A 64723-nucleotide genomic window follows, 5' to 3' on the forward strand; every position below is an offset into this window, starting at 1 on the left:
ATGAAAAGCCGCGGATCGTATAATATTCGGAATATAGACCGAAACCCTTTCCATCCCTTTCGGCGCTATCGGGATTTTCCAACCAAATCCTCGCTCTGTCTTTACAGTGAAGCCATACTTCCTGGCCATGCCGTCGAACCAGACGATCCTCGCGGATCAGACGGCGGAGTTCGCCTGCAGGGTGGGCGGCGACCCGGAGCCGGAGATTCTGTGGCGTCGAAACGACGGCAAGATGCCGATAGGCCGGGCGCATATTCTCAATGACAAAAGTTTACACATCGAGCGGGTGAACCCTCAGGACCAGGGGACGTACATCTGCGACGCGGAGAACGGCGTCGGTGCGATATCAGCGAGCGCCACTCTTACCGTGCACTGTGAGTACTAATCCTCCCTCTGTCATCACTTGCCCCGTCCTCCCTGCACTCGAGGATCCGCTCGACCGTGAAATTAATTACGCGCCCGGTGTACGATTATCATGACGAGAGTGAAGGGGGTGCCAGAGAGGAGGGCAGACGCGTATTATCACCGCATATCAAGCCCCGCAATGTGCATCCTGTCGGATGTCGACTTTTGCGCCTGGCTTCGACGGTGAAATCGAATCTGCGGCTTGGAAAATTCGAACATGTTGTTGAGTAGTTCGGAGTGTGCGAGATAGGAGGGTACAATCATACGATGCGGACACGGTATTATAGCCGGACAGCCCAAACTTTACGCTCAAGCGAGCAGGATGCATTCTGAACAGACATATATAAACGGGAACGTAATAGCGTCGATCGCGAGTATATGTACAAATCTTCTCTTTTTCCAAAATTTATTCTGATTTTTTTAACAAAGTATCTTTTAAGATTATAATGTGAATACACGAAAAATAAGAAATAAAAGTGTTATACGGTCGAGTTACACTTTATTTAATGCTCAAATAATTCGATGTGAATTTATATGCTTCAATCTTGCAAATTCGACGAGCAGTTTGCAAGGAATTAAATATTCACCTCGAATTATTTGAACATTAAAGTAACTTGGCCATTTAGGGCCCCTTTACTTTCTATTCGTTTATTTCTTTTATTCAAGTGAAAAACTCAAAATCTAACTATCATAATATTTCTGACAAAACACACGAGAGATTTAAATTTAAAAAAAATTTTTTTTTTTTATAATTTAAATTTTTTTTAGGGTATTTGATATATTTCTATATCACTGAAGAGGCTATTTTTAAATCTTTCATCGAAGTTTTCAATTTAAAAAATTTAATTAAGAATATTTTATAACAATATGTAAAATTTTTATTTTATTCGCTTGAAGAAATATTAAGTTATAAAATCGGAACTATAATTGATAATTTATACGATGAGGAGACATGTTCAAGTCGAACTGTTTGTTACAGCGAGGCCGGTATTCACCAATTTTCCCAAAGACGAGACGGTAAATGCCGGCACCGACGTCACCTTCTCATGCGCTGCAAGGGGTGCTCCGAAGCCGTCGATATTTTGGACCCGGGAGGGTTCTCAGGAGCTAATGTTCCCCGGCCACACGTATCAAAGCCACTACACCGTCACGGAAGACGGAAGTCTGAGTATCAAGGGCGCCGTCAGGAAGGACGAGGGCCACTACGTGTGCAGCGCTATTAGTCAGGCCGGCGCCAGCACTGCCACCGTATTTCTTCAGGTACGTAAGCCTTGTAATCCACGTCTCAACGACGGTGTGATTCAACCCCATGCTTGACAGTCGCCTACGATCGCCTAAAAATCTTCTCCGTCACGAACGTCATGACTTTTCTTTTTTTTTTTTATTTCGTGCTATAATGGTTATACGAGTTAGTATAATAGTTGCAAACTGACAATAATCATGCGTAATGTGTATCCTCACGTATAGGACAACGAAAGTCGCGTGCTAAACGGACGCGCAACAGTTTGAAATATACGGGCAAGATAAATCTGTCTGGGTGAGAGAGAGAGAGAAAGAGAAGCGAGCGCGCACATTAAGTGGTTCATTTTCTCGATACATATTTATATCATCCCCTCCTCCTCCTCGTTCCCTTCCGGATGAGTGCAGAATTACCATTCCGGCTGGTGCACCGTGGTACCACGGTCCTAGCCTGAGGGGAGTTGCCCCACATTCTGGAATAAAATTCTTATCTACATGTAGGGAGCATTACGACGATCTACTTTGGCGAATGAAAACTCCATAACTTATTCGCTCGCAACGGGTCAAAGTTGAAAGGTGTAATATAGAAAGGAAACTTTTGAATTACATATTTTCAACGACGTGGATATTCGAACGAACTTGTTAGAAAAGGTATTCGTTCAATTCAGTAGCCAAGTATCACGAGTCGCCAGCACGTACTTTATATTCTAGACATTATAGTAAAAAAAGATGTGGATTCAGCAAAGTTCCGAGCTAAAATGTCAAGACTCCAATTGCGAATTATGGACATTTATGTAGTCATTTTTCTCGAAAAGATTGAAAAGATGTAAGATTTAAGCGTATCACTTATAGTGCCGATTCCTGATCACCTTTTATGCTTTCTTTTTTCAATTAGTGCCTACTTAAGGAATTGTTTTATCGTTTTTTTGTTTGAAGAGACATATTCCGAATAAAATTTGTCTTGATCGTTGCTCTCTAAATTCTTTAGAGTGAGATTTCACTCTAAAAGAGTGAAATTTATTTCAAAGAATTTAAAACTCTTCAATGTTATTTACGTATATTAAAGTATATTAAAGTAAGCCTCATGAACTCTCTCTCTCTCTCTCTCTCTCTCTGAATTCGTTCCATTTTGGTATCCTAGAATTAAAAAAAGACAGAACATGGCATTTAGCCAGCCAACTTTCTTCTCCACTGAATGAGATCCACAGGGGTTTCAAGTAGGTTTCAAGTAAAATCGTTATCGTTGAATAGGTAACGTCCGTCGAGGAGACTCCACCGCCCATCATCGAGCTGGGCCCGGCGAATCAGACCCTGCCGCTGAAGAGTGTCGCCTCGTTGCCGTGCCGTGCGGTCGGTACACCCACGCCGCGGGTTCACTGGCACAAGGAAGGCGTACTCGTGCGACCGGGCGGCCGCATCACGATGGCTATCAACGGCACGCTGTTTATCGACGACCTGCATGCCAATGATTCTGGCCTATACACCTGTATCGCCTCATCGGAGTCCGGCAACACCTCCTGGTCGGCGTACCTGACCATCAGCACCGGTGCTAGCTTTCATCGGACACCCGATATGTCGGCCTTGCCGCAGAATCCGAGTAAGCCGCGGATAGTAAACGCCACCAGCAATTCCGTCACTCTGACGTGGAGCCCAGGCCATGAAGGCCAAAGCAAGATCATTGGCTACAATATTGAGTATTACAGCAGCAACCTGAACACCGGCTGGGTGGTAGCGGCCACGGGTGTTCTCGACGACATCTACACGGTGAGCTTATCGAGAATCGACGATGACACTTGACCTCTTTTCCCCAGTGCTTATATCCCGCCTCGTGTTTCAACGATCTTCTCAAGTAGGCATTTTCAGTTTCCCTTCCTTTGTGCATTGTTTTTTGAAAATTTAGAACGCGTGCTGCTGCTGCTGCTGCTACGCTGGCGAGGACAGTTCGCGACATTACGGTGTCAGGTAACGGACCGATAAACCTAAGTCGTTTACTGTCGCGTTGAAAAATCCAATATCAAAGTTTCGTGTTGGAATTACGTTTTAATAAAGAGCTCGAGAAGCCTAATGCCACAAAGTAATGGTTGTCTACATAAGAGACTTTAATATCCTGTATCAAACAGACGCAATATACTTCAAATTTCGCTGCCGTGCAATATGAGGTTTTAACCAGCCCTTTTTTTTCAAGAATGTATCTCTCGAAAAGAACAAATATCGCAATATAAAAAAAAAGTAAACGTTTAATGGTTAACACTACAACCGCCGATGGTATCCTGCTATTATAGAATTACGGAAGATTTTGATAATGTTTTATTCTTGTTTTTGATTGGTAAAAAATTATTTGTACCATTAGAATTATTTTATGATATGCATAGGAATTTTCAATATTCTATACATCTAATATATATACAAAAAGAATTTAAGTGATTAGCGGAATTAAAATATCATTAACGGTCCTAGTGTTACTGAATAAGCAGAAAACAGTACTTGGATATACATATACCTATGTGTGTATACGTAGAATTGATTTATTTTTTATTTATTCGTTAAACTAACGAATCTGGTTTACTTATCTCATCAACAGGTGACAGATTTAAGGCCGGAGACCAATTACGTTTTCCTAGTACGAGCAGAAAACAGCCAGGGGCTCTCGCTGCCCGGACCACTGTCGGACGTCGTACAAACTACTAACGCAAATCAGCATACGGTACCGCAAGTGGAACTGACTCGCGCCAGGGATCGGTTGAATAGCGAGATTTTACATCTCAAAGAGGTGCAACCGTTGACCAGTACCAGCGTAAAGATCATGTGGGACGTAAGTATCGGGCAACATTATACGCGGCATTTTGCTGGTATCAATTTAGCATAACAACACGCGGAACTTGATGGCAGATGCTAACTTGAAAATTTCTAAAAATAAATCTTTTCGATAGTACAGAAATAACGTTTGTTTATTTTAAAAAGATACTTATTTATATCAAATGCATCCACTTTAGCAAGAATTTGTTTTATCCAGACTATATTTATATTAGAAATAAAAATAGAGATGAGAGCTATCAACTATCGTTGAATTTTTTTAACAAAAAAATTTTTCAGTAAATCTCTCTCGGTATTTGAGATATCCGGCAGTTGGATATTGGAATTGGAAAACATTAAAATAACAACAAAGGATTAGAATAACATACTAGAATTTGAATTTTAGATTCTGGGCGCGGCAGATTTAGTGGAGGGTCTTTATATACGATATCGCGAGGTTTCCGAGAAACCGGAATATCAGATGGTTACGGTGCTCAACGCTGGCGCTACCAGTTACGTGCTGACTAATCTGAAAAAGTATACGCGTTACGAATTCTTCCTGGTTCCCTTCTACAAGATAATCGAAGGTCGACCGAGCAACGTGAAGCTGGTCACTACATTGGAGGACATGCCCTCGGGCGCTCCCGAGAACGTTCACGTGGGGATGATAAATATGACCTCGGCGTTCGTTCGATGGTCACCGCCGCCGAAGAACACTCAGAACGGTCAATTGATTGGTTACAAGGTAAGGGTCGCCATTAGTTTTCCCTGATGGTATAAGAACGTATTTCTCTATATCTCACTATCGATTCGTATCCGCTCGATACAGATTCAGATCAAGAGCAACAGCAGCAACAAGATCCTGGGTCAAATGTCCCTGAACGCGTCCACCACGTCGGTGATCATCAACAGCCTGACCACTGGCGGTTTATATACGGCTCGCGTTGCTGGACAAACTCGGGTCGGACTGGGTCCTTTTTCTAGTCCGACTCTGTTGAACATGGATCCAGGACAACTGACGCAATTACCACCGCGTACCGATCCCAGCCACGGAGGTGCGTCCGTTGTCAGAGAAACGTGGTTCCTTGTGTTGATAATAACGATGATATTCACCGTTATCGCCGTGCTGCTCGCCGCCCTGTATGTGAGACGTAGGCAAGCGATGAGCAAACAACTGGGTCACTTGAATGTACCTGTGAGTACCGCAAACGATATCTGTCAATTGAATAAAGACACGCTTTGGCTGGAACGAGGTTGGCGGCCAACTAATACCCTCCAGGCCGCCAACGACAAGGATTGCGAGACCAAGTTACTCAATAATCAGCATATGCTGGCGGCCGGAATAATGGGCATGGCCGGCTCGGAATACGCCGAAGTAAATCTGACGACGTTCTACAACACACGCAAGCAAATGCAAGCGCCGCCGCCGGAACCGTACGCGACCACGACTCTGTGCGTGGGCAGTCGTAACTCAGACTCGATCGAGACCAGCTGTCAGAAGTCAAACTCCAGTGATTCGTGTCTGAAACCGGATTACTCAAGCCTGGACTCGAATCAGGAGCCCAACAAGTCTACGGTGTCGCCAAGCAGTGACAACATGAGCGGTGGCGACGCCGCCTACGCTGATGAGAATCTGGACATGCAAAGGAGACAGTACAGAATAACAGGCTCTGCAGGCGATGCGCCACAAACCGGTATGCCGATGCCCAATTGGTGTGACATGTTGCCGCCGCCACCTGAGCATCCACCCCCTCTCGGCACATCCATAACCACTGGTCGAATGCAGCAGCAGCAGCATCAGTTGCAACATCCGCACCAACAGCAACAAGTACCATTCAGTCCGCATCTCAGCAAGAGAAACGTTCAAAACGATCTAGATCACTGCGGTGGCTCAGGTGCCGGTTCGTGCAATCCGCAAAGTCCACCCACACCGCCTATCAGAGTGACCAATAGTTTTAGCCCGTCGCCGACACCCTGGAACGGCAGCGGACAGAATCAACACTCGGATACCGGCGCTCTTCAGGTGCCTGGTAATCTTCAAGTTCCGCAAGGCAGGTACACGACGCTGCCACCGCAAACTAATCCGCCACCATTACCCTCGTTTCCGCAGGGTTTCAATCACTATGATTACAAGAACCAGGAAAATGAATACGAGAGTGGCTCCGTGATTTATGGCCATCACCAGAACGGTCTGCCAGACGATTACGGCGCGCGCGCCGATCCCGCGTTTGCTCGTTCTAACAATCAGCAGTCACATCTGACGCCGTCCGCCATGAGCGAGGAGCTGTATCGACACAGAGACGAAATGTTCCACAACGACAATCTCTATCAGCCTGAGAATGATGAGTGGGACAGGAAGTCATGCGACTCCAACACACACTCGGACGCATGTTGCTCGTGTTCGGAATCGAGCTGCCTCTACGCCGACACAGTGCAATACAACACGCAGCAGTACAGTACGGCATGCGGTCACAGTAGTAGCAGGACGGGTTCCCGAAGCAGAAGTAACAGAAGTCCGCGAAGAAGAAACAGGACGTCCTCGCCCACGTACAGTAGCGACAGCAATTACTCCTGCATCCCCCAGAGACAATGCGGAAGTACGAATTCACAGGAGAGACTGAGGCATAATCGTAGTAAAGGTAATCTATTTGAAAGAGAAAACTTGACTGTACTAAAAGTACCGAATAGTTAATATATTATACTAATCGTTTCTATTTTTTAGATTAATATTATATTTCTTGTGTAAAAAGTATAATTAAAAAAATTTTTTACTTTTAATAATTCTGTTCTTTATACTGATGAAATATTTGGTTTTTTATTTCTTTATTTTTATAATAATTTATTCGCTTAGTTCCCTCCTTTTTTAATGAATATAAAAACGTCTAGTGTTAATTTATCGTTTTACCTTTAATTAAACTTACTCAAGTCTGTTTGAATGATCAAACATGATATATTTCTAACATATTTCTGTCGTTACTTCTTGCAGACAAGCTGCCTAGTTTTTCAAGGACAGGCAATTATAGCCAACACAATTCTTCGGCCTCTAATACAATGAGTAGTACGGGCAGTCAACGATACAATAAGCTAAATAGCATCTTTGCAAGCGGCAATAACGCTCCGACGGAGTCTAGTCGACTAGGTGATCACCGTGAAAGCTAAATACTGCCTGGACGTAGTGAATACAGGACGTGCCTGAACAAACGGCCTTCGATCACAACGAACGATCGTACTCTCGACTACGGGAGGCCGTTTCGCAATCAGCTGTCGCTAACGCTCGTCGAATACGGTTCGATTGAGCGCGTCGTATATATAATAAAAGATACATTGTAGAGCGTCTCGCAGGTCGCTATATTTCTATATACTTGGCGCGAAACGCTGCCACGTTTTTTTCAACGGCCCACAACAGCAAATCAAATCGATGTAGTTTCTGAAAAGCTACATCGATTTAATTTGTTGATTAATTTTATATACAAGCTTGATGACAATTAAGTAGAGTGAATCTTGTACTTTTTGTGCTATATACAATATCAAAAAGATTTATAACAAGTTTGACGATATATTAAGTATTCCATGGCAACGTTTACGTTTAACTGATGGCAGTAGCTGTAGAGTGATCTTGTGTTTGTACTAAGCGCAATAACAGTTCCTGGTAGGAACATTATTTCAACACTCTCAAGACTTGGAAGATTGAATCGCTTCGTAACTAATGCTCGCGGCATTTGAATACTATGCCGATAGACCTCATTATGTACACGCAATATAGTCAGTTGTTTTGTATTCGGATAAGGTCTTTCAAAAAAGATAACATTACAAAAGGAATGGAGACAACGCGTAGTATTATCTTTCTTTAAACACTCTAGCAAGTAGACTAATTAACGTATCATCGAACCTTGCTTATATTTTCTTTATTCTTCACTTTGTATCACACTGTGAGATAGAAGTGATCCCAATTTTTGAAAAATATTAAGAAAATAAAAGAAGAGGAAAGACGACATTCTTCTCTCTTATATATTACTATTTGCTGTTGCGCGACATGTTCCTCGAGTAATAAACATTTAACGCCTGAGCGGTCACGCCAGGCTAATATTCCAATCTTGAACTTCGCTGCACTTTCGACTGCCATGTATACTGCCATTCCCGTTGACGTACTGTTAGTTCGATTAAGTTTTATCTTAAATAGCTGTAAAAGTCACATTTTAGCTTGCGAATGTTAGCGAGCTACAAAAGTTTCCGCGTGATCGCTCCGGGAGGAATGTCCACGCGTGTAAATTTTTCGTTTGTTACATGTTTTTTTGACCGGATAGTAGAAACAGAGAGAAGAATATACGATATAACCGATTGATCCGCTTAAGCGCGAACTAAGATTTGGGTAAACCGCGTACGAATTAAGCAAGCGCAGTCAACTATTTATTTATTAATTGACAAATTTTGTCTATAAGAAAATTTGATAACTCGGAGACAAAGTATTTCACTTTATCTCCATAAGCAATAATTGAACTCTTTGCTGTTGTACAAAGTAAGTTCTTATTTTAAAAACAATATTTCTATTTTTTACGACGAACAGCTAAGCATTTAGTTAAAGTTGAAATTATTAAAACGATTTATGCTCTAAGAGAGATAACGACTCTAATACTATAGCAATATTGAAAGTATACGCGTACGTTATCGTATCGAGACGAGTTTGTTTGTGAAAATGAAACTTTAAGATTTTTAGAATAATTCGATATAAGGGATAGTTCCGCGATCTCTTCGAACGTCAAAGTGATTTTGTTCCGAAGTCATTGTCTCGGAAACAATCAGCGCAACAGGCAATCGTTCGCAATTGTTCTACTGCGCTGTACACGAAATTAACTTATCGATCGACTGTGCCTGCTTGTTCTGTACGTAGAATGATCCTTTCGCTACGGTGGTTTTTGTCGAAAGGCTTCATTTCCTGCGGATGAAACAATTGTTTTCAATCGTGAAACCCAAACGTAACGTACGAGTATTACGGCTTGCAATACGCAGCAATCGCTCATATTCATGTCCCGTGTTCGGCACTAAATGAGCTACTTCGAGTCTGAGTCCATGATAACATCTCTCATCTGTATATTAAACAGCTAAGCATCGAGAATCGGAATCAAATGCGAAATGTGAATGGGCATTTCAATGGATGTAATCGTCCTTAATGCGAACAATTAGAGGTATGCGAGAAACAGTGTTTCTCAGCACACGATGAAAACTAAAGTAGATAGGTACGTATAATCGTCATAGCGAAAAGATTAACGTGTCATGCTCGATTCGCACTTGGCATCGCGACTGGCCTCGTAAAGCGTGGCATTTATTTTCGATAGCCTGTGCTCAGGCCACGACAAATAGAATATATTATTTTGGATATAACGTTCCTAAATCCTAAGGCAAGCGAGGGCTAATCTCCATAAAGAAAAGGGCCACGTATAATTCTTCCAAAACGGGCGCACGTAGTAAATACGTTTTTAAAACGAAACGAAGTAACAATAAAAATGCGTAATATATATATATATATATATAAATATATACATATTATATATATTATCATATCACGCAAACGGTTCTGTATAAATTGTACAAAGTTATTCTAACGAGATTAGTCATTAGTTATTAATTTATACGCCGTATCGATTGAACTCATGTCGCGTAAGCAACAGATACGTAAGGTATCTCATGTACCCTTTATTACGTACGATCTGACGTCTAAAAGTGAGAATGTGCTCGTCAAAAATGTGCGCTTCGAACTTGTCGACGACACTGCCAAATACAAAGTGCGTTATTCTCCAACGCGTACCTGATTCCGACTTTTATCGGATATTTCCATCGTCTCATCGCGATCTAATTCGTTAGATCGAAACGAATTATAATTATAAATCATAAATTGTTTTAAAACTATGTGTAGATTTGTTGTTACATTAATATTACTACAAAAGATAACAGTAAAAACGAAGGAAAAAATACAAAAAAATCAACATTCGTAAAATTTTACCAGTAATACAATTTGCACAAAGATCTTAAAGATATTTTGTACTTGAGAAAAAAAAAGATATTTTAGTCTTCGTATTCTTTTTCCTTATTAATCTTTGAACTTTCTTCGCGATGGGACTTTAGATGGAAAACACAACGAAGTACATTTGCATTCGTAACGATCGACTTATTGAAAACGTCTTTTGCATAGCGGTCAAAGAAGAATTGCATACTATTAGAATTATGAAATTTTATTATCCTCATCTTTCTCTCCTTTGAAGCGCACATTTTTAACAGGATGGAGTACACATTGCGTTTAAACGCGGCATTTATGGTTGGGGCATCGCGTTTACGGAACATTCGAGCTAACATTTTTTGCTGGTTTTCATAGACGGATCTAGAGTAGAGGTGAAATCCATGGAAATGTACATCAGCGAATGAAATATTTAATACAAGAAAATTGTGTGGATTTCATTTTTAATATGCTTATTTCCATCTATGTAAAATATTGAGAATGCAACCAGGCGCACATATGTTGAGTGTATCTCGTATTTGTCATTTATTGAGAGTACAGCGTAGCTTTTTTATACGAATGTAATTATTTAAATATAATTATTCCTCATGACTGGAACTTACGTGAGATTACGATATTTTCCGTTAAATATGATTCGACAAAAATTGTTATCCTTTTTGGAGATGTATACTTGATACAAGTATCGTTTTATCTTTATCAGTTATTGCTGAGAAGGATAAAATGATATTTATTTCCTGAAAGGGAAGAGCAGGGAAGGAGTCGAAATATTCGGATTTATTTTTTTTATGATACAAATTTGGATGAATGAGAATAAATCTAATTAAACGAAGAAAATTCTACATCCAGTTAAAGTGAATCTTAAGTATTTAAATATTTCTATGTGAGAATTTATATACATAACTATATAATTCTACCGTGCGCCAAAATTTGTTCAGTTTTGAAATGCAATCACGAGCAGAACCAGAGTAGAAATATCACTTAATAAATTAACAAGTAATTTAATAATTTTTGATGCTAATAAGTACATACCCCATTTTTAAGAATATCAATAATCTGATGTTAAATGTTAATAATCTAATCTAATCTAATTTCTACACACTCTCAAGATATAAGTATAATCGCAGCGCATTATAACGAAGCATCGTTATGCTGAGTTCAAATTTAAATTACGAAATTTGATTCGAATATTAACCAAATACGACAGACGATTAAAGTTTTTTAATTTTATGTTAGACAACAGCTTAATGATGATTCAATGACAGTACATGTATATCATATTCGCCTTTCTTTCTGCAATGTATAGAAATGTCTTACACGGACTCCGATATTTGTTACTCACATACTGAGGAAGACCTAATTTAAGGGTCGAAGGGTCTGTAATTGGTGATTAACATTATTCGAACAAAGATTTAAAAGGTCGCAGATTCTCCAAAAAGTGTCTAAATCCGTCTATGCCCGCGAACAACAGCCGATAATTAATTGTCCGCAAAATTCGGAATTCGGAAAAATTAAACGCTGATTATATTTTCGTAATGCGCGAAGCTCCTCTGATGTATATGTATATATAACAACCGAGACATTTTGTACGCATTTTTCAAGGGATCCCGTTGAGATACGGGTTCCTTTCGACCGCAATAGCGCACTATGCGGAGGCGGCCCCGTACGATGACCCTTTTTCTTTCCTCCCTGTAACGACGCCGTCGCGGCGAAGCGTGGGCGTGGCTTTCCTTTGTACACGCGGGGTATGCGACTTACTTATTAATTACGACTTTCGATTAAGTGACAAGTAAACGGATTAGTGTTATTCTAGCGGCACGCGCGCGTGCCGAGTGGAACTCGCAAGTGGCTTGTTCAATGACGTGTGGTGAATCGCTCAAATTTGTTATACGTACACAATACAATTAGCTCCACTCGGTTTGAGATCGTCTGCTGCCTGAATAGAGAAGCTAACCCGCGCGACACACAGATAATATTCATTCAAATATGCAATAGAACGAACTGCCACTGTATATTCCCGTGAGTAAAAGAAGATATAGATCACGTAGGAATTACGTTCTCGGAATTAATATATAGGAGGAAGGGGGGAGGAAAGAGAAAAGAAGTAATTGATTAACAGAGATATCGAATTAAATTTGTTAACTCAGAGAGTTGAACTTAAGGTCTACCTAGTGATACATATATGTATATGGCTATATCATATAATTTCGTAAGATCTTCGGCGTATAAATTTATTCGCGTGTCGACGAGGGGCCGCGCGCGAGTAAATTCATATCCATTAAGAAAAAAAGTCCATCCAAGCAGGCGAAGAAGTAAGTAAGGAAGAAGATATCATCGTCGATATACTTTTAGGCTTAAAAGAACAAGATAAAAATGGGAGAAGAAAAGCGAACGAGTCGTCAAGGGGAGTAGACGCGAGACTAGTTCTAGAAGGAAGCATCTCATTACACGTAATTAGATAGGATACGTATTTTAAGTATCTCCGTCGTCACGTAGTGACGAGTGTGTGTATGTGTGTGCGTCCGGTGCAAGTTCGCGCGAACTTATACTCTGTGCGAGAGTCGCGTTGAGCCGATGGAAGGAAGACGCGAACTGCAGGCATCGCGCTGCTCTCCCATCTCTTTCTCCGCATCTTCGCTTAGGTTCTATAACGCCCTGTCGTGGAGGAACGACGGAAGCTATCTTCAACGTTCTGATGAGGTGTGGGACATTGGCTATCATATCATCGTGATACCCTACACAGTACTTTATCTGAGGGACGTCCTGAGAACATTCTTACAGGACCTGGGAATATCCGTAGGACGTTGTTAGAAGATCTCTTGAACAAGTCTGTGCTGTATAGGAGCGTATCAAGTGATCCTATCAACTCATAACTGCGGTTGATAGATATGATGATGACTCTTCCCGTCATCGTTAGTGACGGAACCTTGAGGATATCGGTTCTTGTTTCGTTAGATGAGCGAAGGTGCATCTTGCTCGGGAGATAACTGTATCCGTTAAAATGCGAATCCATTGCGAATGTTCTACATGAAGAGAGACACGAAGGAGTTTAGATCGTTAGATAATAATAGTATATCGTTTATACCTGCGAGCTGCGTTTAATGAAACGAGCAGTGGATCCGCACCTTCCAAATTGATGCGCGCGAGCTTGGACCGGCGAGATGTAGCCGCGTATTATCGAAGGAAAGGGTATATTACGTGCACAGACTGATATACATATATTTCTTCGAAGGCTACAGAATCGTGACCCTTTCGGAAAGCACCGTATCTCCAATCCTAAATGATCGTGATTCAGCCAACAAACACGCTGCCAAACCATCGTATCAATGCGCGAAGGAATGAAAGAAAAAAAAGATAACGTATTATTTTTATAATTTGTCATCTTTGTATTATTGTTACGATGGTTGAGAGAACTTGTATAAAACACAGTAACGTTTAACTTAAAAAAAAAAAATAAAAAAAAAGCGCGATTCGCGTAAACGACATTCAACACGAACACATGATTAACACGCTACACACACGAAACGAAATATATCATATACATCCCCCAAACACGTGATAAGTTTATCGAACAGATCAGGCTCTCAACACAAAAATTGTCGTAATTGATTCTGACACTTATAAGTTAACGCACAAGGATCGACGTATGTTGTATCAATTGCATCTTTGGTGGAAAAATTTTACTAAAAGTACGTTTTTTAGCTAACATAACTGAAAATTCGCTGAAATTGAATGAAAATTTCTCTGAAATGTCGCAAATCAAAAAGTGTTCGAAAACGTGGAATAATTTCAGCGAAATTTTTCCACGTTGCATCAGACTTTTGTAATCACAACGTTACTCTTGACTGCGTGTTACAAAAATTCACTGCTGGTGCTGAAAATGTATTATAGTACACGTAACTTATAGAATTTTGCGCTGGTAGTAACTTTTAGAACAAAGTCTTTAATTGAAATTGAGGATTCTATATCATTAATAATAATAAGCAATATGGTAAATGAAGTTGACTTATGACTGTCGGAAACAGTTGTAACAATATTTGTGCTCGGAAAATCTCAATCATATAACTTTTCCCTTAAGACGGAAATATGAAAAGTGAAATTTTTTTTATGTATGTGTTTATATGTATATACATACGTAAAATTTTTTCTGTTCCGCCCTAGAGAAAAAGTTACATGATCGATATTCAGACTCGAATTCGTGAACACGCGTAATAAACATGATCAAACCGACCTATTTGTTAAAACTGCCATCGATCATTATGCAGATGGGGAAACGATTGTATTGACGTTAGGGCGAAATTTTTCGATTTTTAACATCATATCTGGTAGCAATATCGAGACAAAGTTTGCCGCTTTTGCGAAAAACGCTCTCCGGACTTTAAACTTGGTGTTGCCAAGGCCGCCGAATGCAACGATGAAGACTGCTAGTTGCACCAATCGAACTGATCGATGCATTTTTTCCGAAAGTCCAGATATTCGGGATCTGTATTGGAAAATATTTTAAAGATATATCGATGAAAATTTGGAATCAACTTTTTTAACCAAGTTCTACATTCTAATGTGTATTAGTCAAATAAATAATAGAATCATATTTTTTAATGAAACTGCCAAGAAATTCAACGTTAAGAACGAAACTTTCCTCGTTATTTCTCCCGAGAGGAAAGTCAATTCCATGAATTCGTTAAAGTGTTCTTAATATAATTTTCTGGGAGACCCCATTTAACGCAAAATAGAAAAGTTCATTGTGTCAGAATAGCATTCGATCGATCGACATTGGTGCAAGCTGGTCCTGGATCGCGCTTAAAGAATTAAGTAGACCGTTAGAGAGCTAAAGCTACGTAAAAATAATTCATATCATTAAGAACACGAAATATAGTGATTTCGAATTGGAGGCAATGTGAGAGAAAGAGAGAAAAAAGCGACAGCCGTTTCCTATTTGTCTCTCTCTCTCTCTCTCTCTCTCTCTCTCTCTCTTTCTCTGAACTGCGTTTTACGGGCCGCACGCGTGTAATTATATAGACGCATGTATGTACACGTGCACTGAGGCCTGTGGAGACGCGTATTTAGCTCAAGCTTTCCTTTTTATATTCTGTAAATACAGCGAATAAATAAAGATGGTGAGCATTTTTATATAGTTAATTTTATAATTTATTTACTACTGAAGAGAGATATGCCGCTCGTTTCTCTTCGCCGACCGCCGTCGTACGAGTAAAGTCGATGAAATTTAAGAAATTAAGAGTAAAATAGGAGCGTGCATACTACAGAGACACACGTTACACACATATACATACACATAGATACACACGCGCACGACTGTAGATAATTTGTAACAATTGCTATTGTCAAGTACCACGTACATACACGTATAAAGCGACGTATGCTGATATATATCATTGCATATTATATCGATAACGATTAATAAAAGGTAATGTTGAAAATTAAAGAGCCTGGGCGTGTGAGAAAATACAAGCGCCTTTATTTAGAATTTTATCCTTTGATATCCTTTATTGTTTCCCGTAGATACGCATTCATTTTTAAATAATATATATGTATAATTTTACTATAGAACTACTAAAGTAGAAAAACGAAAATATACAAAATTTATATTGATTTGATAAATAAAATCGATTTTGCCATATATATATATATATATATATATAAAAAAGATAACGTATTATTTTTATAATTTGTCATCTTTGTATTATTGTTACGATGGTTGAGAGAACTTGTATAAAACACAGTAACGTTTAACTTAAAAAAAAAAAATAAAAAAAAAGCGCGATTCGCGTAAACGACATTCAACACGAACACATGATTAACACGCTACACACACGAAACGAAATATATCATATACATCCCCCAAACACGTGATAAGTTTATCGAACAGATCAGGCTCTCAACACAAAAATTGTCGTAATTGATTCTGACACTTATAAGTTAACGCACAAGGATCGACGTATGTTGTATCAATTGCATCTTTGGTGGAAAAATTTTACTAAAAGTACGTTTTTTAGCTAACATAACTGAAAATTCGCTGAAATTGAATGAAAATTTCTCTGAAATGTCGCAAATCAAAAAGTGTTCGAAAACGTGGAATAATTTCAGCGAAATTTTTCCACGTTGCATCAGACTTTTGTAATCACAACGTTACTCTTGACTGCGTGTTACAAAAATTCACTGCTGGTGCTGAAAATGTATTATAGTACACGTAACTTATAGAATTTTGCGCTGGTAGTAACTTTTAGAACAAAGTCTTTAATTGAAATTGAGGATTCTATATCATTAATAATAATAAGCAATATGGTAAATGAAGTTGACTTATGACTGTCGGAAACAGTTGTAACAATATTTGTGCTCGGAAAATCTCAATCATATAACTTTTCCCTTAAGACGGAAATATGAAAAGTGAAATTTTTTTTATGTATGTGTTTATATGTATATACATACGTAAAATTTTTTCTGTTCCGCCCTAGAGAAAAAGTTACATGATCGATATTCAGACTCGAATTCGTGAACACGCGTAATAAACATGATCAAACCGACCTATTTGTTAAAACTGCCATCGATCGTTATGCAGATGGGGAAACGATTGTATTGACGTTAGGGCGAAATTTTTCGATTTTTAACATCATATCTGGTAGCAATATCGAGACAAAGTTTGCCGCTTTTGCGAAAAACGCTCTCCGGACTTTAAACTTGGTGTTGCCAAGGCCGCCGAATGCAACGATGAAGACTGCTAGTTGCACCAATCGAACTGATCGATGCATTTTTTCCGAAAGTCCAGATATTCGGGATCTGTATTGGAAAATATTTTAAAGATATATCGATGAAAATTTGGAATCAACTTTTTTAACCAAGTTCTACATTCTGATGTGTATTAGTCAAATAAATAATAGAATCATATTTTTTAATGAAACTGCCAAGAAATTCAACGTTAAGAACGAAACTTTCCTCGTTATTTCTCCCGAGAGGAAAGTCAATTCCATGAATTCGTTAAAGTGTTCTTAATATAATTTTCTGGGAGACCCCATTTAACGCAAAATAGAAAAGTTCATTGTGTCAGAATAGCATTCGATCGATCGACATTGGTGCAAGCTGGTCCTGGATCGCGCTTAAAGAATTAAGTAGACCGTTAGAGAGCTAAAGCTACGTAAAAATAATTCATATCATTAAGAACACGAAATATAGTGATTTCGAATTGGAGGCAATGTGAGAGAAAGAGAGAAAAAAGCGACAGCCGTTTCCTATTTGTCTCTCTCTCTCTCTCTCTCTCTCTCTCTCTCTCTTTCTCTGAACTGCGTTTTACGGGCCGCACGCGTGTAATTATATAGACGCATGTATGTACACGTGCACTGAGGCCTGTGGAGACGCGTATTTAGCTCAAGCTTTCCTTTTTATATTCTGTAAATACAGCGAATAAATAAAGATGGTGAGCATTTTTATATAGTTAATTTTATAATTTATTTACTACTGAAGAGAGATATGCCGCTCGTTTCTCTTCGCCGACCGCCGTCGTACGAGTAAAGTCGATGAAATTTAAGAAATTAAGAGTAAAATAGGAGCGTGCATACTACAGAGACACACGTTACACACATATACATACACATAGATACACACGCGCACGACTGTAGATAATTTGTAACAATTGCTATTGTCAAGTACCACGTACATACACGTATAAAGCGACGTATGCTGATATATATCATTGCATATTATATCGATAACGATTAATAAAAGGTAATGTTGAAAATTAAAGAGCCTGGGCGTGTGAGAAAATACAAGCGCCTTTATTTAGAATTTTATCCTTTGATATCCTTTATTGTTTCCCGTAGATACGCATTCATTTTTAAATAATATATATGTATAATTTTACTATAGAACTACTAAAGTAGAAAAACGAAAATATACAAAATTTATATTGATTTGATAAATAAAATCGATTTTGCCATATATATATATATATATATATATTTTACTATAAAACTTAAAAATTGTACATGTTATGAATTAATGTTGATATAACAATTGCACATGCATAATTTTTTTACAATCTTATAAACCTGTGTAAGTTATAAGTACCGCAATTCAAGTAGGTGCTGTTCGATTCCATAAGTTACTTCCCTCTTTATTTTGACAACTTTGTTAAATTGCAAGAATGGAATGGTTTTCTTACGAGATTCTATACGATTATTTTTAACCACATCCACCTTTTTTACAACAGCTCCGTTTTGGAGGACGATATCCACGAGTACTATCACCCATTAAGGGATTATATTCTGAAAATTAAAGAAATGAAAAATATGGATATAGCATATTATTTAAATTTTCCTTGGAGATTTCCAAATTACAATATAACATAAGTTTTACCTGATTTTAACTTTGACTTTGTACTCGTACTAGGAGTTTCATCATCGGTTGTACTACCGAGTCTTGTACCCACGTTTTTATTTTCCAACAATTTCAAGACCTTTTGTCTTTTTTTCTCTTTCTCCTGTGAACAAAAGATAGATTGCTTTAATTTATATTTAAAAAATGTAAGTATAAAAATAAGTTATCTTGACTAAGAAATAGTTATCTGATTTTTGTACACTATCATATAGTGTTTTTTATTATGGCAGTGCTTCTAAAAAACAAAGATTTTTTATTTTAATAACGCTTTTTTATTGCGAGTTTTCGATAGAATTGTAACTTAAAGATTCATCAAAAACAGATGGTAAAAAAGAAAAAAATATGTTAAACAATTTTCTGTCAAAGTGTAAATATTCACACAAATGATTATTCCTGGAGTACTTAATATAATGTATAACAAAAGTACCTCTTCCTCTTTGATTAGTGCCAAGACACGAGTCTTGTCGTATGCTTCTTGCATCTTCTGTCGTGCCAATTCAACATTAGCTGACAACTGTGGTAATTCATCAGTTTCTAAATATTAATACAATACATATTAATACAAAGGTTGATTAATACAAAGGTGAAATAAATTATATACATTATGTTGCAAATAATATTGTAAATTATTTGTTGCCCACTAATAAAGGATTTTGAAATAAATTATTAACTCACTTTTGCCAAGTACGGCATCTCGCTGGTTCCTCGCAACTTTCCAACTTTTAAATTTTTCTTGGATATGTGGAAACGTATACAACGCAATGATTCCAAGTCCTATGAGGTACCATCCCACAGAAGCTATCGGAGCCCAAACTGCAATGCAAAAGACGCTGTAATTCGTGAGCATGACGTTTACTTCAGAAAGCAGGAAGAGAAACTAGCAATGACACAAATGTAAATATAAGAATATTAATCAGTATATATGCAGGTGATACATACTCGTTTGGAGATAGCTCGGATTATCAACGTGCTCCATACTTCTTTAGGTGTTCAAGGCAAAATTTTCCAAGACATTAACATACATGTCACTGACATGTCACGACTCGATTCGCAATCTACAATACAATTATCAGCCTTCGACAAAGTTTAGTGGCCAGAGAGAAACCAAGAGAAATCTGAGAGAGTAACCATTCCGGCCTTTTTTCTGTACTGTAAAGCGGGGAGCACAGACTTTTGCATAACGCATAAAGCATGTGCATAAGAAATTTCATTGGTCCATTTTCTTAAGCATGAGTCAATGGACCAATCAAATTCTTTATGTATATGGTTTATGCGTTATGCAAAAGTCTGTGCTCCCCGCTTAATGCTTCTAACCCCCGTACACTAGCGACACGAATGTCCATTTTCGAACTGCAGAAACTACGTACTATCACGTTCATTTTTACCGATAAAATCGTATCGTCGAATTACAGAATAAAGGCCTGCTCTCAGGTGTCTCTCTCTCTCTCTCTCTCTCTCTCTCTCTCTCTCTGCTATCAGTAAAAGCGGTAAAAGCTATTTGAGATACTAAAATTAATAAACAATAAAACTCATATATAATGACAAACTATACGTTTTAAATTAAATTACAGCAATTGCCACTTCGTTTAATATTAGTAATGACCTGATATAGATCAAAATATTTATGTCTGTTTCATAATTTAACATTAGATGTGCTAAGCGATCATTGTTGAGGTATTCTATTTTTTTTTAATTATTAATATTACATTTTCTTCGTGTAAAAGATGGGATTCTAATTTTTTGTTTACTTACTTTTGTTTACTTTTCAATAATACTTTACATTAAAGAAATATTTGATTTTTTTTCACCATATTTTTAATTTTATAGTAATTTGTTTATTTGGTTGTTTTAGTAAGTTGGTACTTCTAGTGTTAATATATTTCTAGTGATAATACACAATTTTATTTAGGTGTAAAAAATAAATAGCCTCTTTATAATACGTATAATGTTAAATTCTTGATCCAGAATATTTACATTGTTTATTCTTATGTATATAATGCAAGAGCTAATTCAATATCCATATTTATCATTAAGATTTGTCCTCCCATCACCGGATTGATCTTGTGGCGGTACCCACGTAGAATAATCTTCAGAGTGGACGTCTTGATCGTACTGCTTTTTCATATTTTTCCGTTTCTCTGATTTAGTGTCCTTTTTTCGCTTTTCCGCAATGTTTAGTTTTTTCGTTTCCTGATTGACGCTTCTCATAATACATGATTTATCATCGGTTCTTATGGTTTCACTTGATTTTGTTTCATCCTTATAGAACGTAGATTTTTTACATTCGGACTTATGTACACTCGCATCTTCTTCTTCTTCTTCTTCTTTCATTCTTATGTTATCTTTTTTATTTTCTTCTTGTTCATCTTCTTCTTCTTCTTCTTCTTCTTCTTCTTCTTCTTCTTCACCTTCATTATCCATAGTATATGAAGATGAATTCGTAGAATCGCTTTTGTTCTAAAAAATATAATTGTTTTTTAAATCATAAATAACAAAATAAAATATTTTTACATAAAAAGTAAAATAAAAAAATGCTCACATTTGCTTCAAAAAGCTTTTGTCTTCTTTCAAGTTGCGAAATCTTTTTCATAGAATATTTTGATTTTTGTTGAAGATTTTTGCCGTCTCTTCTATCTTCTACTTGCACTTGACTGACAAGAGGCGGCAAATTAGCTGGTTTTGTAAGATTTACTAATTTAACAAGTTGCATTTCTTCTTTACGCAAATTTTGTAATTCCACTTTCATTTTCGTTATGTCGCTTTTACTCAAAGTAGATGTGTTTAAACTAGACATAAAGGCATCCAACGAATCCTCATTAGATTCTCCCGTTTTAGCATTTTTTCTTTGCGCTTCTTTTAAGCGTTCATTCAAACGTGAAATTTTGTTCAAAATCTCATTATGCTTCTTAGTCTGAAATAATATCAATGAAATATCAATAAATGTTAAAGATATATTTATAATATACGAAGATATAAATGTGAATGAACAAAATGGCATTACCAATGAGCTATATGTCTCAACTTTTTCTTCAATTTTTCCAGCTAATTTCATTCTCTGTTCACGTTTCTTCTCTACTGTTCCTGTTCTGTCCAAAAAGTTATCTTCGTCTGAATCATAGAAATCTTCCTCCTCCCAATTCCTTGCTTTCTTTCTTCGACTCTCTAATTAATAATTATCAATAATTAAAAGTAAAGTTTGCATTTATCAACAGTTATTATCATTTATTCATATTATATGTTACCATGATTAGCTTGTCTCAACAATCCATGTCTGTCTAAAATTCTACAGGCTTCCAAAGCACATTGAATAACAGATTCTTTTTTCTTTCCTTTGACAAGAGCTTCTGCTTTCATGGAACGGCCGCCGAAACATTCTTTAGGTAAACTGAAATTGTTTTTATTTTTATATTAATAAAAAAAAGAGAGAAAAGCAATAAGTCAAAATATGATATGCGCAAGTATAATCCTAAAAGTAACTCTACATACAAGGATTTTAAAAAAATCATATAAACTACCTTATCCAACATAAAAATTGACCTATTCCTTTCTCTTCTACTTGATATTGCAAATCATATCCCTCTCTTTCGAACCAGCCTCTTAATGTTTTCTTGGGATCGTCTAAATATAGCTCTTCATCTGCCATAGAAGCATAGGGATTCTCTGTCAAATCTGTTTCCTCATCCGCGTCTTCTCCCATTCCCCAATCGATACCCTCATTCTTTGCTTCCTGTTTTGCTCTTTCTTCTGCTTCTTCTTCTTCCTCTTCTTGCTGTCTCATTTCTCGTTCCCGTAATTCTTCTAATCGCTTTTCCTATAAACAAATATGTTTATATTAAATATGTTTGAAAGTCTTGCTTTGCAAAAGGATGCCAAAAGTTGCAATTATATCAAAATATTACACAATGATAATATCAATTATAGTAAAATATATACAATACTGATTACAAGCGCACCAGTTACAGTAAAATATTAAAAATATTAAAAACTGGTTCTAACAATACTGATTATAGTAAAATGTATATAAAATTGATTACAACAAGCTCTTACATTACATGTAATTATAAATAAAACTAACTTTAAGTTGTGTAACTGACAGCTCGGATTCCTCTTCCTGATCGTCCGGTGGAGCTTGCAGAATATATTTCCTCTGGCTACAACCAAACCTTATCATATGACCATCATATAACCGAACATAGGTTCTTGGTTTTATACGATGCCCGTTCCAAAACGTGCCATGTGTACTCTCCAAATCGTACAAATAAAAACCTATAGAGCTCTTTTCATCTGCTGTTGCTCTGTATTGAATAATTGCATGGTACCTTGAGATAGTCGGATGGGCAAGAGATAAATTGCAGGAAGGCAATCTGCCTATCACGTGAAAACTTTTTTCAGTTAGATCAAGTTTTTCTAGAATTATTCCTGACTTAAGAACCTCCAACTTATATTCCTCGATTGGCTTTCCACTCCACTTAGGTTCCAAGTATGGTATAGGAATGTTTCTTGTATCAGACGAGATATTCTCTTCTGTGGAATCTTCTATTATTGACTTATAGCTTTTATCTTCGTCATCCTGGGGTTGAACAGGCTCGATAGTTTCCTTATTTACGGACAATTCAGATGGTGGGTGTGCTGTATCATTTTTTATAGTTCGAATTTTTCCAGTCTTACCCCGCTTAGGACCGATCAGTAGAAGTGGCTTCTTAAATCCTAATTCTTTGCAGGTGTCTATGTTACTTCGAAAAGACGCGTCCTCCGTTTCTAACTTTTTAGTGCTTTGCTCATCAAACGTCGATGATTCGGAAATCGTTTCATCGTTGCTTGCATCAATGTTATTGTCAGGAGTATCCTTGGAAAGAGAAGTTACAGAATCGTTCTCCCATTCGTTTACATCCATGGTATTGTCAAATTTTATGTTAGGAAGCAGTCCAATATCATAAATTCTTGTTTATATTATTATAAATTATTATTACTTCATCGCTGTCAATCAGGATTTACGTAGCTCTTTCAATGTTCAGATATTACAATTGCATTGATCTTTGTACCTACATGACCAATTGACCATAACCAACCATAACCTATCAACTGACACAAGACACAAATAAAATTCTCCACTACTCTTGACTACTCTCTCTCTTTATAAAGTGTAATTAAAAATGAGATCTTTATTTCGCGACGAGTGTTTTAACTGTTAATATTAAATAGTTATGAATCCAAAAATTACGAATTCTCCCATACACTGAAAAAATATTAACAACCGTCTCAACTGACACAACTCATGGAAATTTATATAATTTTTTTATAAGCGCAATGTATAATTAGAGAGTTCGCACCAACAGTCGATAATATTGATACTCTTCAATTGGAAGCTTCCATTAATCATAATTCAAATTTACCAAATGTCGATCTTTCATTATAATTATTCTTTTTTTTTATTAACTGAAGATTGGAATCGAATATATAATAAAAAATTTTTATATTTATATATAATAAAAAATTTTTATATTTATATATAATAAAAAATTGATTCAAAATAATTTTAAGAATTAAAGTTCAGATTAATAAAATAAGTTTGGAACAAAAAATATACATGGTTCTTACATACTTATCACAAATAAATTACTAAAAAGATACATAATTTAATTAATCCAATAATCCTTTATGATAGATACTTATAGCTAGAATGATCACAGAAACAGTCATGAGCGTCAATTTAATAATAGGACTTATATATATTATATCTCAGTTTTTTTATTTAATTAAAATATACAGGTTATATAAACGTGATCACACATTTGTTCGAGTTCCTTCGATATCTACTTCTCCTCCTCCCAAAATTCACTTAACCTGAGATAAATCGCTATATATTATTTCTTCTCACTAACAGTTCTCTCTTCATCTCTCGATTTACGTCATAAATTCTTATATTCTCTTTACCTCTTAAAAAATACTCGGTTTCATCATATCTCTACGATGTAACAAATGATAAATCTACAGGCGCGTAAGATAGATTCGTTCTTACATTCGCCTCCCCTGCAATTTATTTCAATAGACGAACGCTATATCGAGACACCTTGCTCCTCTTTGCCACTGACTACTTACGTTTACACGAATTTTGATTTACGCCGAAGTTAAAATATTGATATTACTTCAGCGTAAATCGAGCTGTGTAAATGTTATCATAATCACTTAAATTTATCTATACAATTTCTGTATGTATATACATACGTACATATTATATGTGTATATATATATATATATATACATACACACATATATACACCACCCATATAATTACATATACATATAATTATATATATAATATGTATATATAATTATATTTATTTACATACAGCGTGAGACTTATGGGTGCACCAAAGAGTAAATAAATCTCCCTTAAATATTCGCCGTACTAGCACATATGTCTCTTTCTTCGGTAACTCGAATCTGTCCTTCGTAACTTATTTTGAAACTTATCCTCAGAGATATAATCCCTTATCTAGCGCACGCACACTATTCGCAAGTGGTAACTACTGTAGGCACACGTCACCTTTCCTCCGTTTTTTTCGTTTTTAATAAAGTCGTCTTGCAGTAACTACCTCGTAATGATAATTTCTCTCTAAGAAAACTGCCAAACGATATATTTCAAGCATATATTATCTGCACGATATCTTATTTACATAGAAAATCGGATCGTTTTAAAAGCTAGTCAATAAATAGGCATAATATCGATAAATATATATTGTTAACATTTTTTACAATATTTCATCGGTATTTACATAATTTTCTCTTCTTTTTTTTCTTTAGAAACGTATAAATTCTAAAGTGACTACATATCGAAAAGTATATGTACTCATTACTGATCCTTGTCACAAACTGTCTTAAAATATTTTTCTCTCGATATCTAGATGCAAAATAATTAAAACCAGAGAAGAAACATTCATAATATGTAAATGAACGCATTGTGCGTAATTTTTATAATAAAACCAAATAGATATTCCTGAATTGCCTTCTTTCTCCTTGCACGATAAAATGAATACACTCAACGTGAAAGACTAACATAGAAGATTATATACACTGTTTTTTTTATATGCTGATATTAATACAATATATATATTAATGTCAGATACATATATCAGATATAAATCTTTCTTATCTTCAGTGACTTAATTATTAGATCACTAATATAGTGCACATTTGCATTTGGAACACAATTATAGAATTGTTCGTACCGATAGAAATTTGAATTCCCTTGATTGCTTTTTAAGCTGTGCTTTAAATATTCCATCTAAATATAATCTAATCTTTTACAACGCGTACAATAAACAGTCGTTTAGTGCTTCGTACTGAATGGTCGTTATTCGAGACCATGATGCGCCTGGGAACCTCTGCTCCAGACATGAATTTAAATTCGTTTTTTTTCATACACTATTTATCTATGCAACAATTTATATATATACGTGTGTGATAGAAGGCTGCCAATTATTCTCAACTATATATATTGATTTTTAGAGTTCTATTTACAGAATTGTTCAACAACCACTCCGTACTCAGCCAAGGCAGATCAGTGTGATTGCATATCGTACATACTAGAAAATAATTTAATGCTTAATCATAAGTATTTTCTAAATACGGCGCCTTTTTGACTTGTGAATTCTTTCCGAACCAAGACTTCGAGCGGAGTCAGGAAGAGAAGGGAAAATTATTTCTTTTTAAGAATACACGTGTGCACAGCCGCACATTTACATTTGATAATCAATTATATCCTACTACGTTTGGCTGCACCATTCAATTGACAGTAAAGATTCCAAACAATAGTTATCACTGAGAATGTGCAAATGTGAGATATGCATACGGATACCCAAGTTTTTATACACAACTGTACCTTCTTATTGTCAGATTACTTTATGCATACACTCATATATTATACTTTCATATTTTTTCCTACGTGAGACTTGTTAATCTACGCAAATATTGGAAAGCATATAAAAAGTGTCAGGAATATTTTTTGTCATACTTTTATTAGAAATTTCTCGCGATATTTTTCATATCGTCCTTTAACTGTGCTTCCTAAAGTGCCAATTGACTCAATTTGAACATAAGAACTCTGCAAATTTGCATTTAATATTCGCCTTTAATAATATGAGAACGATCTAACCTTTCTTTAGAAATAGCGAATAACGATTTCAAGACTGACTACTCTTTCAAGAATGACTAGTTTAATTTCTTTTAGTTCATTCTACACACATCGCAGTATCCTTTTCCGAGGAATTAATGATTGTATATTTAATAAATAGAATAGGAGAGCGCAGCAATTTATTTCCATGCAGCAAGCAGTATTATAAAATGAATTAGATATATGCACTTCATGTATGAACATAAAAGGTCAGTAAATAATTCCAATAACAAAATACAAGGTAATATATTCAACAAATTAATAATAATTGTCACAAAAACATAAGTATTTGCGAAGTATTTAGATCGCGATTTTTTAAATTTCTACACATACCTAAAATAATAATCTTGTATAGAAAATACTTAATTTTAATTTAAATCTCTAATTTTTCATTCTATTTTCAAAAATGAAATGAGTAATAAGATTAATTAATAGTGTTCAGACCCCATTCATAGCAAACACCTCGAATAAAAGAACATACGTAGTTTCAAAGATGAAAGTGGGAAAGTTTAAAGAAACATAAAATGCATGTAACAATCACTTTTCTTTTTTATATCGTAACTAGATAATTCGCAGATAGTAAAATAAGGGTAAGAGTGTACATACCCTAAATTTCGCGAATTTGCAAAACTCCAATCATTAATTATTCTCTTACTTTCCAAGACGTTTGATTCGAGATCGTGTGCTCAGAGACCGAGCACTAGGATTATACGGTGATTTGACTTTCTTAGATATAGCAGAAGTGGAACCTGCTGTCGAGGGATTTATGGTCGCGCAAGTACTCACGCTTCCACTGTTACCATTTGCTTGTTTAAGTTTATTGGCTGACAACGAGGAAGACCTGACTCTACTCGATTGCAGCGATCCACTGTTCGCGGACTGCTTCAACTTGTTTGGTAGAGGCAATCGATTTTGCTTCACTACTCCATATTGATGAACTAATTGCGCAGATATTGTGTGTCCGGCGATATCTACGTTACGCGAACGTAGTGTTTTCACAGGTGTTGCCGCCATTGTATCTGATCTAAACAATAGAAAAAATTACAGAATTTAATAAAAGTATATGGTGTTTAAACATGTAAGTGGGGATAAATAAGCTCATGCATTCTACATTAGTCTAACAATCTGCACAATATACTCTATTTAATTATAAAACAAAATAAATATCACTTATATAAATATCATCACACAAGAACGATATAAATATATCACGGAAAAATAATTTCTTAAATAAAGAAACATGATTAAACAAACCTTAACCATCGCTGTGGTATCGTCGAATCCGTAGGACCGATTATCGTTACTGTCCTATTTAATGTCCTTCTATTATTACAATTATTTGTTCGGTTATTTCTTCCTTGGTCCCATTCCCTTAGGCCAAAACTACCTCTTAGATGTTGCAGTCGAGTCGAACCGTTGATCGACGATCTCCTAATAGCTTTAACAGGCGTAGCCTTTTTGCCTAAACTTCTACGCTGAAACGTATTCGATGACGAAGAGAGCGTCGTTAAAGTGGCACCATTCAATGACGAATCCGATCGTCTATCTGACGTGGGCCAACTTAATCGGGCATTAGCATTTTCTACCGCTTGATTGGCCGGATCATTCTCGTCTGTGGGACTATGCCGTTGGTCCTCGGAACGCGTCCTCATCTTAGCACATGGTTCTTGCTGTGGACAATTGTTCTCAACTCCAGACGACGAGACCGAGGCTTGCGTGATTGTGCTATGTCTACGTTTATTATTTATGACATAATCGCTAGCAGTTTTCAACGCATTCTTTGTCGTCTCCTCCAACATTGTGTTTTCCGCAACAGATTTCGTTACTCTGCTGTACCGCGACTTCACACTTACGTAAGTCTTCGAATCTGAAGCCGGTGTGACATCGGTGAAAGCATTCTGGGTTTGAGAAGAGCTCAAACTATGTCGTCGCTTTATCATTCTGACGTCCGTTCTTGGAAATAAAGGGTGCTGCTTGTGTCTCGATCCGTTCAAGATGCCATTTTTCACCTCACTATTATCGAAACTGTTACTTTTAACAGAAACAATACCGCTTCGACGTAACCTACTTACAAGAGGAGCAGGTTGAAGCGTCTCCTCGTTCGCTCTGGGAAATGTATTCTGTCGAGTCGCGTTAGACATTCCTGTCTCAGTTACGTTTTCTTTAGGCTCAATAAATTTATTTGATTTTAAATTTAATTGGATCGGACTCTGCAAATAATCATTCTTTGCTTTCTCATTTTCATTCTGTTCAACTATTTGCTTTTCTTCATTCTCGAAATGTTCCAATTTCTCGTGTTTTATTTCTTTCTTACTTTCCAAATCCCCAGGTTCTTCTAGCATCTGACTAGAAGAGATTTCAGCGACCTGGATACTTTCGCCAATATCGGTAGTTTCGATACTTTTGTTTATCGTCGTTTCTTCTTGTAATTCCGAATTATCAATCTCTAATAAAATTGGTTTTTCAGGGCACGAGACCATCTCCGGCTGTAACGTTTGCTCCACAGTCTTCTCATTTCCGTTCGACGAATCTGGTTGTTTAGAATCAATGTCAAGATTTAAAGAAACGTTTGGCGGAGGTATTGGCATGCACGGCGTTGTATTTTTTGAATTCATTCCCTCGACGATTTCAGGTTCTCTCGTCGTAACTGGTACTTGTGTTCCGTGATGTCCGTGATGTATAACACGGTCCTTCTTTTGGTTAAAGAGTACCTTTAATAAAAATAAATATCTTAGCTATAGTATTTTTATACACACACACACACACACACAATTTTATAGTATAGTATTAGATTTCCTGCAACTTTTTAATTTACTCAAAGTTTAAAAGCCTAAATTTTTCGCTTTACTCCTGTCAGTATTTATATAAAAATTATTTATATATATTAGATTTCTTTAAAACAAATATTATTCATACCTCACTGCGGCATGGTCCTGATGGATCCAACATCAATGTTACAACACTGGTATTATCTGCTCGTAATCTCGTCGATGACCACCTCTCCAATGCACGATCCACAAGACTTTTCGAAGGATTTATCCACATTTGTAAATCAGCCTGCTATCAAAAAGATTTATGTACCTCATCACTGTCATATGTAAGTTATCGTACCATGCATTAAGACAACTATAATGTACCGTTTCTTTAATAATTATATATATATATATATATATATAACTAATAATGTAACACGCGCGCACGAAACTTACTCCGTTACCGGTCTGCTGAGAGGCTATCATATGTTTCTCATTGTGTCTGTCCGTGGCTTGAACAATAGCTACTGCAACTTGTGGCGATAACATATTCCATAGACCATCAGTACCAAAAATAAGACAACGATGTGATTTGACGTCAACTGGAATAACTTTCACATCTGGTTCAGGAGAGACGACAAAAGTGTTCAATTCGGAATTGTAACTCCATAAGTCACCTAAAACAAATTTCAATTTAGGCTCTTTTGTACACAAGAATGCTGGACAAGATGAGATTAAAGTTTCACTATAAATGCTTCAAAGTATTTGACTGACTCTAATCAGAAGAAAGAATTTCATTAAATAACCAATCAAAAGATGCTTCCAAGCATTCGTAGCATCATTGATTGTATCTACAAAAAGATGTTGATAAATATTTACCCAGAGATCTGGCTACTGCAAGGAATGGGATTTCATCCATATGGGTGGATCTTCTAACTGGACCTTTGTGCCCAATGCGAGGTCTATTCCATACAACCCTTGGAACACCGGATTTACTGACCACTTTTCCACCAGACTCCTGTATGCGCGTCATTTCTGGCCCACTCTCTGGCTTGTGATCTTTCGTCAGTGCCTTTGCTCTCCATTGGGGATCGTCATCTGTCTGATAGCCTAATATAATAGCAGAATCTCCCACGTGACCTATGTATATCTTGCCTTTTCTTATAAAAGCAATGCTGGCAGTTGTACCAGCTGTAGATGGCAATCCAGATGCGGTTCTCGGCCATTTGTCTACTCAGAAAACAACACCAAATATTATTGTAATAGGTACCAAGGTCTGTTCTTTTTATAGGTAAATACAGTCTTTGTATTTAAAGTGAAATAGATATATGGATACGTTATTTTTCTAGCTGCACTAGTATATACTTTTGGAATTTAAAGTAAGATGTAAAGTTTGTTTTTTATTCCTGCACTATAACTTGTTCGCTTTTACCAAATGTCAAACATACGTTCACTTTATTTTATATCCTAAAAACATTTGTTTTTTTAGCTAAACTTTTTGTATGGTACACTTTATTCTCTTTTTTTTCTTCAGTGCAGAAAGAAAAGGAAGATAAACTATACGAAAAATTCAGCTAAGATAACAGACCTTGAATGTAACTAATTCAGCTACAAAAGACAAATCTCATATATGATATTTGTATAAGACAAGGAAGTTTTAGTGCAGGAATAAACATAACAGAATCTATAACATTTGAAATTTGACGAAAGCGAGAAAGAAAGTCTGATGCAGTTTAGTGCAGCAATAAAAAAACAAAACTACAGCAAGTTTTCCGCGATCAAGGTCGACGCGCCCGTTACGCTTTACGCGTTCGCGCGCGCGCGCGCGCGCACGCGACGGTACCGCCGCGGAAGTCGCCGCGGTCCAGATTCGCTATGGGAGACGACATAAGAAATCGCTACATCGACTAACTCCCCATCGCTCCCGAGCCTAAATTTTCAGGTTAGCTCGAAGAATTACATAACCTAAATTCTAACCTAATCAGGCCTAGTGGCGGCGGTGGAGAGCGACGGTGGTGGGGGAAATACGCGGGATGATGATAGAAATTCTCAACGGGGGTCACCGTCGCCGCCGAGAGGGATCGTATACGCGGTGATTATCAACGGCAACGAATTTAAAATTCGCGCGAAAGCAAAAAGTAATAGTCGTGCGCGCAAGCGAGAACGATATATACAATAATCCTATTTTTCCGTACCGAGCTCCCGCCACATAGCATAATGAGTGTTCATGTATCCGTCCCTGATCGCCCGCAGCACATCCTCGTCGCGGTCGCTCCAAAAGTTTTTCTGCTTTACTATAATGTCCATTAAGTGTTCCTTGGCGAAGGTCGCGGCTTCCCCGCCGCCGTGACCGTCGAAGATCCCGAAGAACGCGTATTCCAGATCCTTGTCGTCCGGTGTCGGCTGGAACGCCACGCAGAACATGTCCTCCATGTATTTGCGACCGCCCTGATTACAGTGGCCGGTCACCCGTAGATTAACGCCGATGCTGAGCGGCATATCGACGCCCGGGTACGATTCTGTTCAGTGACAGTGACGACGTCGCCAAGGTGCGAAAAACCGTGCGTGTACAGTGCGCTTATTACGCACTCTCTCACCGCTACGTACACTCTCGTCGAACGGAAGCCTCGCATTTACTGGGCAGGACCGCGCGCGCCGCACCACTCCGCGTGCGCGCGCGCGCGCACGAGAGAGAGAGAGGGTGATAGAGCGGCGTGGTGGGGAGGAGGGGGAAATGGTGACGTTGCGGTCGACGGTAAAGCATCACGCGGTGGGGACGAATGGAAGACGCGCGGGAGAAGGAAGGGGGAGACGCGTCCCTCTCTTCCCGCTGCTCTCGACCTCACACACACTCATGCGCACGCGTCTCTCGTTTCTCTCTGTCTCTTTTTCTTTTTCCGCGCGCCTTCTCGTTCGTTCCACGATTTCACCGATACGAGCATAGCCGATGTTAGACGATGATTCTCGAGAAACGGTTAGAGCGGAAGATTTTGGAATGCACACGCGCTCCCGCTGTGCTGTACGTGTTTTCGAATATACCGCTCGCGATCGATCGTCGTGGGTCGCCGATCGGTCGGTCGCGGGTGGCATATTCTGAACTAGGTCCGCGTTCCGTCGACGATTTTCCTCGTAACGACTCGACGAAAGAGAGAGAGAGAGAGAGAGAGAGAGAGGCACGGGCGAAAGCAAAGGTTGGAAACGCGAGCTTACATGCTCATTCGGCTTGTACGTTTCGCCGTTTTATCGCCTTGAAAGTCGGCCGCGCGCGATCGACGGTCATCGACGGTCGACGTTGGCGAACGGAGTCTCACGCGATGCGGACCTTTACGTTACATCTTTAAGCCCCATGTCTCACGATAATACACATACTTTCGAATCCCGCTCGCAATTTCCCATTGTATCCAATTACATACTTCGCTGCCACGTGCTTCATCCCCACACTAGAGAGGGAATATCCTGTTGGCGGGCCTCTAATTGGTCGCGGGAAGACTGCAAGTTAGAAATGCGCTTTACACCAAAGATAGACAAAGAGAGATAAGAGCACGTTTCTGAACTTGGCGAAGTTTGCGGTCGTTATAGATTTCGTTTACAACGACACGCCTATGTCCAATTTTAACAGTATCATTTTTTATCTCGTTTTAACGTACTTTTTATTTTGTGTCTTCTAGTTTTAAATATTACAAAAAATACGAGGTAAATTAAACCAAGATAAAAGTTAATTAAATAATTAGTACAAAGGGACGTAAGAATTAAAAGAAGATCGAGATTAATAAACTTATATTAATAGTTATTCTATGTTGGTAAAAAAATTAATCTGTCCATTTTACTAATTTAGCAATTTTAATCTTGGTTAATTCAATTAACTCTTCTTTTTCTAGTTTTGAGTCCTAGTTCCACAACTATAAGATCAACTTTAATCACGGTTTAATTTACTATTTCTTTTTTTTAATTCTTATCCTTTCTAATTTCAAGATGATGGTTAGTTGTGGAACTAACCAGAATTGGAAAAAGATGAGAAATGGATACTAAATAAATAATATAGGAATACGAAATCGAGGTGACATTAAGTAAAAATTATTTTAGAAAAATTATATTATTCGATACACTTATTTTGATTATAACATTGTTATAAGTTTTTGATAAGTATATCAAAAATTTTGGAAAAATTATAATGATGTCATCAAATGACAAATACTTGGAATAACATCAACTCGTATGTATACGACAAATAGAACAACATTTCTGGAGACACTTATCGTATACATTTCAGCCTTTTTGCCCTCGTAAAATAGATAATGACGAAACTTTTAAAACAGAAGAAAGAGTGATAAACGAAAAAACGTTTGACTTATAGTTTCGTTGTGAAAATTTTTAACAATTGATCCATCTAAGAAAACAAAAGTTTAAATTTGGGACATATTTTAAATAAATATGTTAATAAAACGTTTATAAGATAAGTCTTATGTCCGATTTTGGACTTTGCGTTACTTGGGTATAAATCAATTTTTGTATCAAGAAGAAAAAAAAATTAAATTATACACGCAATACGCGTATCTCTTAGAATTGATTTACCCACGATAATTATTTATCTACCGATTAAGCATAGCTTTCGATCTTTATTTCGAATCACCGTCGAGGCGCGTCGCCCCTCGAGAGAACACTCTCACCTATCGATAAGTTCACTTGTCGCAATCCATTTCTTTGTTTTCTTCTTTGTAATTCAAAATATTTGGATGAAAAAGGAATTGGTGAAAAAAGGAATCGGCTTTCAGATCAAACTTTTGCTGGTATCTCTCAATTAGGCTGATGTCAAAACTGCAAAGCCATTCCTTTCGGCCACCTTTTTTCTCTCTTAAATGTAGGTGTATGTACATTGTATAAGTATATCTTGTCTTTTCTCAAAGAGATAGCAAATATGCAGAAGTGCGCCGCTAGTCGACTCGATTCGAGTTGCGAGGTACGTTTAAGGTTAAGAATTAACCCTTTATTACTCACATGTCCGCGTGGGCTTATGAAATGAGTGCTTTGTACACATATTTACTTATATACATATATTATATTTATGTGGCGTAAATTGTTTCACAATTAAAAAAAAGTTCGTTGCATTTATGTTTACCTAAAAAAATGTATAGAATATTAACAATATTTAATTGTAAGTCATCAAAGAGAGAAGAATAAAAATTGAGATACAATGTCGAAGAATCAGAGATACTTTATTCGAATAATTTCTCTCGTTAAAAACATGATGCGAGAAGTGTAAGATTAAAATCAGACGTATTATGTCCATTTCTACCTACAATATAGATTAATGTTAATCTCGGTCTCTCATCTTTTCCTAAAATTCGAAGCATTAGAAAAAATGAAGAGTGAATTAAATCGAAGATAAAAATTAATCTACGTTATATAGTAGGAATGATTATTCTCCTCTGTTTCTACCAATGTAAATTAATTTTAATCTCTATCTAACTTATTACCTTTCCTAAACACTAGAAAAAGGTGGAGTAAATTAAACTTATAGTGTTAAAGTTTACACTCTACATTGATAGAAATACACGTTATTCTCTTTATATCTATTTTTGTGGAATAACTTCAATCTCGGGGTAACTTACTTTTTTTATATTTTTAAAATCTTTTTAAGCGTCAAGATAAAGAGAGTAAATTAGACTAAAATTCAAGTTACTCTACATTGGTACAGAAGTGAACATTAGCACGCCAGATGCGAAGCGCTCGAAGAAGAGAACAACACTAGAGAGACGAGACGAGAGCGTTTTGTGAAATTTCCAAAAGGCATCTACTCGCCGAACGCGTGTTACCTTGGTGGTGTGGTATCGTATCGCACGCGGCGACCAAACGCGCACGTTCCCCTTTCCCCGCTGCGTGTCGGTCGGATGTCTCCATCCCCGCGGAAACTTTCCGCCGCGTCCCCCTCCCCCTCCCCGTCAACGGCGTCAACGCGCTAGCTACAGCTAGCTCGTCAAACTCCGCTGTATGTATATTCATGCCCCGCGCATCTCTGCTCACGCAGCCACGGAGATGCCACGTTGCCGCACTTCCTTTCTCTTCAATCTCTCTCCCTCTCTCGCTGTCACTCCGCGCCGCGAGCAGGTAGCAACCCGATATTTCTTGTCCAGCTTCTTGTCGGACGATATTGGACGATATTATCGTCGCGAGAGATGACTTATGCGCTTAATGAAAAATTGTCCAGAATGCTCCCGCGATTTTCAACGTCGGAGAATCACGTGTCTCGCGTTTATGTCTAATCTCGAGCTCAGCCGATTTCCAGAGATATTCCAGCGTATCTAGAACAGCCTATACTAGAGTTTTCGGAGTTTTTCTCCCCGCATGATCTCTATAATGGTTTCCAACCGGTGCGGAGGGAGATTGAAATCCTTGTCGAAACAATGCGGCGGCGTTGCAAAAGTTGCGGCCGTAGTTTCGCTGAGGCGTGCGCGCGGTGCGGTGTTATCTTGTAAGTACAACGCCAAGTGAGTCGAAGTGACGCCAAGCCGAGCGAGCAAAACACGGAGAGGCGCACACGTGCTTGAACTCGTTCGATCGCGACGTACCCGGCGATCGCGGAGGCTACGGCAACGTCGCATCGCGCCGTTCAAAATAGCTCTCACCAGCTGGCGACTTTCGCTCGACCCACGCGAGATTAAAGTCCGCGGAAACGCGCGCGCGCGCGACGCTCCTGGGGAAAAGTAGCGCCACGTCGCTGATCCGGACATTCCGATCTCGATGGCTGGACCGTGGAGAATGAATGATCGCCACCCGGAAATGTCGCCATGTGTAGACACCCGTCTCGTGAAATCGAACGGTGGGCGAGAGACGGGTGTCATCGATTGCGTCATTCTCTCAGAAAAGATGGTCGTCGCAGACGACTGTTGTAGGTCGCACTACGTGAATCAAACTGAATCAAGCTACGTATCACGACGCGGCGATTAATGTTCGATCGCGACAAAAAGATTGAGGAAACAGATGTGAATAATTCTCGTTGAAAAGAAAATCTTTTGCAGGAGAATATTCTAATAGGAGAACTTTGAGATTGTTCTTAATGGAGTAAATCGATAATCGTCTTCCAGTTCGGCTTCCTGTTGCAAGCGTATCGAACGGCACTGCTAGCGCCATCTCTGCTTTATTGGCTGAGATAGGAGGAAAAGGCTACACTAATGCGTTACTTATTATATTTTCCATAAGCATGTGATATACTATACAAATAATCTAAAGTAACCTCGTGTCTCTTTTACGCTCGTGTTTAACGTTATTGAAGTTGAAATTCGCGTAAAATGAATATTACAAATGCGATCGCATCATTCGTTTATATTTATTGGCTTGTCCCTCTACAAATAAACAAACGTACATTTCCGGTTATTCAGTTCTTATTGGTCGAGTGTGGATTCGAAGTGTTCGCGTAAAGGGCGCGCGAATCTAGACATCGGGTCGATTCTCAAAGGAAAATAGAGATCGTTGTATAATTTCTCTAATTGTAAGGTCAAATTCTTATGGACAAACGAAAATGTCTCCTAATTGTGCCAAAAATGAGACGCAAATCGTACTTTCCTATCGATTATAATTTATCATATCTATCTCGATATCTGCGGTTCCGCCGTTTTTTTCACAATAGAGTGATGATAAAAATACAGCCGCGTAAAAAGCGCTTGTATAGTCGGACATGCGCGAATATCATTCGCGAATTATTTGTCGCTCATTTACTACAATAACAACATAATTGAAAATTTGTAATTTTATATACATTCTGCAGGAGAAAAAATGTAATTTAAAACTACATACTCTTTTATTTCTCTGTACAATTAGATTATTACATCAAAATTGCATCATTAAAATTGAAAAATTTTAATATTTCGCGGAATATTTAAATTTATCTTTTGGAAAATTGTTTTTCTAAACTGTGTTCTGTGTTGTATAAAGAACGATACAATTTGTTCACACAGAGTCCTGGAGAAAAAAATACAAATTAATAACGAATTCGGTTAAAAGTAGAATAGTGCATATTTAAAACATCTTGTACAATAATTTTTATCTGACAAATAAAAATGACATGCAAATATTTGTATAATACATATATTTCATTTGACAACAAATGTATATATATAGTTACACCAATATTATAATTTTCCTCAATAATGTGGACATAATATATATGTATAACACATATTGTACATAACAGTTGCATTATTAAGTGGGAAATTATAATATTGATGCTCACAAAACGTTACACTGTCAGTTTATGTTCTGCGGAGTCATAATACAATAATATGACACCCAAGGACATCATCGTGTCTTCATTTGTCATCCTATAATTGACAAAATTAGGTCACAATGACATCCTTCTGTATCCTATAACCTGCGGATCCATCGTCGCTTATTGACGTTTCCCATAACGTTGTATGTATAAGGAGGACGTACCTATCTAACGTATGTTCGTTACATTCGCGAGCAGCCGTCGCGATTTTGTTAGCGTCTTTTTATCGATTGTCCCGCGTTGAGGCGAGTAATATGCGTACATACACACACGTGTTCATCCGTTGTGCCCGGGGCATTCCCCAGGCATTCCCAACTAGCTTATTGTTAGACTAAACCGTGCAGGTTTGTGCTTGTTGAGTCGCGTTGAAGCCTCGTCGTTGAATCGTCACCTGGTCGTCTCAACGCAACAGTCCGTGAGTCATGGAGCTGCAGGTGACTTATACTTACCGATAGGATTCAGACTCACAAGTCTTTTGAAATTCCGTCCGATGGTTGCTTTCAGTTGGCGATTGTTTTTCTATAGAATAGAATGACCGTGTCTTTCTACGTGCAGCAAACAATGAATTAAAGCTAATAATTTTTTAAAAATGGAGAAGTGAAGCGTCCAAAAAGAGGATTATCTGAGAAATCCTACGTCTTTTTTAGGTTTTCTTTTTATTACGCGCGAGATTATTGCAAAGTTATTTTCTTATATCAATTTAATGTTGTTATTTCACGTTCGATGTTTATCATACTTTTCACAATTTTTTTATGTATATTCTGTCGTAAGAGCTCTTGTTTCTTCAATATTTCCTAAATACATGTCTTCTATTGAAAAATTTTGAATTTTTAGAAATAGATTTTTCGAGAAGTTTTTTTTTGGTGGTAAAAAATAACAATTTTACATTTTTTAATTAAAACTATAAACAATTGAAAAATAATAATAAAAAGTATTATACGTATTAAATTAATTTAATTGTATTAATAAGTTTAATGATAAAAATTAAATTATAATTAAATTATTATATAATTTAGATACAAAAGTTTAGTGTGTGTGTGTGTGTGTGTGTTAATAGAATTATGAAGAATTTAGACAGAAATTCTATGTGAGAAGCAGAGTGGCGCAGTGGAAGCGTGCTGGGCCCATAACCCAGAGGTCCGTGGATCGAAACCACGTTCTGCTAGTGTGAATTAATTGTCCTTACTTCTATAAGGAAAATTTTATTATTTCTATTTTTAATTTACATTATTTTATTTACGTACTAAGTTTTTCAGTACACGTACTACATATTTTATGTAAATATATATATATTTTTCCATTATTTTTAGTGAATTTTATTATTTATATACAAGATAAATTATATTAGATGTCCCTAATAAAAAATTCATGTGAACCACGAAATGTATTAAGATTGAATCGAAGATATTGTTGACTTTTTCCCATGTACGTGATTGGTCGATGCTGGTGATTTATAAAATTAATGAAAGAGACATAAATGGTGCGCGCTGTATGCTAGTTATATAAAAAAATGACATGAAAAATTAATTTATGCCCCTTCGAATAATACAACTTTTGAAACACTTTTATACAACGTCAAATTTAGGAGATATGCAATAGTATTCTGTTATATTTATTAAAAATATTCAAGTATCTTTATCTATCCTATTTAACAATTCGTAATCATAAACGACAATCTTATTACAAAATAAAAAAATAAAAAATAATATTTCCGCCCAACGTGGGGCTCGAACCCACGACCCTGAGATTAAGAGTCTCATGCTCTACCGACTGAGCTAGCCGGGCTACTTGATATCACCTTCTTTTAATAGGTACATGAAGCATAGGTACACAGTAATAATCAATATTTTATCATATTTCTGATATTGAAAATCTGATAGCATAAATAATTGTGAATGAAGAAGCCAGTCGAGATAAAAAAAGTGACGGAAATGAAATTGTTGCACAAAATAAATCTTTATTAAAGCTCATTACATCTTAGTGATAAATAGCTTGTTAAAATCCTGATATTATGTACAAACGTTTCTTTTATATTAAAATGAACACAAATAAGTACTTTTCTACCGTTGCACTATAGTACAGATTTTTATGGTATGGGAATATATTTACCGTTATTAGATAATATATAATAAATTATACGCATTTGCAACGCAATGGCCAATGTAACTTTTTTTGTTCACATTTGTTCGGGATAGTCGTTTATTGGTGGTCCCTACCGGCAGTATGAATGACCAATCAAACTTTGATTAACTTAATAATTAATTAATATGGATATTATTAACCTTTTATTGTTTAACACGTAAAGAAGAAAGGATAATAAAGAATAAAGGAAATTATTTATTGTTACAGAAACTGTATGAAGTAATTTTTCCAATTAGTTTAATCGATAATTATTTTTTATTATGAATAATGTCTATATATATTAGAATAATGTCTATATATTTAAATGTACAAAATTATTAATTTTTCATTGTTAAGAACTTTGCTTCAAGCAATTCTATCGATTAATTTCGTCACTTTTGAGTCGATATTTAATTTAGCTAGTAATATCCATGTTTCATAATATGAATTCTTTTCTTGTTCACAACTCTGATGATAATTTGTTTTAGAATTTTTTATATAATTTTTCAGAATTTCTATACAATTTTGTAACTTTTAGGAAAAACTTCTCACTTACATTAGATATTTATTCGAAACATTTTAAAATGCTGAGAAAGTCTTTATCTTTTCAAGAAATGTTTATATAAATGAATTTTTTTACACACATATCCTATGATTTTTTAATTCTATAATTTCCGAAGAAAACTTACAAATTCTGAAGAAATGTAAGATATTAAAAAAAATCTTTATAAGCAGAAAAATGAAAAATTCTTAAAAATATTATGAGATTTTATATGATTTTTTTTTCATTAAAAATGGAACAAAAAATTCAATTAGACTAAAACAAATTATACAGTTGAATATTGTGTTTCGAGCAGTCATTTTCTCTGCCAGTTGAATTAATCCAATTAAGTTAAGCAAAGTTTGGTCGAAGTTACTCTATGAGCCACTTTTGCAATTTCCGATATGACGGCCGCATGTCCATAATTATACTATGTGCGACTAACAGGTACTAACAATCTAAGCAATCTAACGAAATATCTAGAGATCGAGAAGCGTTATCCTATGTACACGTATGATATTATCTAGCAATATTACGAGGACTTCGAAGGATTTAAAGTTAAATGTATATGCATTCGAAAAAAATAAATATACGTATTTATTAGTTTATAAGCGCTTTCACGGTATGAACACATTGAATGACAACATTGACGATACCAAATCTATATATCCTCGCCTACTGCAAAGGCAACTTTCAGAACTTCATTGATTATCAAAATCATTACATTTCCGCGGAACACAAACTAACAGCAACATATTTTTTACATAAACATATAATAATTTCCTATTCAATAATGTAACTGTTGTGTACAACAAGTGTTGTATTACATTTATTGTGAGTGAAAAATTCTAATATTGATGTAACGTTACACTGTTAGTTTGTGTTTCGTGAACTATACCGATATATTATATTATTGCTTAACATTCGAATGTAATTTTTCTAATTCTTTCGATAATGACCGAACCTCTCAAAAACTGTTTCACTCATTGATAAGACAAGGTCTTTGAGTACCTTAACTCTGGCCTTACTTTTGTTCTTATTTGCCGAACGACTAATAATACATTCGTATCGCGAAGAACAATACAAATGCCAACGTCGAGCACTTTTCCAGCTCGATATTGCTCGCCATCGAGCAGCCCGGTGGACACTCCAGTTCGACGGTCCGATTCTGGTAAAGAAGATTCCTCATGATCTTCTTGCCCTCGCACGAATTTTCCACTTTGACGAACTTAATCTTCTGTGCCTCGAGGAACTGTTCCAGATCCATGCGACAACGCCACTTGAGCGGGTTGCCGGTAAATTCGACGATGTGCAAATTTGGCATATCCTGAAAATCACTGGTGTAGATACACTGCAGATCGTTACCTTCGAGATTCAGGTAGACCAGTCTGCGCAGATAGCGGAAGGCACCCGGTGCGATGTACCGAATTGAATTACCGCGCAGATCTAGCCGTTCGAGACGTTCTATGTTGAACCAGTTTGCCTCAATCGACGTCAGTGGATTACCCTGAATGGTGAGTCGTTCTAGGGAGTCCAGACCCCTGAAAGCGCCGGGCGAGATAGTTCTCAGACCGCAGTTCCTGATGATTAGCTCCTGCAAGTTTCGAAAATTGTAGAGAGCATTGACTGGGAGGATGGGCAAATGACCCTCGTGGAATTCGATGTAAACAGCATTGTGTGGTACGTTTTTCAGCAATATTAGATTGCCACCCACGCAACGATATCGTGGTTCCGTGGACTCGGGAATTTTAAAGCAGGAACCTTCTAAGGTCTCGTTGTAGAAGCCTATCGAGGGTGGTTCGGTTGTGGTAGTCCGCGATGGAGCGTAAGTAGTCGCTGACGTCGACGACGGAGGCAATACGGTGACATAACAGTCATCGTTCACGTCGAATAGGGAGTCGCGATTATACGGTATTTTGCGGGAGTCTAGAAAACTGACCAGCTTGGTGCCGCATAAGCAACTCCATGGGTTGCCCGATATTTTGAGAGAATACAGATGCGGCATCTTGCGCGCCATATGTTCCACGCCGAGGCAATTCATGTAATTTTCGGATATATCAAGAATGTGGAGCTGTGGCAGGATGTCGAAGACCTCGTTGGGAATCCGATAGATGTGATTGCGCGAAAGGTCCAGATGTCGCAGAGTCGTCAGGCCTTCCAATGCCTCGGCTGTCACCGAATTCAACTGATTACTGTGCAGTGACAAACGTTCCAGATTATACAGGTCGACGAAGGCGCGGTGCTCGATCGTCTCAATATTGGAGTCGCGTAATTCCAGCTGGGATAGCCAGCCGTCGAAACGGGCAAACGCTCGCGTTGGGATCGTCTTCAGATTTGAAAGGACGATACGAATGGCGTGAACCGAGTGAGGTAAGACATCTAGCTCGGTGAGCGAGGTGATGCCGCTACAGGTGAAAACCTGCCGTGACATTTGAGTCCTGTCTCGCACACAAGTACCTCTGTGAACCGCTGGTCTCTCTGTGGGAACTTGAACGATCGGTCTTATTACGGTGATGTTTCTCTGGCTCAGAGTGTCATCAAAAGTGGTCCAATGCACATGACCGGTAACCGAAGTCGTTACCTAAAAAGAGATTACAGTAGATGATACACACATGCGTAGGAATTTGGAGATCCTGTATAGGATTTGTGAAACGTCATACCTGCATATCTTACAATATTTTTAACAATTATTATTACCTTTAGAAATTATAGAATAAAAAGTCTCAGAAATGTTGAAATCTTTTAGAATCTAACTAACAAAGAAATTTGGAAAAAATTTGTTTAGACTCTTTCTTTTAGTACTTGAAAAAATAATAAATTAGAGAAAATTAATTATAGAAATTTTGAAGAAACTTTACATAAATAAAAATTACATAAATTACAATATCTCTTTTACTTGAGAAACCGAATAATCGACAAAGAGCTTTTGTTAGCGTCGTATGCTCCAACATGTTCCGCTGTATATCTATGGCTGATCCTACTCACTCTACGAGCGCATTGCGAAGTGAGTAGGAATACGTTGGAGCAAATCTAAAATATTGTATTTCATAAAGAGTGCGTTTGAGAGCGCGTAATAAACAGCACGTAAAAACAATGGAAACACTATTCGAGACTTGTTTATCATAAAAATATTCAACAAGAAAAGCTACTCGAATAATATATATTTTTTTCCGAACGTGTCGGAGGGTAGAATAATAAAGAGAATGTTTTCTTTGAAATATCCCGCCTGCGGTTCACTTACATGCGGATGTTGCCATCCGTCGGTCGGCTCAATAACTTGGTTCTCCTCGTAACAGCGACCAGCGGTGATCTCAAATCCAACGTTACGGTCTGTCAGGTATTTCTGCAGATTCCTGCGGCACTCGCAGTACCACGGGTTCCCGATGATGTCGAGTCGTTCGAGGTGCCTCAGATGCGCCAACTCGTCCAACGGTAGGCAACGTAGTCGATTGTAGCGCAGATCCAGGTGGCGCAGGTTGCCGGCGAGCGGACGCAGAGCACCGGATTCAATGCGCTCGATGCCGTTGCGCGCGAGCACCACGTGGCGGAGCGCAACGAGATCAGCGAACCAATGGCCGGCGACCGCGGGCAGCCGGTTGCCGACGAGCGTGAGCCGTTGCAGCTGATGCAGACCGGCGAACGCACCCGGCTCGATCGCGCCGATCGAGCAATCGCGCAAATCCAGACTGCGCAGGCTGTTGCCGAAACGAAAGAACGCGTACGCGGGCAAACGGTCGATCCACAGACCCGTGATCTCGATCCACGTTGTCCTGTCCGGCAGACGGTCCAGGGACGTCAGCGCGCTTGTCTGGAAGCGGTTGCCGGGACGTTCCTGCTGGCAACGAGCGAGCGAGATTAGATTATATCTCTCTGGAAGACGCGCGCGCGACTAATCGTCGCGACAGAGGTGAGTGGACTCGCTCGTGCTCGCAATCATCTAACTTTTCTCTAATACCCGTTTCTACCTGCGCAGTTTAATTTTTATCCTTCATTCAATTAACTCTCTTTCTACGAATTAAAGGAAGATCGACGAGTAAGAATCGCTACATTAACAAGCCTAAGAAAAAGATGGACAGCAAGTTGAACTGTGATTAAGATGCTCTACATTGAAATTCCAATTTACAATAGCAAGCCTCTTTTACTCCGATTGCTCCGATAATGTCGACTAATTTATTCTGAGCTTTAAACTTTAGACAGCGGAGGTCTATTTTTTTTAATTTTATAGCTCTTCTGAATAAGATTTTTGTTATAATTTATTAATCATTTTCTTACATAGTTCATTGTACCTCTTCTCTCAAAATATATATATGACATTGCAGTTTATCTGCAGTGACTTTTCCGTTCAGGAAAAGTTACTTGAGATTATTGAGACGAAATGCTTGAGTTGTTCACTTAAAGTTTATTACGGAAAAATAAAAAAAAAAAAAAAAAAACTTCTCGTGCAAAAAAGTTATGTGGATAAGTCCACAAATACAATAGCGTAGTAGTAAGCCTTAAATCTTAAGAAATTGTCCAATCACAGTCGAAAACAACAATTGACTGTAACCCCGGATCTACAATACGTGTTTTAAGCCTTAGGCTGTAAGAAATTAACCAATTACAGTCGAATTCGAGGAGAATAATCGACTATGATTCGTCCATTTCTTGTGGTTAACTCTATTGTAGATCCGGACTAAAGAACAGATCTCACAGCAAAAGACAATTCCTATACCTATCGTGTAGAGCGAGTTAAACTGTCTAAAGCCAGCGGCACGTTTTCTTGCTGAATTACTCGCGCTCTGCGATAAATTATATAGATAGAATTATACAACGCATAATTTCTAATAATTTATTAAAATGCAAGCAAGAAAATATACATACATTGTGTGCCGTTGACTTAAACAAGAGACAGAAAAACGTAAAAAGTGACATTTTTTTATCATTGAAGGTAATGGAAAAATTGTTTATTTTTCACGTTTTGTTTTCGGTTATCATCATCTATATAGTCAATCGAAACTGGAGTTTCGCTTTTCCTCGTGATTCGTCCACATGATTATCAACAAGGACCTGGTGACGGAACCAAATTAATCACACTAATTACATCAATGATATCGCGTAATCTTTGCTTCCTACGTATCGGCCGCGCGCATCGATTGTGTAACGCGCGCGATTTTTCGTCAATCCCACGGGCCAATCAGGGCAAGCTAGCCTCGACAGCCACGTGACCCGACTCGCGCGAACTTCACTTGAGCTGAGAGTCGTGTAATCGAGATGTCACGTCGTCGGTTGAGTGTCAGACTGGAGAGTTGTTTCTAGTACACCTGTGACTCGCGTATCGAGCATACGTCAACAAAGGGACGCTCTACGTCCGATCGCTCTTGAGGATTGCGTGTCGACTGGTAACCGCCCCCGAGCGGAAGGCGAACAATCGCGTCGCGCGGGTCACGTGATTCGCGCGTCCGTCCGCCATATGTCGCGCTGTGTCGCGCGCGGTTTTCAGCGGTTTTCGCCGGAGCGGACCTGTGCACGCGTCGTGACGTCCAGGTTCGATGACAACGGACGTTTTTCCGCTTGTGTGTCGTTTACATGCCACGCGCGATTTTTGGCGGTCGCGAGGCGACGCCGAGTCGGCCGAGTGTCGTCGCCGGAACCCGGAAGCAGCCGTCGAAGGGAGACTACGGCACCCGAGGGGACGCGCTCGGACAACATGCGAGGGTTGCTCGTGGCGCTATCGAGAACAAGACTCCGTGCTCCGATATGGTGAGTTTGTTTGTTTATTCAATTATTTTCCCGGTGAACGGATGTTGAACAAACACAACAACGGAAATTTCGACGAGTTCGAATACTGTGGAAGAGGTATGTCCAACTTTAGTTCCGGAGCCAAAATGCAAGGCGCTGAACAAAAATTCGATAAGATTTTCGAGACTGTCAAGAAAGAGTGAGCCCCTGTGAGCCCCATTTTACCCTTGGAAGCTGAAATTGGACATGCCTTCTGTAGAAGATCAGTTCTACAAAATGACGTAACTTTTATACGTATAAAAAAATGTGTGTGTGTGTATAAATTTAATTTAATATCAATTATTCAAATTTACAAAATGTAACATAGAGAAAATAATTGAGTGGGTTCACAATAGGTGTCCATCGTCAACTCCGGAAAGTTAAGATGAGTGTAAGATTTTCTGTAGATTGTGCTACACTAGGCGAAAATGTTTATTTTTATCTTTATATAATAATATTCCTCGAAATTGCCAAGATTGCGATTACAACGATTGGTGATTTGGGATTTTTTAAATGATGGATGAAATCGATCAAATAACCGACTAAAGAAAACGGGAATTGAAATTGTACAATTAATTTATTATGATTATACGAAGAATATAAATTTTTTATAACGTCTGATTTTCCGCGCTACAAATAAATCTAATTATTTCAAATGAAATATATTGTACCATCCGCATTTTACCCCCGTTTATGGTATGATGTTCGTGTTAAATTATATCTAGATATTTACTACCTTCTTTCATATGTGATAATATGAAAGAGAATAAATACATCGAGAGCAACGACATTATACGGTCGTTAGACGCGCAATTAAATTCTTAATTAGTCATCATGCGCGAAGAACTAACGTTAGCTTTCCACTTTCATCCCGTTCGATAAGGCAAGATTTTTTAGACGATATAGAAATCGTATAGTAGTGAGACGCCTGCAAGGTACATTGTGCGATATTATCAGATATACGTAATTTACGTTATATGATCGAGACGGTTCTGCTTTAGCCTAAGATCGCGCTTAGGCTCCCTGAAACGCGAAAAAAAAGAAAAAAAAAACAATAGGTATAGTTCGACTCGAGCCTTATTGCCTTACTGTCGATCGGTAGATATATATTGATATACTCGATGTGTGGCTGCAGCTTATTTCATAAGATTGCGAAACGAACACGGACAATACGTTTAAGAGAAGCTAATAATTACTCCCTTACAAACATCTCTCAAATTCATTTCGAATTTGTCTGATGACCACAATGTAAATTAATTTTAATTTCAGTTTAACTTACTTTTTATCTTTTTTTTACCAATATAAAATTACAGTCTTGACCATAAGTATAAAGCATCCTCAATTCATTACATTTTCTTGGAAAATAATTGTTTTTAATTAGGAAAAGATAAATAATTAAACCGAGATTTTAAAGATAATCTACTTTTTGTAAGAAATAAATATAAGTCACATTATTAATAAAAAACGCAACAAATGTGATAAAAATGGAGATGCTTTCCTACCTAGGCCCAAAAGGCTGTATACATTAGTAAGAATGAACAAAAATAAATAGGATAAAAATTTAAGCTGTGTTACATCTCTCTCTCTCTCATTGTTAAATTATAAACGACTGATTTACCTCGAAATTTTCTATCTGCTCGATGGTTATTGTCGGAGGTGGAAGCGGGATTTCGATCTGTGTCATGCACTGCGGATTTCGATGCACGATGCAGATCTTGGACCGAAATTTACATTCAATCTCTTGGATGATCGATCTCTCGCGAAAGAATCTCTCCATTCTTAACCGGCACTCGCACAACCATGGGTTGCCGTCGATGCGCACGGTCCTGAGCGCGGTCAGATGTGACAGCTCCTCCACCGACAGACAATCGAGGTCATTGTCGCGCAAGTCCAGGGTCTCCAGTCGCGGTAACATGCGAAAAACGTCAGGCTCGACGTGCACCAGGCCGCATCTGAGAGAAGAAACAAGAGTCGTATACTTCATTATTGTGTGTTGTGCACTGCAAGAAGAATCTGATGAATTAGAATTCTGCAGTGAAAAATCAAGTTGAAATCTAAGTTTTCTGGTTAAATCTATTAGAATTGTAGTTTCGAGATAACCAGATGTACAAAGTCTGGTTGTTGTCATAAGTATGTTGCTGTTTCGTTTATTTTCAATTAGTTTTCGAACTTGGGAGATCACGAGAATTAGAGTTATAAGAGTTCTCTTTCGAGATCTCGAAGTTCGAAAACTGGAAAAATAGCGCAAAAATATTAAGGATTAGTTATTTCACCTTTTTCAATAAATTACGTGATAATTTATCTAATGGATAAAAGAGAACGAGAGAGAGAGGGAGGGAGCGGGAGAGGAAGAGGGGGCGAGAGAGAGAGGGGGGGGAAATTCGGTCACTCTCGCACTACATTGAATTAGATGCACATTAAACGCTATTTTTTTCTCTTTATATCAAATATTTAAATGCAATGGTATGATATAATTAATTTCAGTATTGAATTTATAATGTCAAATTACATTTAATTCTACTATATTTAGTTATTTTTAATTATTTTTAAAGATCGTTAGTATTGTCACTGCTTGCTGCTACTTGAAATATGTCGTTAATTTAACTGAAACAATGGAATTAAACAATTTAAGTCAAGTGAATGTATTAAAATTAATATAATTTTATTGTTATATATTCGCATTGTAAATTTAAAAATTTATATAAAAAATCAATTGTACTTTTATATGTCTTTTACCTCTTCTTATATTTTGTTGTTTAAGAGTCCTTTATTTACATTTATTTGTATTACATTTAGCTGATTATTTACTAAACAAGTTAATATAAATATTGTTTACTTTGGAATTAAAAAACTATTACAAATTAATTGATTTCTCAATGAAATAATACAATGTATATTCTGTCAAATAACGTGACAATATCATTATTTAGTCGTTTAAAATATTTCTGTAATGTATACGATAAGTGACTGAACTCACTATCACATTTTAACAGATAGAGAATTTTGCGCTCTCTGATTCATAATGACAGCGGCGAAAAAGATCCTAATAATTAAAAATTTCATATTGCAATTGGGAATATCCTTTTAATGGAATTAAAAGCTCTTAAAGCTCTTCGAATAGTAGATCTTTCGAGGCAAACTTCCACTAGGCACTTTAGCTTAGCTTTGAGATTTCTCTCAATCGCGAGTTTAATATTATCTGATATTTGGATTCCGAATGACATCACGATTGTAATGGATAACTGGGTCATCGACATTACCGAATGTATAAGCTGCCGGACGCTTTACATAAGCTACTGCACATGGCCTCGGTCTATCGATGCCCTCGAATTTTATGAATACAGCGATGCTGTAACAATATTGTCGATGACATTTTGTATGAATCACTAATATGGCGTTGACTGCCACGGGTCAAATAAAAAAAGATTCTTAATTGATAATAATACACTTTTAATGATTTTTTACAACTGGCGTATTTTCCGTTGAAACTGATGTTGAAAAAGCTACATACAAAATTGCATGTATTATATTACTGAATTTCGTTCTCTTGATATTTTTTTATTTAAACAGCGTTTTTTTAACGAAAAATTTACCGTAATTTGGTCACATTCGTAATCGTTAGATCGTGAGAAAAACGATACCTGTCTAGGATCAATCGTCTAAGATTCGGCAGGTGGCGGAACCACGCGGACCTCACCGCGTGGATCCTCGTACCGTGGAAAATCAGCCAGTCGAGTCGATTCAGGCCGCGAAACGCCGCGGGTTCGATCAAATTTACGTGGCAATTGTAAAAGGATAGGCGACGTAAATTCGGGAATCGGTGGAACGCGTCATCGGGAATCGTTTGGAAACGCGACACTGAGAATTCGATCCACTCAGTCTCGCTGGACAGTTCGTCGAGGTCGTTCAGATCACCGTGGATGCACGCGTAGGCGATCGACCGATCGTTGTCGGCAATCGGTGCTAAGCTGCATTTGCCGTGCACTCCGCCAATTAGGCCGACCAACGCCCAAAGAAGCAATATCGAATTGACCATCCTTCCTCGTGGTCGCCGTGCCAGTGGGTCACCTGGAAAAAGAAACGCCTTTTAAATCGACCATTATTTTCTGAATTACAGTATATTTAAATCTCTGTGTATATGTGCTATATACATAAAATAAGTACGTTAGAAAATGTTACAAATTGACGTTGTATTAAATGTCAGTCAAATTAGACACGGAAAGAACGATTGTGAAGTACGAAACAATTTAGTTATCTGAAAATAATTTTGTTAAAGGAGGGGAAGCTATCGAAATAATGATGTAGAACGCTCAAGCGTAATACTACAAAGTTTTTACATTTTTCAGTAACCGGCTCATTATTTCGATGGTCCACGATAGAATTATTTTCGGATCTACAATATTTGTGTATACCTAAATTTTTCGATATTTTAGCAAAACCGTTCCAATGTGTATAAATTAAATACAAATGTATGTGAATGTAATTCGCTATGTTTTAGACGCTTCTAAACTTTTTTTATGGATTATTTAATAATATTATATAAATTAGGCTGTATTAATTTGTTATTATATTATTTAATTAATATTCAGTATTTAGAGCGAGGTGTGAAGCAGGTTTGAAGCATAATAATGAACATCCCTTTACTTACGCCTTGGTGTTGGTATTATTGCGTAATTTTACCCGCTCACTTTATAGTTTACCTGCAGAATCGCTTCAGCCCTAGAAAGACATGCGAAACATTATTAATATCTCGACACGATCTCTAAAATACGTTATAGAATAATAAAGAATATCGTATGAAATATTGTTTGCGCGACCGAATAAATTATTGTACGATAGCTTTATTACGCGCACCAGTTATGTCAGTTCTGTGATGATCTCATGGTCAGAGAATAAACGCGGACTTAAAGTGTTGATGCATTAAGTGCATGGTTAATGCCAAATTTTCGTTTCGTCGGAATTTTGCTGCATTTGCCGCACGCTTGATGGCATCACAAAGTAATACGACTTTATGGTATCCTCCACCGAAGATATTTTCTCCAACGAGCTTCACGTAACGTCGTTTGCATGGAACAAACTGTCAAATAGATTTTTTGCATATCTAACGGGCTTAGTCTGCGTAGCAGATGCGATCTCGTACGCGTGACCATAACCATAATAAAGAAATCCAAGGTCGCATTAAGTTTGCTTTTCAACAGATGCGCGCTCAATGCGAGAAATCATCAAGCCCTCTACCGAATCTTTCTTCCATCTAATTTCAACATACAATATTATTTAGCAGCGTTGGTATGCAATTGAATACAGATTACGAAACAACTCGCAACGTCGTGCAATTGTGTTGGAAAAGAAGACTAATTCGGTTGAAATATGAGATTCTACGTTCAAGTGTTTTTTTTTCTTTTTTTTTTTTTGTAAAAGATTGTTTCCATTTCTATAAATGTAGATTAACTTTAATATATCTCTTAGTTTAATTTATTCTTCATCTTTTTCTAATTTTTAAAATTAGAAAAAGATATAAAAAGTAAATCGGATTAAAGTTCAAACACACAAGTTACGCGCTTTACGGGTTATCTCCGTATAGCTTGACACATGACGTTAATTACTAAAGTTTCGTAAGCATTTGCAGTTTACTTGGATCAAGAGGAGAAGCAATCTGATGCGCAATTAAAAGAATTAATTAATTACAAAGAAGAAGTAAATTTTGTTTTCGAAAATATTCACTAATCGGGATTCCGCGTATAATCTCGTTGCAATCACGTATCGAAGTAACTCACCGCGAACGGGTGAACACCGTGTGTAAACAATGTCGTAAACAATGCTTGACCTCACTCGACGGGCACTACAATGCGTCGCGCGGCACTGACACACGCATCTGTCAAAAAAGCGGAAGAGCCTCGCGATCTCTGTCGCGTCGCCGCCGCTGCCACCCACGGGCTACCTCTGTTTCTGCCAAGAAGAGACGTTGATTTTCCACGGCGCGGCAGAGAGATCCCCACCGCGATCGCCGCGCCGGTCAGTCGATCAGTTGCAGCAGCGCGCGCGCTCCTTTAATGGCACTTTTATTTTTCCGATCGAACGACTACCATCTCGAGCGGTGTCGTTCGCATTTTCTCTAACGACCTCGTGGAAGTTTCCAACGCTCATGGAGCGGTCTTCGATCGTAATAGAACGAAAATTAATTTCACGAGAAAAAGCGCGAAAAAAAATTTAAAGCTAACTTACGACCAGCCAGCTTGAATTAAGTTTTCACGCTCGAGATGGTAGGCAAAAAGAAAAAAAAACTTTCGCGTTGGCGTGAAAAATGATAGACGCTTTAGTAATGCTTTGGCAGTACAATTTGTTCTCTTGTTGCACAAACCGCGAGGAGCAGTTCTAATGACATGACGTTTCGAATAGAAATCAATATAGATCATACGAGGAGAAAAAAGAGAAATGCGTTCTGTCTGGCTTGAATATCGCGTCGAAACGACTGAGCTCGCAAATCGGCCGCTTCCTCATTATATAAGCTCGTAAGGCCAAGGTCGCCCTTGTTCCTTGCGCCGGTAATGGATGCACACCGATTCCTGCCTGCAACGACCTATCTTTAGCACGGCGCGCTCTAGTTTGGCATAAAACTAGACGCGTAATATAGGGTGACGCATAATACGCGACGAGAACGAGTGGGGGTGGTTGACAGTAAATTTTTGTTTGCGAGATCTGATGGGAAAGAGAGATGTCGCGTTCGCGTAAAGACCCTTGTATCCGTGAAATAAAGAAGATACATATTTTATCACTGAGAGAAAAATGTTTGATATTTAGGATAATTGTAAAATAATTATTATGATTGTGAACTGTATTTATACATATAGTTATTACTGTTATAATGTTACACTGCGCGATCTGGTTACGATTCAATTTGATTGAAGCAAAGAATTTGGTTATTGTGACATTTTACTGTGTTAGAAACAAATAAAAATGTTATAATATAACCGAACTTTTTGTTTCAACTAAATTAAACTGTGTGATAATTTGATTGCCCATCTCCGCAAATCAGAGATTAGTTGATTCAACTGAATATAATAATAATAATAATATTTATAATTCTACTAAATATATAGTTGGCATAAAAAATGACATAATAAATTATAATAAATTTTATTCAAGGAAAAGTTACAAAATTTTTTAAATAGTCATTCTTCCTCTAAGAAAAAAGATTTCTTTTCTAATAACAAAATAACATAAAGGTGATGGCAAACGTTGTGCAGTCTCCTTACCTTTGTTAATAGTGATATACTTGTGCAACATCCGCAAAGGACCATTGTTAATTAGTTGAAGAACTTGAGAGAGAGAGAGAGAGAGAGAGAGAAAATCACAGTTTTGTCGTCAATAAACGTATATCGTTCTAGAAAAAATAGAAATTTCTGTGGTGTTTAAAGGACGTCAGAGGATCGGATCTGCATGCGGACATTTAGCGTTAAATAGTTAACGATGCAAATCAATATTTAATCAACTGTCACGATGAAATCATGACAAATCTTTTTCACAATTCGTCAGCTCGAGGTTAATTCGTACGATCGTACTCTGTCCACACCTTCGGTCTCTTTTTTATCACCCCGTGCAAAAACGCCCGCGCCCTTTCGTGCCCCACCCTATACGCCGTGTACCTACTCTCTGCGTGGCCTATGGCACCGCGTGATCGGTCCACACCTGCGTCAATCCGCTACTACGCCCCGCGAAAATGGTAACGCTCTTCGGCCAGCTCCAAGGTCTCTCGCGACGCGTTGACGACGACGTACTCGAGGCGCTCCTCGTCTCCCTCTCCGGTTGCCTTCTCCTTTCCTCTTCTCCTTCCTTCTGCTTCTATCTCGATTCCTCTTGGACGATTGCATTTACGACGACGTATACTTATAGTCGTATACGCGGTGATGCACACGCTGGTGTGACGAAATGCGTATTCCATTCCAAAACGTCTCCTCTCTTCTACCTTGTCCTTTTCCGTGTACATGTTCTAATTTTCACACGAATCGTCAATATCAAAACGCTCCCTTTGTCTCCTCTCTTCTACCTTGTCCTTTTCCGTGTACATGTTCTAATTTTCACACGAATCGTCAATTTCAACATCTTGTAGCAAGTACAAATAAAAATGGATGAATCTTCAAATGTTCGGTAATTTCGACCTCTAGTGTACTTTTCCAACGTTTCGAGCAGCGAGTTGGCAATGTTCTCCTTGGCAAAGCGGAAAAGAGAAAATTTATGTAGACACGGGATGTTATTGCGGCAGTGGACTTGAACTTGTACGTGTATCTATTTGTCGACCGTTTTGTAATCGACTTTTCTCCCGAGGCACATTTTCCGCTCGACATTGAACGTCTTGATCTTCAAACTTGAAATTCAATACGACATACAATTTTCGACGTTTTAACCTCTGTTTTTTTATCGCTGATAAAGGCGCTTGAATTTTAAAGCCGAATAGAATATTGTAAAATTCTTAATAGACTAATTAGTTAAGTTTGACATTTTATAACATTATTTAATCTGCGTGCTTAATTCCCATAGTCTCCTCGTTTCGTTACAACTTTATTGAATTCTAAGAGTCCTTGTACATATGTAGTTTATATTACTTAAAATTAAAATTTTTATGCAATCACACACACAAGATTACTTTTTTTAAATTAACGTTGAGATTTCGTTAAATATTGCATCGATATTTTAAATTAAAGTAAAAAAATCGATTACAAATTGGTAGAAAAGTCGGTTATTAAAATTTAAATTGGTTTTCTAACATTTATAAACAGAGATTATTCAGTAAAATAATTTGATTTATGTATAATATTAATTTTAAATAAACTCGAATTAATTTTGATCAGAGAGTAGATCAATTATTTTCTTGTTTTATCGACGAGCTGCGTTGTATAAAAATTATATGTGAACATTAATATATGTAGATACGTATGATAACTGCTCATAAGAAACTAATTATGATGAGACGACAGTATGTATCAGTATATGTGTGTTATTATATCTAGTACATCGATAACTCGCGCTACTTGCGTATCACATTTAATATGTTATGCAATGTCACGGTCTCGTCCAGAAATGCGCATTACATCATACAACCCACGAAGGTCTGATTACACTTTAGGAAGAACGTAATTGATGAACGAACGCTTCACGCATGTTTTTCATTTACGTGCCATTAGCTCAATTAAATCATCATATACGTGCTTTAGAAGATAAGCACGCGAACTGGTCGAGAATTAAGGAGAAAAACAAATAAAAGAACATGATAATTTGACATTGTGTCAGGAATTTTCTTGAAAATTGCATGAGACATTTAACTATTTTACTGTAATTTGTGACAGGTAAATTAATCGTTCTTCATAATGATTATCAGCCTAATATAACGTATTACATATGTTAACGAACATATGCGTTAACGAGACAACAGAATTGGTACAAATAAAAAAGATAAAAAATTCAAATGTGAAGAAAAGTCAGTGACTGTGTAGATTAGAAAAAGCAGTTTTGCAACTGTTATAAGATTCTTTAATACATAAGCTGTATTTTGAAGTAGCTGAGAGGAAACTAATAGAGTCATTTATTCATTTTCTCTCTCTCTCTCTTTCTCTTTATACCTCTCTACTTTATACTCTCTCTACTTATAAATATATAAACCAATTGAAGAATCTCTACAGTTGCAAAGCTGTTTTTTTTGTTGAATATATATACATATATAATCATTGTTATGGATCACGATATTTCATAAATTATTTTAGAGGCATCGAGGGAAGCTCATTCGGAGCTTAATCGAATCTAATCTCGGTGTGATTTAAAGGTACAAAAATCATGTCTACGCGCGTTTTACACGCCTCGCAGCGTCTGCCCATCGATCCATCTATCCATTTACCCATTCATCCGTCTACTTTGCCCATCCAAGCCGAATGCCAAAGACGATGCGTCGTCATCGGGGGACCGGCAGTCTCGCGCGAGCTGTCGTTCGCGACGCATGTAGTTTCGCGTTCGTTCATTCATATCGCTCGCTACCGCCAACACGATTATTTCTGCAAAACGAGCACCGCGCAATCCTCGACTCTGCAATGATCAACCGCATCTCTGTGATGTCGCGTGAATAGCTCCGTGAGTACACGCGAAATCGATGATCCGTAACGATCGAGATATCTTGGCTAGATCGTTAATGAGACGGCGATCGGTACTGTCATTTATCCCATGGAGTCGTTATTTATCTCTTACGCAATATATGCATTCTTGATTTGTCCTTTGTGTGTGTGCGATTCATTTTCCACGATTGAAAATCGACGTGGATCTCTGTTTTGTAATTATCTAATAATGTAGATATTTTTGTATATTTATAACGGAATATATATTTATATACATATATGAAAATTATTACTTAAATATCTGTCTTATTTTTTATCAAATTGTTAAAAGATCCTTACTCAATATTTTTCAATATTTTTTATAATATTTTAGCATCTCGATACCGTGGAGATGTATTCATTATAATAATAAGAGATTACATTCCTTATTGAAGTTATAATACGTAATTGACGTTTAGTATCGGAATTTTGAAGAATGTCTCAGAATTTTTCTAAAACATCATCTGTATGGTTTAAAAGTTTTTTAATAAAAAAAATTGATTCATATATTTTTTTTTATTATAAGAGAGAGAGAGAGAGAGGGGGGGGGGAAAGAGAGTAAAAATAATATTAAAAAGTATAGTAGTTAAAAAATAGTAACGCATACATCAGTATATTGATTTTTACGCCACTTGGGATAGAAGATATATACAGCAGATGTCCTTCTTTCCCGCCGGTGAAAGATGTTAATAATAAAAAAGAAGCAGGTTGCAATTTCTTGTACGCAGGGTTCTGATCGAGGACAGCCGGAAGGAGGAGAGTGCAATTGGCGGAAAAATGGATTCTCACGACGGTAGCACGAGGTTTCCCCCTCGCGAGCCGCGGCTAGATTTACGTGGGACGCCACGAGCCATAATCACGGCAGGTGGGTAGAGCCGAACAGGTATTTGGAGCGCGACAGACAAGCGGGCGAGCTCTCCGATGCTACGGCGCGTAAAAATGCGAGCGAGCGAGCGAACGGACGCGCGACGATGCCGCGGTTTCGTACCCGTGACGGCAAGTTTCTAAACAAATGAAATTAGCGGCGATTAGGTCAGAAGGTCACCCACTTATATAGCGGAGACCAAGGTCAGCGGCAGTCGGAAAAATTCCGCGGGGTGCTCGCAAAGAGTTATTCGGTCATACAAGAAATTGATGTTATACTTTGCATTGAAATATCAACATTAAAAAGAGCGGTCTTGTTATACATTGTTAATGCAAATTAACATAATGTGAAATTATACCTAATTTGAGTTTTTTTAATTTCCATAGGTAGGGTAGCTGCTACTACTGATCCTATATACTCAATGTATCGTTAATTTGACTAAAATGAAATTAAACAATTTAATTTAAAACAATATATTAAATTTAACTCAAATTTAGTTTATTATTGTATTTGCTAAATGCATATATTAATATGATGATGTTTACTTTAAACCTAACTACAGAAATGGATTGTTTTGATACACATGGTCGTTAAAATAACAAAATGTTATTTATTTCAAGAAATATTAGAATATCATGCTTGAGATTTTGACGTAGGTAATTAAATTTTGATGATTTAACACAAAATTATTTTTATATCTGTCAATACCTATACTTATAAATACTACAATAAAATTGTTCTTTCCACATGAAGCGATTTCACTCTTCTGATAGTCAGATAAGTCTTTATTATCTCGATGATCCTTATTCTAAGAATTCTAGAGATATTTGAAACTTTGTATGGGTTTATACTGACAATGAGCAAAATTTCTGAAAACCGATGACGACTTCTTGTAACGTTAATCAGGGACGATTAAATGATGCATCATCGGTCGTTTCGAAGAGCAACGATGACGAGAGCATCTCTCTTGGAGCTCTAGATTGCAATTTAATGGAATGCGGGTATAACTCGACAGAAATGTTAAGGAAGATAAATTTAATAATCTACGACATTTTTATCATTGTGTGAAAAATATAAGTGTCCAAAGACATAAGTCCTGTCTGTACACATGAATATATATATATATATATATATTATATTTAGGTAAAAAATAGACTTTTGGGAAATTATTGTAGATTAAAGTAACTATATTTATTTATATATTTTTCGTCTTATTGAACGAGATTCTATAATATTTATTGTATTTGGAATGTTATACACCATGTATGAGCATATTCTCATCTTTAACGAGATATGACTTATCTCTAACTTTTCTCGAGCATAGCTGTTTGGTGATACGTCGATTTGTCCTGCTCTGTATACTTTACTCGCTCGGTTGGATAAGTGTCTCTTCCTTTCCGTTAATTCCGAGACGAGGCTTATCTTAATGGACTAATTGTCAGCGCGACGCACCGCGACGCACCGCGATAGGGATCGGGTGCAGCGACACGACGAGAGTCTGAATGATGGAGAAGGACCCGGCTGAGGGGAGGGGAAGTCACTTTGAAACGGGGGGAGAGAGAGGTCACTCGCGCGCGCGGAATAAGACCGAAAGGAACGGTGGCAGAATGGAATGGCATGGGATGCGGTCAGTTCGCATTGAACTGCAGCCGAATCGGGTGTGCGTTTCCTTCTCGCGAGAGTCAATCATTATCGAATTTTTCGTTGATCTTCAACCACGTCTCTTCAGAAGCCGATCGCTGACAAGCGAAAATTGGATACCATCTATGTACAGGTGCGCCGCCCCTCTTGCAATTCCTCTCACGTGCGTCGTGTCGGTTTCCGCGATTTCGCATAACGAAATGACGCGTGCGACGATTCGAACATTTCTAGATGAGACTATTCGGACTATCTCGGTTTCCGTAGCAGACGTAAATAAGACGTAATAAGATTTGGGATACGACGAAATATCGCGTAACAGCTAGTTTCCGCTGATCAGTTTAATGAATGTTAATAACCGAGCGCTGAATCCTTTAATGATCATAAGGTTCTTCCAAAAATCTGTGGAATGGCATTGAGAAGTTTAACACTGGAGCACCGTGAACAGGAAGTATATATACGTAAATGCAATATAAGGATTGTGCAGGTAAAATAGATGCATCGAATTGGAAATTAATATCGTAGAAGTTGGCGTTATTTATCGGTATTTTTATGTGAAAATGACATCAAAGATATCATTTTAGCATCAAACGACGACAAATTACGTCTGCAGCTTGCTACCAGGGATCATGTTTATTTTTTAACCACGTCAGTAACAGATGTACATTTGTGCGAAGAGTTAAGCACTATAAATTAAAGAGACATTAAATTTTCCCCAAAAAAATGGTGTTATGGATGTCGTGATTACTCTCGGACAGCTTCGTCATTCTCGCCTTATGATTTTCTTCAGAATGCATATAACGGTAACATCGCGTGGTAACGAGGAAGCAAACGTCGCTGCTTCATGTGTGTTGAGACAAAGCGTGTTTAAATTCAATCTCGCGTGCGCGCAACCTCGGCAAATCCGTTAATCGGGCGTTAAAGATACAGCACTCACAGCTTACATTATATAAAGCTTTTTCTTATATTATGATGGATATTAAATAAAAGACAAGATTAAACTTATCAAACTGTTTAGAAATATAAAAATAATTTAAGTTTTATTATGTAGATATATATATGTATATAATTTGTTATCAATTTACATTTTGTGGGAAAACTTTGATATCCGTAACTATAATCGCATGGTAAAATAATTATGAAAAACTCTATTAATATATAGGTGCTGTTATAAAAAATTAGTAATAAAAAATATATTTATTTATATTATTATACTTGTAATTCTAGATATCAGAAAAGTATATTACAATTGCATCGAATACGATTATAAACTATTGTCGTTATTATATTTTTTTAAATTATAAAATTAAAATGTAAATGAATTATTATAATTAACATAATATTATTATATAATATAATTATCACTAAGATTATTGCAGTAATAACGATAAAAATTAAGATATTGATTATTTTAAAATAAAACAAACAACACTAATTATTTTACCATATAATTTTAGTCAAAATTATAAAAATACTTTTGTATCAGTGTAGAATATCAATATACATCAGAAAGTTTTAAATACCACTGGCGTTTTATGTTAAAATAAATTTTATTTCTTTTTACACTGTCTTTGAATGTTCTGAATATTACACATCATTTTAATCGATCGTATAACGTCGCGTCTCGATTCTTACAAAAATTTCATCGGCATCTCTCTGTTATCGCACTGGCTGTCTCGCCATACATAGTCAGGCAATGTAAAGCAAGATTGTGGTCGCAGGTTGAATTCGCATCATTGCGTGTCATCTGTAGATGCACATTCGACAGCCCTCGCGAACTGGATCGACTGGACGATGCATCTCTCCGCGGAAAGCGAAATCCAGCTCTTACGTTAATAAATGTGCGCACCTGTCTGTGCAAGCGGTCGAGCGAATGCGATCACTGTCGAAGTCAGGCGATAAAGATTGGCGATCCGCTCGAACGAGAGAAGCAAAAAGCGCGGTCGTTCGCGTGTGTAGGTTGCGCGTTTCTAAAGCTACTTCCACGCTGCCCACGAAATCATTCTGATGAATATAATAACTACAATTCAAAGTATAAAAGATACATAGATAATCTAATATATGTATAAAATCTGTTTAATGAAAAATAACTATATCTACGTTTAAATTTTATATACACTGATGATGATCCGCAACTTACATCTTAGCATAGACTCGTAGCCTTATTGAGTTATTTATTTATTTTTTAAAATTTGAGTTTCAATTAATTTTAATATTTTTTAAATTCTTGGTTTTAATATATAATATGTACATCACACCTACGTAGTTTTGAAATACCACCAACTTAACAATTGAAAATGCAAGCAGTGTTAGCAACATTATAATAGTAATTTATATTGCTATGTTAAATAGATCTCTTAACGAAAAATATTTACAGTTTCCAAATCAGAATAAAAATTTCAAATATTGAAAATCTGGGAAAATCATGAGTTTTTCTAGAAATCAGGAAAAATTATAAAATTTTCGAATGACGACAACACAGATCTTTAACATTCCACCTGAAATTTCTTAAAGATATTTCATTAAATATGCGAAAAAAATGAGTATAATAAGGGGAGTTAGATTTCTTGACCTTTAAGTAGATATGGTAGATGGGGTGACAATACCTCAGGTACCTATATAATTCTCTTTTTCAACTTTTTTCTGGTAAAAGAAAATAGAAATTAATTCAATTTATAGATTATAAACAGAAAGTAGTGCTCAAACGCCGAAAAGTCTTTAAAGTTTATTATTTTTTATCTTTCTCTCTATTTCCTAAATTAATGTGATTTTTAACTATACTATACATAATGCACTAATAGAAAATATAACTGTATAATTGAAATTTTTTATTTTTTGAGCATTATGAGTACTTCACCTATACAATTTGCGCATTTGTAAATCTATCATCTATCTCCTTAACATACTTAAACAAAGCAACCATATCTATCTACTTAAAGGTTAACAGAATTAAATAAAGCAACGCTCATTAAAAATTTTTTATTTTATGTATATTTATATTTTTTTTTCTTAATAATGTGAACATAATTAATTGTAAGATATACATGTATCCCACGCTTTAGCCATGCTAGCGCATGCTATACGTTTATTTTTCATTTTGCACTTACATTTTGGAGAAAAAGATATAAGCCAAATATACTCAAGCGGAAATCGGGAAAGTGATCGAAGAAAACCGTTTTTCTCGCGTGCGTATTCGTGCAATATGAAGCGGACGTAATACGTGTCTCGCTATTACATTGCCGTCGCATTTGCTGTCGCTGTTACCGGCAAAATGTAGGTAAAAGACCAATCGCCGCCACACCCTGCGGCTAGAAACGAGAAACATCGAACAACGACGAGAACGACGACGACGACGACGACGACGATGATGATGACGATGACGACAACGACGACTCGCCTCGTCGTCGATAACGCGAGCAATAACGATCATCTTCGATGCATCTGCGGCGGTCTCGCTCGATGGAACGCGGGATTGCCTTTTTAGCGCGCCTTCAGAGAGAAATTGGTATGTGATTGCTTAATACACACGCACGCATGTACAAGTGCATAATGCATAGTAATAGTATTCAAAGCAATTGCCTTGGACCGTTGAACCCATTAAAATGCTAGGATATACTCGGATTTTACTTGGGGTAAAAACGTTCCTGATTTTTTCTTAGATGTTTGGATTTTTGAATTCTGTACGTGAAGAATTTAAGGATCTTGGAATTTTCGGTTTTTTTCCTACTTCTTATCCTCAAATTTTTAAGCTCCGATTTTTTTATCCTTAAATAATCCTTATATAAAAAACTCTTAAACTTGCTTCTCAGCCTTAAATCTTTAAGCTTCAATTTAATATTGATTTCTGATCGACTTTTTCTATGCTTCATTACTTTAAACGAATAAAAAAATTTCTTACAAAAACATGTTTATCTTACGAGGTTTCCTAGCTCTTTTCTAGTGCGCGCAAAGTCAACAGTTAGAATAATTTTAACATAATGTTCCAGTGAACCATAGACGTGTTACGTGTATTACATCGTAAATATCAGTAAACACGAAAATACCCGACTCGTTCCGTTATCATATATATCGCGGCGCATCACGCAAATCCGATATATTCCTCGTCCACTTTCGCGCTTACTACGCGCGATCGTCGCGCGACGTCGCTCCTGACATCGTCTCGCTGCGCCGCGCCATCGACTTTTATTGCGTTCACGGGAATGGATCATCGAGAGCCAATGATCCGTTCCACAAGAATTCCAATTCCCGTACACGAAAAAAACATGCGACGCAATTGCCACTAAATAGACAGGCGTAAATGCGTGATTGTGTATACGGAGTGTATGCACAAATTTTTCCAAGGAAAATCTAAGAAACCGAAAGTACTTTACGTTTCAAAGATCGTGGACAAAATTTAAAAAAATGTTCAATAATTATTACAGAAAAGTTTAAAAGATATATTTCAAGAATTTTTCTCACATTTAATGATAAATATTTTAATATAATGGTTGAATTAAAGTTTCACTATAATTCGAAATATTACGATGATTACAGATACAATATTGGTATAATTATGTCAAGAGGATCTAGACTGAGAGAGAGAGGGGGGGGGGGAGTATTTATTACTGAAACCGATCTTTGGATCTCTCGAAATCCAAAAGAAATACCGACAAAGACAGGTTGACTGATTAAGATCGATAAAATCTTATAGGGATGCAAGAAATTCCCGGAGTTGTTGCCATTCGCGAGAATCGCAGAACACAGTCACGTTGCGCGTTGCGCAACCTAGAATTCATGATCCGAGAATGTAACGGTTCGAAAATGATGCGAGAACGATTCAAAAAATCGTGCCGAGAATATAGCGATTCAGGGAGTCAGAAATTTCGTCCAAATAACAGTTAATTTGCCTCGTAATGATTCGATCTGTGTCCTATAGCCTCCACGCAAATCATTTTAAATTACGTATGAACGTATTTTAATGTCACAATGCATTCAAGCAATTCGTTCGGCAAATAATAAGATTCATGGGAACAATTGTTGAAAAAAAAAATGTTTTGATTAAATCAATAAAACATGTATATAAAAGTGGTATTTTAGTGAGACCAAATATAATTTCTGAGAATAACTGCGCAAATAAAATAACATTCTTATTGATATATATGTTTTGTTGGTTAAATCCAAACATTCTTCTCTGCTACCGAAAATGAATTTAACTCTCAAATAACACACCCCAATCGTACAATCGTGTAACTGCAGCTACACTAAATTTGATTTTTATATTTCCAGTTGTTAATTTTATTATAAAATGGATATTCTCTATGAGAAATTTTGTGGAGAATATCCAGTGGTGAGATATAAATTGTACAAAAAATTTATTTTGATGATGAAAATTAAGATTTTTGAAAAATGGCATTAGCTATATAGTGATTTAGCTGATGTGAATTCGCCAGTGTACATTTGAGAGTCAATAACATTCGATAGCCATAATGCATCGAAGTTAACGTCAGTTAATTTTTCTTTCTTACTCATTCGATCGAGGACGTGGTAAATTCGGGACACATATACGCTTGGAGTATTTCGCGGCGAAAGAGAAAAAGAGAGAGCTGAAGAGAGAGAGAGAGAGAGAGAGAGAGAGAGAGAGAGAGAGAGAGAGAGAGAGAGAGAG

The 64723-nt window shown here is 37.1% G+C and overlaps 5 protein-coding genes and 2 non-coding genes across 11 annotated transcripts in view; 2 read left to right on the forward strand and 5 right to left on the reverse strand.

The window, feature by feature from the left end:
* LOC108773568 (roundabout homolog 2) overlaps nucleotides 1-7596 on the forward strand; it is a 110899-nt gene extending 103303 nt beyond the window's left edge. Inside the window, exons 5-11 of the mRNA XM_018539415.1 lie at nucleotides 108-374; nucleotides 1385-1665; nucleotides 2896-3408; nucleotides 4226-4456; nucleotides 4844-5182; nucleotides 5267-7076; nucleotides 7424-7596. Of these exons, the coding sequence (XP_018394917.1) occupies nucleotides 108-374; nucleotides 1385-1665; nucleotides 2896-3408; nucleotides 4226-4456; nucleotides 4844-5182; nucleotides 5267-7076; nucleotides 7424-7596 (3614 nt within the window). The remainder of the gene's footprint in view (nucleotides 1-107; nucleotides 375-1384; nucleotides 1666-2895; nucleotides 3409-4225; nucleotides 4457-4843; nucleotides 5183-5266; nucleotides 7077-7423) is intronic.
* Nucleotides 7597-18509: 10913 nt separating this feature from the next.
* Nucleotides 18510-19916, reverse strand: LOC108773588 (uncharacterized). The gene is made up of 5 exons (XM_018539442.1): nucleotides 19772-19916; nucleotides 19508-19645; nucleotides 19260-19366; nucleotides 18812-18935; nucleotides 18510-18720 (listed from the first exon to the last, which is right to left on the reverse strand). The coding sequence occupies exons 1-5, from the start codon at nucleotides 19806-19808 to the stop codon at nucleotides 18638-18640; spliced, it is 489 nt and encodes a 162-aa protein (XP_018394944.1). The 5' UTR covers nucleotides 19809-19916; the 3' UTR covers nucleotides 18510-18637.
* A 926-nt stretch (nucleotides 19917-20842) lies between these two features.
* On the reverse strand, nucleotides 20843-23890 carry LOC108773565 (kanadaptin). Its single transcript, XM_018539412.1, has 6 exons — nucleotides 22908-23890; nucleotides 22348-22643; nucleotides 22075-22217; nucleotides 21834-21994; nucleotides 21372-21743; nucleotides 20843-21289 (listed from the first exon to the last, which is right to left on the reverse strand). Exons 1-6 carry the CDS (start codon nucleotides 23724-23726, stop codon nucleotides 20843-20845), a joined length of 2238 nt encoding a protein of 745 aa, XP_018394914.1. The 5' UTR covers nucleotides 23727-23890.
* Nucleotides 23891-27656: 3766 nt separating this feature from the next.
* On the reverse strand, nucleotides 27657-32378 carry Pp2C1 (protein phosphatase 2C). Its single transcript, XM_018539422.1, has 6 exons — nucleotides 31954-32378; nucleotides 30638-30988; nucleotides 30215-30435; nucleotides 29922-30065; nucleotides 28260-29716; nucleotides 27657-28029 (listed from the first exon to the last, which is right to left on the reverse strand). Exons 1-6 carry the CDS (start codon nucleotides 32255-32257, stop codon nucleotides 27657-27659), a joined length of 2850 nt encoding a protein of 949 aa, XP_018394924.1. The 5' UTR covers nucleotides 32258-32378.
* A 6736-nt stretch (nucleotides 32379-39114) lies between these two features.
* TRNAM-CAU (transfer RNA methionine (anticodon CAU)) lies at nucleotides 39115-39186 on the forward strand. The gene has a single exon. It is a non-coding gene; the product is annotated as a tRNA-Met (tRNA).
* Nucleotides 39187-39733: 547 nt separating this feature from the next.
* Nucleotides 39734-39806, reverse strand: TRNAK-CUU (transfer RNA lysine (anticodon CUU)). The gene has a single exon. It is a non-coding gene; the product is annotated as a tRNA-Lys (tRNA).
* Nucleotides 39807-41565: 1759 nt separating this feature from the next.
* Nucleotides 41566-53724, reverse strand: LOC108773600 (chondroadherin-like protein). Of its 5 annotated transcripts, none has more exons than XM_018539465.1 (6): nucleotides 53694-53724; nucleotides 51089-51159; nucleotides 50082-50508; nucleotides 48059-48392; nucleotides 43925-44518; nucleotides 41566-43264 (listed from the first exon to the last, which is right to left on the reverse strand). In XM_018539465.1, the coding sequence occupies exons 3-6, from the start codon at nucleotides 50474-50476 to the stop codon at nucleotides 41735-41737; spliced, it is 2853 nt and encodes a 950-aa protein (XP_018394967.1). In that variant the 5' UTR covers nucleotides 50477-50508; nucleotides 51089-51159; nucleotides 53694-53724; the 3' UTR covers nucleotides 41566-41734. The 5 variants fall into 5 exon arrangements, with proteins under 5 accessions (XP_018394967.1, XP_018394966.1, XP_018394969.1 ...); XM_018539464.1 differs by lacking the exon at nucleotides 53694-53724 and adding an exon at nucleotides 52379-52894; XM_018539467.1 differs by lacking the exon at nucleotides 53694-53724 and adding an exon at nucleotides 52215-52894 and having other exon boundaries at nucleotides 43925-44515.
* Between the last annotated feature and the right edge of the window lie 10999 nt (nucleotides 53725-64723).

The sequence above is a fragment of the Cyphomyrmex costatus genome, unplaced genomic scaffold, assembly GCF_001594065.2.
Source record: "Cyphomyrmex costatus isolate MS0001 unplaced genomic scaffold, Ccosl1.0 scaffold214, whole genome shotgun sequence".
Lineage (NCBI taxonomy): Eukaryota > Metazoa > Arthropoda > Insecta > Hymenoptera > Formicidae > Cyphomyrmex > Cyphomyrmex costatus.

Coding starts and splice junctions, on each gene's coding strand:
- LOC108773565 (XM_018539412.1), bottom strand. CDS start 23,726: ATGGATGTAAACGAATGGGAGAACGATTCTGTAACTTCTCTTTCCAAG. Junction 22,644..22,907: donor TGTCAGTTACACAACTTAAA/GTTAGTTTTATT, acceptor ATTTGTTTATAG/GAAAAGCGATTAGAAGAATT. Junction 21,995..22,074: donor GTTGAGACAAGCTAATCATG/GTAACATATAAT, acceptor ATTATTAATTAG/AGAGTCGAAGAAAGAAAGCA.
- Pp2C1 (XM_018539422.1), bottom strand. CDS start 32,257: ATGCCGCTCAGCATCGGCGTTAATCTACGGGTGACCGGCCACTGTAAT. Junction 30,436..30,637: donor TGCAGTAGCCAGATCTCTGG/GTAAATATTTAT, acceptor AATTTGTTTTAG/GTGACTTATGGAGTTACAAT. Junction 28,030..28,259: donor ATACCACAGCGATGGTTAAG/GTTTGTTTAATC, acceptor TCTATTGTTTAG/ATCAGATACAATGGCGGCAA.
- LOC108773600 (XM_018539465.1), bottom strand. CDS start 50,476: ATGGTCAATTCGATATTGCTTCTTTGGGCGTTGGTCGGCCTAATTGGC. Junction 48,393..50,081: donor AGACGATTGATCCTAGACAG/GTATCGTTTTTC, acceptor TTCTTCTCTCAG/ATGCGGCCTGGTGCACGTCG. Junction 44,519..48,058: donor AGCAGATAGAAAATTTCGAG/GTAAATCAGTCG, acceptor GCTCGTTGCCAG/CAGGAACGTCCCGGCAACCG.
- LOC108773588 (XM_018539442.1), bottom strand. CDS start 19,808: ATGGAGCACGTTGATAATCCGAGCTATCTCCAAACGA. Junction 19,646..19,771: donor TCCGAGCTATCTCCAAACGA/GTATGTATCACC, acceptor TTTGCATTGCAG/TTTGGGCTCCGATAGCTTCT. Junction 18,936..19,259: donor CACTAATCAAAGAGGAAGAG/GTACTTTTGTTA, acceptor TTTTGTTCACAG/GAGAAAGAGAAAAAAAGACA.